This window comes from Anolis sagrei, chromosome 1 (genome assembly GCF_037176765.1).
Source record: "Anolis sagrei isolate rAnoSag1 chromosome 1, rAnoSag1.mat, whole genome shotgun sequence".
Lineage (NCBI taxonomy): Eukaryota > Metazoa > Chordata > Lepidosauria > Squamata > Dactyloidae > Anolis > Anolis sagrei.
Window position 1 is genome coordinate 43606868 of NC_090021.1, and position 72089 is coordinate 43678956.

Genomic DNA, 72089 nt, shown 5'->3' on the forward strand with positions numbered 1-72089 from the left:
AATCATACATAGAATAGAATCATAGAATAGAATCATAGAATCAAAGAGTTGGAAGAGACCTCATGGGCCATCCAGTCCAACCCCCTGCCAAGTAGCAGGAATATTGCATTCAAATCACCCCTGACAGATGGCCATTAAGCCTCTGTTTAAAAGCTTCCAAAGGAGCCTCCACCACACTCCGGGGCAGAGAGTTCCACTGCTGAACGGCTCTCACAGTCAGGAAGTTCTTCCTCATGTTCAGATGGAATCTCCTCTCTTGTAGTTTGTTTTAGATTTGTTTATATATTGCTTTTGGCACTGAATGTTTGCCATTGTGTATTTTGTTGTAAGCCTCCCTGAGTCCCTTTGAGGAGACAGAGCGGGCTATAAATAAAGTTTCATTCATTCATTTTTTAGTTTTTATTATATAAAAACACATTTTGCTGTACGTAAACCTAGTTTGTAAATACACATTTTTCCACATCTATATACATTTTGATACACAATATACACAAATTCACGCCTAGTGGGAGATAATTGTTCACGGGCAAGATTTAAAAAGAGCAAACAGAAAGTGTGTTGCATGAAGTTTTAACAGTTGGTATGTGCCAGAGTTTCCTGCTTTCCAAGTCCACCAACTGAAGTTTAATAGCCGTATTTTGCATTCAGATGAGTTCTGCCATCACCACTTTGATCTGTTTAACAAAAGAAGAAAAATGTATGCATTTTAAAATTCTACTTATAGGAAGGAGTGTGGCTTACCCACAGTGAAACAGAAGTCATTAGGAAAAAACCCAATAATTACTTAGATCCCAAAGAAGTATCCTCCAGTTGCTTTGGACTCCAAATTCTACTTTCCCTGGCCATGGCCATGCTGGCTAAGGTTACTGAGGTCTGTAGCCCTAAACAAAGCCTTATGTTGGTGAAAGCTGACTTACGACTTTTTGTGTTATACTCTATGGTAAAGTTAAGAGAAGATGTTACAGCAGGGATGTCAAGCACATTTTCATTGAGGGCAACATCAGGCTTATGGTTGCCTTCAAATGGCCATTGAATCCTTGAGCACAGAATCTGTGGCTACAGAATGTTTTAGGCAGCCATCTCTATATTTCCTTTAATTCAAGTGATCCAGGACTTTGTCGTCTCATCTGTTGTAAACACGGGTCAAATCTGATAACCTAACTTTACCCCATCTTTCACAGAATTACCTTCTGGTGGCATCCATACACAGTAGTCTGGATCATCTTCTGGGTATTTTGAGGACACACTGTCTCCAATCTGTAGGACAAAACATACATTGTTCTTTTAACTATATCGTTTTTCTTCGTGTCAGGGACTTGAGAAACTCCAAGTCACTTCTGGTGTGAGAGAATTGGCCGTCTGCAAGGACATTGCCCTGGGGATGCCCGGATGTTTGTTGTTTACCATCCTGTGGGAGGCTTCTCTCATGTCCCCGCATGGGGAGCTGGACCTGTCAGTCAGCAGTCCTGCCAGCACAATGGTTTAACCCATTGCACCACCGGGGGGGTCCAATGATAGGAAATGAATAAAGCAAATGACAAACTGGAGGATTTGAAGCTACTCTCTTGCTTCACATGCATTGCCAAACCATAGCCTGGAACTGATTCCCAACTATAGTTTTTAAGAAAAATATTGTTTAAGCAATCTTTCCAGTTTGGATTTAATATCAAATTATGGTTTGCTGCAAATAAAAAGTCAGGGAGGCAGAGAGGGAAGCAAGCCTGATCTAAAGCCATGAATTATCAATACAATCTCTCAAATCTCTATTTTACTAGATTAAAGGATCGCCTGGATGACACTTTGTAAAATTAAAGTTCTGTTAAAACTTTGAGTTTGATTTAGGGTGACTTATTCTACCCAACGAAAAACTAATTGTATTTCAGAAAACAGGGGTTGTTTGTTTCTCAGTAGTATTATAAACTGTGACAAAGGCAAAATGTGAGATATAAATGAAAACAACAGCTTTCATAAAAGGGCTAATTTCCAAAATGAGAAGCACTTTATCTATTGGCCTGTATAGTACTGGAAAGGAAAAGGTACCACAGCATCAGTATTAAACAATTATTTTAATTGAGTTTTTAAAAAAGAAAATCCAGAAGAATTTAGATGCAATTGAGAGCTTCTATCCAATTAAATATTTAGTTCTCCCAACTCACCTTACTTATACTGTTAGCTTTCTTACTTTGGGATTTTTCTGTAGGCTTCTGAAACACTAGGAAAAAACAGTGGAAAAGCCATGTTATTAATGCTAATTTCTTTAGGAAAGCTAATGCAGTTAGTTCAAGCAAATAGATTCCATATGTGAGAAGGGCACCAGCTAAGAGGCTGCAAATGCGAGCACTGTAGCTCTTCTGTCTTTGTATCTTAAGGGAATCCATCCCAGAACTTTGTGGCCAATATGAAAGAGGACTGTGACTCTATCTTTATCCCTGCCTTAGGTATTTTGCTATCTCAGGTTATATATAATCAGGAAGAAAAAGCAGCAGTGCAATATTTAAAAATATATTTTTTCTCTCTCTAGAAAGTGAATGTTTAAGTAACTGATTCATATTTTAATGCAATTAATATAATCTCGCCTCATTTTTAAAATGTAAAGTTAAAATAACTTAATGGTTCTTTTTCCTTTTAAATTTTGTAACATGTGAGTCCAACAGTGTTTTTTCACCAATTATGCAATTTAGCAGAATTTGATTAGCTATTATGAGGACAGCCATTTTTAAAAAAATCTTCTACAGGCACTCAGCCAGGGAAGCTCAACAGGGAAGCTACTCTATGGCACTGCTCACCATGCGGCTTCTTCTGCAGTTTATCCACTGGACATTTGCCCTCTGGCATTATTGCGTCTTTACTCAAAGGCTCAGACTGAGACGTCATTTCTGTAAAAGTAAAGCAGGACACAAGAGATTTAACAAATGAGATCATTTGAGCACAAATGAGCACAGGATTAGTAAAAGTAAAGAAATTAATGCCTTTTAATCATTACCTGCCTTTTTCTTTCTGAACAACATAATTCTATTTTCTATTTCATCCAATAAAGCAAATCTCTTTAACAACACATTTTGCATAATATAAGCAACAATACTTTTACGAAGTCACATGGGATGAGAAATTTCCAGGAAGTTTTAATTTGAGAAGTAAATAGCTAAGGCAGGGGGCATGCTGAGGTGTGGAGGAAGAGGCCTAAATTAGCTGTCAGAATTTAAGACACACTGAAGACCTATATTTTCCAGCAGGTCAATTTTAACTCATGAATTTTAACTTGCATTTAATCTGCATTTGTTATTGTATATTTTAACAGTGTTGTGTTTTATCTCTATATTTTAACCATGTTGTACCCTACTTCGAGCCACAAAGAGAGGTGAATAATAATAATAATAATAATAATAATAATAATAATAATAGGCCTGCACTTAAACACAATCAGCGTTGACAAAATTACCATCTGCCAGCTGCAGAAGGCCACCTTACTGGGATCTGCACGCATCATTTGCCGATACATCACACAGTCCTAGACAGTTGGAAAGTGTCCGACGTGTTATCCAATACAACAGCCAGCAGAGTGATCTTGTCTGCTGTAGGGTCATCTTGTTGTGTTTCAAATAATAATAATAATTCACTATGACTCTGGAGACCAGGATTTAATTCTCTGATCAGCCAATGGGTAAGTCACATATTCTCAGTTCCAGAAAATCTCAGAATATGTTTGCTTTAGAATCACCTTACATCAGAAACAACTAAAAAGCACAAACAACAACCAAATATGTATATGTGTGTGTACATGAGTCCAAGAGTTAGGCTGAACTACCACAACAACAACAACATATAACAATACATTTTATTTGTTACCCACCTCTCCTATCAGCTCAAAGTGGGGCACAACAAAGTTGGAAACTTACAGAATAGTAATTTTTTATGTTGGTAAGAAAATTTAATCTACTTGCATTAATTATAGGTCAATGAGGCTAGATTACTACCACATTATCACTGTTTTAGCTAAATGTCCAAACAACAACATCTACTGGGAACTTATTTTTGATTATTAAAAAATCCTGCCTGAATATTCTTGTTCAGGAGGAACTAAAACATTTTTAAAAGTAGTGCTGCTAAATGTGCTCACCATAGTTCATATAGTCTAACACCAACTATTTGAGACAAACCAGAGCAGCCTCCAGCGTCATCTGAGATTTAGTAGCTGCCTGAAAGATGGGTAAGTGTAATGTCATGTCCACACTCTCCCTCCTGTGCATTTGCCTTAAGCAATAAAGAGCTAACAGTAATATACAGGAGAAAAGGGGTTGGACTTGGAGGCAAAAAAGCTAGAATTGGTAAGAGAAAAAGGGTGTATGGCAGACAGGGCACATACATTTTCTTTCTTCCCTCTGAGTTAGTATTCAAAATCAATTTGTCTCCAAACTATACCGTTCATTGAAATTTGTCTCTAAAATTAGACTATGCTGCTTTAAGTCTCTTTATCAGAGAAAAAGTGGGGTACAATGAAACAGCAGCAGCAGCAACAAGAAATAAAAGTCTTCCTGTGTCCATCTCTATATTACATCCCATCATTTTTACACTACTATGGAAAAAACTTGGTTGGGATTTTCATAAATTGTTAATAAAATGATCAAAATTAAGTTTTTAGCTAGAGAACATGTAAAAAAGATAGTACAGTCTACTTTTTTACAACCTCAGTTAATATGCAAGTACATTGAAAATGTGAGAGTTAAATAACCATCACTAATGGATTCCATGTCTTGACTGCAGTGAGAAGAACAGCTGGGAAGAACTTTGTCCTGTTTAACCATTTCTTGTGCGGTAATTTCTGTCTTTGGAGTTTGTGTCTCTTGATTTGAATTCATGTCTATATATTTTTCTTCTTCTTCCTCCTCCTCCTCCTCTTCCTCTTCTGATCCTTCATCTTTCATCTTTAATAGATTTACAGGTACATCAGGACGTTTCACAGGCAACTTCTGTGTGTCAAAAAGAAATTATAACAAAGATCATATGGTGACACTGGCAATTTAGAGTAATAAGAATGATGTAACACATTTTTTCTAACAATATAATAAATACATTTTGGAAATCTTATAAAAACATATCTCAAAACAAGTTAAAGGCTGGATTGCTCCTACAATGGGAGAAGGTAGAAGTAATGTAGTCTGGCTGACTTCAAATACCCATTACAACAGACCTAAAACAGTAACAGTTTCTACAATGGAGGATACAATTCCAAAGACATGCACACCCTTTAACTTACCCCTACAGTTCCAGTTTTCAGTCTGAACTTGCTTCCTCCTTTCATGGCCCCAAACAGGGGTAAAGTTAGCTTTTTAGGCTTGCTTTGTGTTTCTAGGTTTTCATTCTCAAGGCTAAAGGTGATTTAAAAAACAGAAATCAGTGTACAAAAAGGAGTATTTTTATAAAGCTGTGGAAAGCTAGAACCTAACTATTCACTGGGTGATTACAAATATGTCACGCTTTTTAAAGCCAGAGTAAACACAACATAACCCATCAGGGACAAATCACAGCACTGTGCATGCTTCCCCTCCCAAGCATGAATTCTCAAATACAAAGGGTTCAGCATTATGTTAGTAGAATCAGAAACTATGATACATATTAGTCAGCATTACATTTTAAGTAACATCCCCAACCCCATTATGTTCTTTGAGATGTTCCAATGCTACAGCCAGACTGTTATCATGTTTACACATTATCCCACATATTTTGGCAGTGAAAACACCAAACTGCTAGAGCGCAAAATGGACAGGGTTCAGTGATTAGAGTGCTGTAAAATTGATACTAAAGGTTAATCATTCAATTTTTAAATTATTGGCTTATTTAAAATTATATTGTGATTAATTTAATTAGTAAGCTACCTTGCATCCCAATTCTGGGGGAAAGGCAGCCTATATAATAAAGACAACAACTACTCACTGTGATCTGAGTTCTGGCATTGAGGCAGGTGTAACTATCTTAATCAGTCCTTTCAAACGCTGCTGTTCCTTCCTCAGTTCAAAGGTTCGCAAGTGAAGCTTTCTACGCATCACACTGTCTAAAGCACAGCCAGACTTTATTTCTTTCATGAATTCATCCAAGGAATCTTGAGCTGCCAGCTGGGATTGTGCTACAAGAAGTAATATTTGCAAAATAGTCATGCCATTCTACTATTTAGATACAAGGTTATTCAAGTTTTTATTCAAAGGAAAGAAATGGTTAATTGACACAATCAGATTTACCAAAAATATATTACTGACCATACAAATCCAGTTTTATAATTATTTCTAATACTTGTTCAAGTAACAAAAAAACCTTGTTTAGTATGTTGCTTAAAAAGCAACATATTATTCTCTTAATAGAGATATTACCTAATCAAGAGAAGAAAAATGGAGTACCAACAAAACAAGAGAGAAAATAACAACAACCCAAGTTTCAGATTTGTCTGTTCACTAGGGTAGGCATATGAAACTATGCCACTAAAGCCAGCATTCCATACTACAAATACTCAAAATGGCAACCTGGCATCATCCACACAGACTTACAAAATGGGAAATCTTTGCCAAAAATATGTGTCTAAAGAGAAATGAGTAGGTGGGTGGGAAAACTCTGGGAAACTGGTGGGGACCTTTGAGGACATAAAAAGTAGTGTTTGAAGTTTCATGGACCCTGCAGGCTGTGCTCTGTCCATTTGTGCCCTAAGTAATTTGAAAATCATCAAAAAGCCCTACATCCAATAAGAACTGATCTTATGCATATTCTATTGTTTGTAAATCTAAAATAACTCTCATATGATCTAGATTTCTATTTTAACTGACCCAAAAACTTTACTATATGCATACACAAACAATATGCCTTGCTCCCATCTAACCTTCCCCAGTTTTCATAGAAGGGAGATGTTACCTGTTTTTGAAGATTTCAACTTCTCAGTAATCTCAGCGAGCTCTCTTTCAGTTTCACTTAACTTTGCAACCTACAGGAGAGACAGAAGGATACGTGACAGCTTTGCAACAGTCTTTCAGTTTTTTTAACAATAAAAATATTCCCAATCAGTCTGAATCTGTAGTTCAGAAAGCAACAAAACATGTTACTGCTTTATGATTCTTTGTAGAGTGAGATTTTTTTTAATTATCAAGGTCAGCCAAGCCTTATGGATTACTGCCTGTAGCTGCTCTTACCAGTGAATCATAGGTTTCTGGTTTTTCATCTACTTTTCCAGCCTTTTTCATTCTGTTCAGCCGCTTCTGCTCAATAACACCTGTTCGATCAAGGAATGTGTCATCATCACTGTCGTAAAAGTCTTCCTCTTCCCAATTCTTTGCTTTTCTTTTACGGGAAACTGAAAGAAACGTAGGCAAAGGATTCCAGAGCAAAATAGTAATGAAGTCCGCAATCAATCTGCATCCTTGGTTTAGTGATAAACAACTAACTTCACATCACACACACACACGCACAAACAAGTCCAAAATGGATACAGATTGAAAATCTGCAAAGAGCTATTGGAACAACAAATTCAGATGGTATCATGCATACCACTGAACTTCTTGTAGGAAAAATGTGGTAAGTCATTTAGAACTATTTAACATGTTTTAATCTGTCTTATTTTAAATTGATAAACAGTTTAGTAAGCTTTTAGCTTTTAAAATAACATTTAATGTTTATTCTGCTTTAAATTAGTTAGATAAGTTTCACAGTATGTTGCCCTGAGATCTTTAAACAGAGGACAGGATATAACTATTTTTATTAATACATTCATTTTGTGTGTTTTTAAAAAGCACAAAGCTCTTAAATTTAATTTTATAAATTCACTCAATGTACCTGCTTCCTGCCGCAACACCCCTCTGGCATCCAATATCCTGCAGGCTTCCAACGCACACTGAATCAGTGTTTCTTTCTTCTTCCCTGAATGAATGGCTTCTGCTACAAGCTGCTTCCCTGAAGCATCATCTATAGGGAGTCTATTTGATTCAGAAGACAACAATACAAAGCAATGTCAATAATGATCCAAACTTCTGCTTTGTGTTAGCGTGTGTATGGTCATAATTGTTCTTTGGCATAATCTCAGCCTGTCTACAAGTAGCTCAAAATAAATTCTGTGAAATCTGTAGGAGTTTTATTGTTGACATTTTCAAGAATGCCTTTGACTAGCAGCAGTTTATGGATTTCAGACAAAGCATAAGTGTTTGCCTACTTAGAGAGAGAATGCCTCCACTGACTTCATGTGTCCACATTTCACTGGATATATATTGCCAAACCATTCATTACACAGTTCCCAGTTTACTGTGATTGCTCATTTTTCTAACTGAGAAAAAGTAAAAAGGACCTTAAAATGCAGCCGCATCAGCCATGGAGACAATCCCACTTTTAAGAAACATTACGGGATTGGTGTGAAGATTCATTCCATAACAAAAACCCGTGTTTTTTGTGTTCTTTTCCCTTTTATTTTGCTCCTTAACCTGAAAGTACTATACTGTGTATAAAAAGTAAAGGTTCCCCTTAACATTAAGTCTAGTCATGTCCGACACAGGGGAGTGGTGCTCATCTCCATTTCCAAGCCGAGACACCTCCAAGGTCATGTGGAGAGCATGACTGCATGGAGCACTGTTACCTTTCTGCAAAAGAGGTACCTACTGATCTACTCACTCACATTCACATGTTTTCAGACTGCTAGTTGGCAGGCGCTGGCCTAACACCCTGCTCCCTGGATTCGAACCACTGGTAACTCTAATCAAATAAGATCACTCATCCCACAGGAAAGATTGGATTACATATTAATATGTATTTAAAAGAAATACATTTTGGTATGTAACTTTATGGAGGTACATTTTAGTGTGTGTATTTGTAGTGTTTATTTATTTATTTCCACATTTGTACCCCATCCCTTCTCACCCCTTAGGGTAAGCAGGGTGGCCTTACAACAGACACCGATTTGATGGCAACACATATCAATCCAAAAATAAACAAATACAATTAAAACCCAAACAGTCAAAATATCAATTATTAAAACAACAATTAAAATAACACAAATTCAAATCGTGGCCCCAGGCTTGTCCAAATATCAATCATTATCATTATTGCACTGCTATAATTACTCCTCGAAAGGTTGGTCCCCCAGTCATGTCTTAAGGTTTGTTCTGAAGGTCAAGAGAGAGGGGGCGGACTTGATTTCCTTGGGGAGGGAGTTCCACAGATGAGGGGCCACCACTGAGAAGGCCCTGTCTCTCAACCTCACCAGTTGGGCATGTGAGGGGGTGGAATCAAGACCAGTGCCTTCCCCAATGATCTTAACCTCTGAGGCAGATTATAGAGGGAGATACATTCGGACAGGTAAGCTGGGCTGGAACCGTTTAGGACTTTATAGGCTAAACCCAGCACTTTGAATTGTGCTTGGTAGCAAACTGGCAGCCAGTAGAGCTTACGCAGTAGGGGTGATGTGTGCTCCCTGTACGCTGCTCTGGTGAGCAATCTGGCTGTCACCTATTGAACCATTTGCACCTTCTGAACAGTCTTCAATGGCCACCACCTGTAGAGGGCATTGCAGCAATCTATTTGGGAATCTGTCTAATCTATTTTTGCTTTGTTTATGTATTTTAATTGTTTTGTAACCTGTTTCGAGTCATGAAGAGATGCGGGTAAAAAATAAAATAATAATATCATCTTTCTCTAACATGATTGAAAGAAGTAAAATAGAGCTACTATTATAGCACAAATGCAGCTGAATGTGCAACTCTTAGAAAAAGTTTTTTCCCCAATGTAGAATGTTAGACACTAAGTTGAAATTGTACAAACCATGTGTGACTTTCACACATTTCCCAAATGTTGTCAACTCAATTACAAGTAAATATGATTAGCAATGCAGAGTTCAGAGTTCAATAACATCTGGAAGGCCACATGCTTTCAAAAATATTTGTCCTATTATAGATATACTTCATTTATAAATGAGAGCAATTCTGTTTCTCGTGAGAGCAGAGTGCAGTAGATAATTAATGATAAGGTTGCTCAATCTTTGCATGTTTCAGATCCTGTGCACAAATCGAATTCCAGATGTATGGGATATACTGGCTTCCACATCCTCACTAACAGAGGCCTCATTCACACTAATCATTTGAATTTAACAATAGAAAGCTAGCTTCAAACTGTGGCTGCCAGACAACAAACTCCCACAAATGTGCATGAAGGAAGCCCTTAATGCACATCAGTGCTCTGTGGTTTATGAAACCATCAACCAGGTCACAAACTGGTTCCATGATTTCCCATGTAATCATCTGCACAGTGAAACCATTTTCTTCAATGCCAATTTGAAACTTATGCATGTGGTCAGTGCAGATGTGCCCTGAAAGAAAAGCAAATGCATACAAAATAATTTTACAGTATATGTGCATACATACTTTATCCTACAAAGCCAGGTGCCAGTTCCTTGGGCTTCAAATTCATATTCTAGTTCTTCTCCTGAAAAGAAAAACACAGAGTGAGAACTTGATTACAAGTCCATGTTACCAACTGGATTCTTTTTCTCTCTACAAAAATAAGAGAGCCCAATTACACTGGGCAAATCACTCTACCATATATATTTACTCTATTGTAAAGTCCTTAGGAATTTAATTATATGGATTGAGATTGAAGTGCCTCTTTTCCAGATGGCTGACATAAATGTCTCAAAATATGTATTTAATGGTTAAGCAACATTAAGTATTCATATAATTTTACACTAAATGAATCACTACTTTGGAACAAAGTCCTGAATTAATCCATTAACTCAAGGACAAGTCTAGATCTCATTTTGAAATTGTTTTATGAAGCTCTCTGTATTCAATCATATTGAGGGAAGTTATACTTTCAGGGGGAAATATATTTGCTGGATCAAAGCTTTAGAAACATTTCAAATATTTCATGGCTTTTTAACCAAAGTGAAGCTTAATCTAGAAAAAGTAGCCTTAGCTTAAAATCTAATTTAAATTTTAGAACTTAGCCTTCTCAGCAACACCCAAGATAAATTATGGTGCTTGTCACACATTACTCATTTAGGAGATGCAGGATATTGTAAACAATTTCAACACAACTGAAATCCTTTAAATGGTTAAATGACAGACAAAAACTGGAAGTAAAAGTGTTAAACTGCTGAATAACACTGCTCAGTGACTTGCACATAGGAAGTGAGAAATATTATAATACCGCTTTGAGTCCCCTTCGGGGTGAGAAGAGTGGTATACAAATACTGTAAATAAATAAATAAATAAATAAATAATCCAAAGAAATAGAATCTGACAACAAAAAATGTAGAACAAGATACCTCTTCCACGATATTAAAGAAATACAAGGGCAATTTGAACTGTGAGTAAGGATGCTACATGAGCCACAGAACAACACATATATAACAGAAGCATTACTGATTCCTTCTAGGAAGAATTATTTAATAAAGTAGAAGTTGCTCATGAAACATTGGGAAAAAATAATTCACCAGAACAGATGTGATATCTACATAGCTGGATCAAGACACAGAACCGATTCAAATTCTAACAATAATATGCTGACTAATATTTAAAACAAAACAATGTTCCACAGAGTGGAAATTCTCACTATGCATTCTGATCCATAAGAAAGGAGACATCAGGGATTAAACAACTGCATTCATCTCCAATGCAAGTGAAGTGAAGCTCAAGATTCTACATTAAAGACTTTTCATGTGAGAAATGGAGTGAGAAATGCCAGACAATCAATTTGGGTTCAAAAAAGAAAGAGGAACTAGAAATCACACTGTAAACACATAGTGGCTAATGGAGCACACCAAATAACTTCAGATGAAAACCAGCATGTGAGTTACAATTTGTAGCAAACCCTGTGATTGTATAGATCACATCAAATTATGGATTGCACTAAAAGAAATGGGAACATCACAAGATTTGATTGCACTGATAGTTATCCTGTCAGAATATGGAGAAACAAAATGGTTTCGTAAGGATAAGCAGGTCAGAAAATAGATGCATTTTATCTGTACAATTTATACACAAAACATGTCATATATAGAAAGCTGGGTAAGACTTGAAGGAAAGAATATCTACAATTTAATATATGCAAATTATGCAATATTGCCAGCAGAAAATAGCAAAGAATTTGAATGAACACTGAATAAGAAAATGTAAAATGGTTACAGTGGAATATTAAAGAAACAAAAAATATTTATTAAGGTATAGCTATGGTAGGAAGATATATACAGAGCATGATAACATTATGCATCTGTTTATATCAGGATGACTTTAAAGTTCTGAAAATATGGCTCTGTCTTGTTTACCAAGTTGTTAAATATTTATACTACATGCTCAGGACTGGCCATTGAAGACTAGACTATGGTCTTCAGTACATGGGTAACATTCAACTCTTTCTTATTTCGAGGGAAATAATAAAGGTTCTAAGTTATTACCTACAGTTTATACATGGCTGGATATAGGTAAGCAAACTAAGAATTAAGACAAAAAATGCCTTTCCTAGACTTACTTCTTTTGAAGGATGCATACTAAGTATATTTTGCAGCTCTTCTATATGTTGCAGTTTTAATAGTGTTTGATACAAATTATCAAAATGTTAAAAGCAGTATAACATAAATGAAACGGAATATAATACAGCTGTACACCACCAAACATGAAAAAGTATCACAGACCACACACATACCTTCTCTGTCAAAAAACCCCTGCAATGCCTTCTTTGGATCTTTCAAATAAAAGGCTTCTCGATCCTCCTGAAACTCAATGGCAATTGGGTTTTCTTCACCTTCCTCCTCCTCTGCATCTTCCCCTGAAAAACAAAGACAGTAAAAATTGGTAATCAGAACAGAAGTAAAAGACAGTATGATGTCGATTCATTTATTATGCATAAGGAAGACAACATTTCTGTAAGATATAGGCTTAAAATGAAAGCTAAGGAGATGGCCCTTTCAGTTTACCAATATTGTACAGTTACAGATTGAAGGTAGGATCCAGCTCCATCGAGTCCTAAAAATGAGAAGGATGGCTAGATGAGTATATGTTGTTGTGCGGCATCAAGTCATTTCTAATTTGTGTTGACTCTGAGACTGAGAGAGAGTGGCTTGCCCAAAGTCACCCGGTAGATTTCCATGGCTGAGCCAGAATTTGAAGCATAGTATTTAAAGTGATAGTCCATGACTCAAGCCACTACACCACAAGTAGTTCTTTTAAAAACCAGAACAAGTGCTAATCAGAGTGCGATCTAGGAATATGGTAGATAGATGCCACACCAATATTAATGGGAAGATGGAAAATGCATGTACTAAGCTTGGAACAGATTTTTAATAGCCCCACTGTCAAACAAACATTAGAAATGATGTCTAATTCTACTGAAGAAGAAGATGATATAGAAGCAGACAAAATACAATGAATTCATACTTCCATGGTACATAGAATTATATCTTACCAATTCCCCAGGAACAACTCATATCAGTATTCTGGTTGGTTTTATTTCTTTGTTCTTCTTTTTCATCTTTATCTTCATCAGAATCATCACCCAGCATCGTTTTCTCTAACTTGGCCTGCTGCTGCTTACGCAATTCTTTCAACTGGGTTACACTCAATTCTGATTCTGGTTCTTGATCCTCCTCTGGACCCTGCAATATTAAAAAACTGCATGCTTGGAAAAATATTGCTATTGCTTCAGAACTACTTATAGCTATTAATGACTTATGAATACTGACTGATAAAATTCTTTATTCTTTTAAACTAGATGCTTCAAACCCTGTGCACATTACTTTTGCTCTTTTCAGAATATACATAGCTAAACAGCCTGGTAGTGACTGAAAGCACATTACTTTAAAATGTATGAAAGGTTTGATACATATCTGACATACAAGAGCACTCAGGAATGTTTCAGGAGCTTTGTGGTACAAAAGAATCACATCCAACTACTAACTTTTTTGAAACACTTTCCAACTATCTGTATGCATACCCTTCAAGTATATATGTATTTCCTTTATTTATTTATTTATTATTTATTTTGCCTTTCTCCCAACATAGAGATTTACGACAGCTAACAGTGAACATGACAAACTATAATACAATAAATACTAGAGAAATGCAATTTGAAATAATTTGGATAGGCCTAGGGGAAGACACTGGTTTATATTATTGATTTAAACTCAGATAGTGTTAAACTGACATATCTCTTCTGACATGTTATTTCACAGTCTAGGGGGATGGGATGAAGAAAACATCCTTGGGGTAATGGTCTGACTACTTTTGGCTAAGTGTGGGTAACCTGGACCCGGTACATTTTAAAGGTAATAACCAACTCTTAGTACTTTATGTGATTATGTGCCACTCTAAACATCTTTGCAGAAGCATACGAGAAGCTCGGCCTATCATTAAACATCAAGAAAACCAAGTGCTCTTCCAGCAGTCACTGGCCAATCCCTCTCCAATGCCAGAAATACAGCTTAATGGTGTAACATTAGAAAATGTTGACCATTTCCACTAACTTGGCAGCCACCTCTTCACCAAAGTCAACATTGACACCGAAATACAACACCGCCTGAGCTCTGCGAGTGCAGCATTTTTCCGAATGAAGCAGAGAGTGTTTGAGGACCGGGACATCCGTAGGGATACCAAGGTGCTTGTCTATAAAGCTATTGTTCTCCCAATCCTGCTGTATGCCTGTGCGACGTGGATTGTCTACAGACACCACATGCAACTCCTGGAACAATTCCATCAGCTCTGCCTCTGAAAAATCCTGCATATCTCTTGGGAAGACAAGCGGACAAATGTCAGCGTGCTAGAAGAAGAAAAGACCACCAGCATTGAAGCGATGGTCCTCCGCCATCAACTCCGCTGGACCAGTCACATTGTCCGGATGCCAGACCACTGCCTCCCAAAGCAGTTGCTCTATTCCGACCTCAAGAACGGAAAATGGAATGTTGGGAGGACAGGAAAAAAGATTTAAAGACGGACACAAAGCCAACCTTAAAAACTCTGGCATAGCCACTGAGAAAAGGGAAGTCCTGGCCCTTGAGCACTCCAGCAGTGCTATAGAGTTTGAAGGGGCACGAATGGAGGGTGAAAGAGAGAAACATGCCAAGAGGAAGGCATGTCAAGCCAACCCCAACCAGGACTGCCTTCCACCTGGAAACTGATGCCTTCACTGTGAGAGAAGATGCAGGTCAAGAATAGGGCTCCACAATCACCCACGGACCCACTGCCAGGATACTACACTTGGATGACCACCATCCTTGGACTACGAGGGATCGCCTAGGTAAGTAAGTATGTGATTTTAATTGATGTTTTGGTAAATAATGTTTTAATTGTATTTGTTTATTTTTATATTTAAATGTATTGGCATCAAATCGCTGCCTCTTATAAGGCCGCCCTGAGTCCTCTTTTAGGGTGAAATGGCTGGGATACAAAAATGTGAAATAAACAAATAATAAATTATCTGGGTTGTTGTAGGTTTTTTCAGGCTACATGGCCATGTTCTAGAGGCATTTCTCCTGACGTTTCGCCTGCATCTATGGCAAGCATCCTCAGAGGTAGTGAGGTCTGCTGGAACTGGGAAAAAGAGGTTTATATATCTGTGGAAGGAGCCCCCGGTGGCGCAGTGGGGTAAAGGACTGAGTTGCTGAGCTTGTTGATCGAAAGGTCGCAGATTCGATTCCGGGGAGTGGCGTGAGCTTCCGCTGTCAGCCCTAGCTTCTGCCAACCTAGCAGTTTGAAAACATGCAAATGTGAGTAGATCAATAGGTATTGCTCCGGCGGGAAGGTAACGGCGCTCCATGCAGTCATGCTGGCCACATGACCTTGGAGGTGTCTACGGACAACGCTGACTCTTCGGCTTAGAAATGGAGATGAGCACCACATCCCAGAGTCAGACATGACTGGACTTAATGTCAGGGGACTACCTTTACCTTTATATCTGTGGAATGGGACACAGATATAATGTCTGCTGGAGCTAGGTGTGAAATAAATTATCTGTTTTGAACTGGGATATATGGCAATGTGGCCTCTGATAACATGATCAAAGCAGATATTATGGGGTTTTCTGCCTTGATATTCTGAGATGTTGGGCTGTGTGGAAGGACCCCAAGTTTCCACCTTCTCCGCTGACCTGCAAGACGAAGAGGCGGCTGCTGCCTCCGAAGCGCAAGACATGCCCGACGCGGACCCGGCAGTAGGTCTTGGGCGGGAGGCGCGCCTTGTTGAGGAAGGTGCCGTGGGCGCTGCCCAGGTCGAAGACGTAGAGGCCCGGCTCGGGGCCTTCCTTCTCCGCGGCCTCTCCCTGCCCGGGAGGCGGGCGGTGCTGGAGCACGGCGTGGTGCCGCGAGACACACGGGTGGGCCAGCGAGACCTCGCAGCCGGGAGCGCGGCCCACCATCAGCCAGCTCCGCTCGCCCAGGCCTAGCCTGTCCACCACCGCGCCGCCTTTCAGCACCTCCAGGCTGTACACCGAGGAGGCGCCTTCCGGGCCCGGCAGGCCTCCCCACGGCGGCTCCTCGTAGTCCGGCAGCACCGGCGGGGGAGGGCCGGGAGCGGGGCCTCGGGGGAGCTTCGCAGGAGCCGGAGCCGCCTCGCCCTCTTTCCCTCGAACCGGCGGACCAGGCGGCGGCAGGGCCGGCTTCTTGAATCCTTCCATCGCTGAGGTCTCCTCAGCAGCGTCCGCCATCTTGGCGCGTCCGTGCTGTAAGGAGTCCCCGCGGAAACCCTTCCCCGGCACTTTGGTTCCGGGCGGAACGTTGGACTCTGCGAAAGGCCGGTCGCAGGTGAGGCGAGGCGAGGAGCGGAGGGAGGGAGGGAGGCCGCGTTGAGGGTGGCAATTCCGACAAAAGGGGGGACGAAAGTAATTGGGGTTTCTACCGAAGGGCCTTGATACACACACGGTTCTCCAAGAGCGGCTTCGTAGAAGGCGGGAATCATTTTGTCTTCCTGGGAAGAGGGACCCGCTGTAGAATTCATGCACTTTGGTGCTACTTTAACTGCTATGGTTCAATGCTATGGAATCACAGGAGCTGTACTTTTGCAATGTCTTTATAGCAGGCTTGGGAAAACTTGGGTCCTCCAGGTGCTTTGGACTTCAACTCCCACAATTCCTAACAGCCTCAGACCTTTTCCCTTTCCCCCTCAGCCGCTTAAGCGGCTGAGGGGGAAAGGGAAAAGGTCCGAGGCTGTTAGGAATTGTGGGAGTTGGAGTCCAAAGCACCTGGAGGGCCCAAGTTTGCCCAAGCCTGCTTTAGAGCCTTCTCTGCCAAAGAATGCTGGTGCCTTGCCAAACAACAGCTCCCACATGGATCTCACAGGGTTTTCTTGGGCAAGGAAGTCTTGGGCCTCTTCCACACAGCTGAATAAAATCCCACATTTTTTCCTTTGAACTTTACTTTATGTCAGTGTGGACTCAGGGCGGTTCCAGACAAGCCTTCATCCCAGGAGCATGCGTGTTTAAAAAACGGCGGTGTTCCCAGGGGTCCATCTACACACACCCCAGAAATAATAATAATAATAATAATAATACTTTATTTATACCCCACACCATCTCCCCAAGGGGACTTGAGGCGCCTTACATGAGGCCAAGCCCAGCAATACAGTAAAACAATATAACAAGAACACATTTATTTATTTATTATTTATTTACAGCACTTATATTCCGCCCTTCTCACCCCGCAGGGGACTCAGGGCGGATTACAGTGTACATATATATGGCAAACATTCAATGCCAATTTTGACTTACAACATATACAGACATACACAGAGACTATTTAACTTTTTCTGGCCGCCAGGGGAGTTGTCGCTTTCATCGTCCATCTGCGACACTGATGAAGTACTTCCGCATTCCCTGCATGCTTTTTTGCTGGAGTGCTTTGCTGGACCTTAGGGAAGGCTGAGCGAAGGAAGATAGATGCTTTTGAACTGTGGTGTTGGAGGAAAGTTCTGAGAGTGTCTTGGACTGCGAGAAGATCCAACCAGTCCATCCTCCAGGAAATAAAGCCCGACTGCTCATTGGAGGGAAGGATACTAGAGACAAAGTTGAAGTACTTTGGCCACATCATGAGGAGACAGCAAAGCCTAGAGAAGACAATTATGCTGGGGAAAGTGGAAGGTAAAAGGAAGAGGGGCCGACCAAGAACAAGATGGATGGATGGCATCCTTGAAGTTACTGGACGGACCTTGAAGGAGCTGGGGGTGGTGACGGTCGACAGGGAGCTCTGGCGTGGGCTGGTCCATGAGGTCACGAAGAGTCGGAGACGACTGAACGAATGAACAACTACAAGCTTTGCTGGAGTCTTTTTTGTGGCCTCATAAATTAGTTACTTTAGCCTCCCCACACTTTAAGGGGGTACCTAATTTTCCTACTTGTCAGATTCAACTGTCTTTCGGGTTGCAAAGGTCGACAACAGGCTACACAATTGGTTGGAAACCCACTCCAATCCAGGCTGGCTTTGAACTCATGACCTTTTGGTCAGAGTGATCTTAATGCAGTTGACACTCAGCCAGCTGCGCCACAATCCTGGTGCAACAAAAATAATGAAAGAAAAATAATAAAGTAAAATACAAACACCGATACAAATAAACAGAACAAACAATATCAGAACAGTAAAACACAGAAACTCGATCACAGTGGGTAGGGCCAATTGCGTAAGATTAAAACAATGACACAATTATATTTTCATGGGCCCACACAGCCCTATATCCCAGAATATCAAGGCAGGAAGTCCCACAATGTCTGCTTTCAACTCTGTTATCTGAGTCCACACTCGGATAATGTGGGATTTTCTGTCCTGATATTTTGGGATATAGGGCTGTGTGGAATGACCCTGTGTCTCTGACCCTGACTGTCTTAATTTCCAAGCATCTGTGGGTTGGTTTTATCTGGTTTTCTGTTTCAAGCACAAGCTTCAAGTGGCTGGAAATTAGGGAGTACTATCTAGTCAGTTCTATTCTGCTGAATTCATCCTTGAGAGTAATTTCCTCTCTGTGGCAGTATTTTCTAATCATCAGCATTTTAGCAGACCGTTGCCTTAGCAAGTCAGGACATGTGGTATTACAATCATTGGAAGCATCTATGAAATCCCCTTTAATACTACATCTCCCTCAATATGACTGTGCGGAAGGGTCCTCTGAGGTCGTTTTGCCAGTTTCTTCCTCTGAGGGCCCTTCCACACAGCCCTATATCCCAGAATATCAAGGTAGAAACTCCCATATTATCTGCTTTGAGCTGCGTTATCTGAGTCCACACTCAGATAATGTGGGATTTTCTGCCTTGATATTCTGGGATATAGGGCTGGGTGGAAGGGTCCTGAAATAGAGCTTTCAATAAGGTCTTTGATAAAATCCCTCATGTTATTCTTGCAAATGAAACAGTATATTCCAGTTCTAAGCAGAAAATGTGAGATTTTATTCAGCTGAGTGGAAGGGACCCAGGACATTGTTCCTTTACCACTGGGTCAAAGGAAGTCTTCGTAATCTACATTGCAGGTGCACATTGTCCCCCTAAATAAGCAAGAAGTGTTTTTTTTTAGGACAAACTTATTTAGCCTTATAAATGGACTTTTAAAATTATAAACGCCACCACAATGGGAAATTGTAGCTAAATGTAGCTTTATTTACAAAATATTCATTACAACATCTAACAAAATAGGACTATAGATAAATATAAAAGTATTAAAGGTATAAAATGAGTTTGTTAATTTTTTATATGTATGGGGACTTTTGGGACAGCCTTTATACTGTGTGTTCATGATTGTAAGGGGCCCTCTCAAAGCATAGCTATTTTTATATGTCCCTCTCTCAGAAGATTAGTATAGAACAGGCACGGGCAAACTTTGGCCCTCCAGGTGTTTGGACTTCAACTCCCACAATTCCTAACAGCTGGTTGGCTGTTAGGAATTGTGGGAGCTGAAGTCCAAAACACCTGGAGGGTCAAAGTTTGCCCATGCCTCATCTAGACTGTCAGTGCTATAAAGTTTTTGAAGGAGTATTTTAGATTTAAAATCAGAAACAGTTTTATAATTAGCCTGAAGGCAATAAATCAAGCCTTCCCTGCTTCAGAAGATCTTCCCATTGGATGTTAAAGTGTGTATGCACGTGATAAAGAGGAAAAGAGGAAAAGAAACTGATGGATATGATGAAAATATTAATTTTGTATTGCTCTTAAAATGACATGGGAATGAGAGTTGCAGACTTAGTCAGGACTATGTGTAGTATACCTCAGGGTTCCTTCAAGTTTTTCCACTCATGACCCCTTTTCAACTGAGAAATGTTTATGTGACCCCAGGAATATAGGTATATAAAATAGATATAAAAAGTAAGCTTTTACTGAAAATAAACCCGCATTTGCAAGGCTTGCTGAACAGGCTGATTTTCCTTTTTGTGGAGTACAGCTGCAGAGTCCACTGTAAACACTGCAAGTTGTTCCTAACAGATTTGCGTCAATGGGTGGCATCCAGAAACCCCAACAGTGAGCTAAGGGAACCCCATTTGGGGTCAGGACCCACAGCGTAAGAAGCAGTGGTACACCTAATAACACTTTACTATTGAAATAAAGAATCTGTAGCTGATTTTCCTTTGAGAATATAAATGTTACTTCATAATGAGATCTGTCTCCTGACCTAATTTGAATGTATGGGGATCTTTTGTAAAATGGCATAATTTGTCAGTGCTTTCTCTCTTTTTTTTTTTTCCAGAAGTAATGAGAGCATATCTGCCCACATGTCTAATGAAGAGTATTACTGAATGGGGCCTCCTCCTGTGAATAATAACTGTGGACAGTATAACTGAAATATGTCCCCTGTCCCATATCTTCCCAATTAAATCAAAAACTTCATTTCCTTGTTTAAGGAAACTGCAAAGGCTTCCAGGAGAGTTTCTTTATTATCGGAATTGTTTTAATAGAAATCGTTGCACCAGCTGATAACAAGATGCTGCGTTACTGGGGTGAGATCCCAATTTCTTCCAGCCAGGCCAACCGCAGCTCCTTTGACTTGCTTCAAAGAGAGTTTCGAACCGTGGAGGTCCAGGATCCTCCTCTGCATCAGCCTTCAGCTAACAAGCCCAGGCCCACTACGATGCTGGACATTCCCTCGGAACCCTGTAGCCTCACCACTCACACTATCCAGCTGATCCAGCACAATCGAAGGCTGCGGAGCCTCATTGCGACAGCTCAGGCTCTGAACCAACAGCAAGTGGACGGCATAAAGATGGAAGAAAGCGAGCCTTTGCCGACCTGCCCTGGCTCCCCACCTCCTCCTGACGACTTACTTCCGCTCGATAGCAAAACACCCAGGATGCCATTTCAGTTGAGGCACAGTGATCCAGAAAGTGACTTTTACAGGTGCGTCTGAAATTAATAGTTGATTCCCCCCACCTCCCAAGAACCACACAAAAGTAATTTTTATTACCTACTCCCATCATTTGTTGTGTTACTTTAATGAACAGAATTGCATACTTGGAATTCCTCAAAGGCCATTTAGTGTAGTCTCCCATCAAGAAAGAAAACTTGGAGCCAATGCATCCTTTTTTATTATAGAATTGTAGATATGGTTGTCTTAATAGAAAAGAAAAAGCAAGGTCGTTCTGTCTTATTCTACTCATGCTTTGTTGTGTTCATTTGAGTCGTTTCGAACTGTTGATCACCCTAACTGAGGGTTTTCTTGGCAAGGTGTATTCAGTGGATGATGATCTTCATCTGAGTCTATAACAGTATGACTTACCCAGGGTCACACACTGGGTTCCCCTGGTGGAGCAAGAATTCCATCTCTGGTCTCCAGAGCTGTAGTCCAGTGCTTAAGCCACTTTACTAATTTGGTTGTGTAAGATTGCTGACGCAGGGCCCTTCCACACAACCCTATATCCCAGGATATCAAGAAAGAAAATCCCACATTATCTGTGTGTGAGTGTGGTCTCAGATAAGCCAGTTCAAAGCAGATATTGTGGGATTTTCTGCCTTGATATTCTGGGATATAACCACATTTCAAACCCAAACAGGGAGTTCTTTGCCTGCATAGTTCCCTAGGGCCTCTGACAAAAGGGAAGTGGTTCCATACTCCATTCAGAGGCTGTTTGATCACAGCCTGCCACTCAGTAGCTGCTAGGTTACTCTTCTTTATCGTGTCTGTTATTTAACTTTGGCTATCCTGTCTGTTGCTCAAAGGGAGATTTAATGGCCCTTTGTCAGGTGTCACTGCTGTCAGGCATTGCTGGTAATTGCAATGCTTGCTCCAGTCATTGTCAGCAACTTGTTGTGGGGCGATTGTCAGACTGACACTACTGCTAATAGCTGAGGTCCAGCCAACAATTGCTGCTTTTTCCATAAGCAAGTCAAGGAAAGAAAAATGCAGGGGTGGAAAACATGGTTATTAGGAGGCCACATTAATCACACATGATATTGATGGATTAAAAAATATAAGTCCTTTTCATTTGCTCAGTTGTGGATGAAAAGGTTTCTGTTTTTGAATCTGTCAGTATTATGTTCCTATAACTAATCCAGTCTTTTAAAAAATTCACTGCCATTGTCTTTAATTTTGTTTGGAAACAAATTTCCATTAGATAGTGCAATTTGATTGCACCACATTTCTTAGGAATGATAGCTCAGCAGTGTAATGTTTCATAAAATTGAAGCAATCGTGAGAAAGCAGTCTTTGCTTTTCTAAAACTACTTTTCTCATGCAGTTTATCTTTGGAAAGACCGGTTATTTCAGGCTATCATTTTACTTGAATGAAACTCAACTTTTTTTGTATCACTAAACTGTTTCTGTACATATCAAATAGACCTTTGCCTTAACATGCTTGTTAAACAGGAAATGGGCCACATGATTTACTTACTTAAAATGGGAAAACCTTGCATTGCTTTCAGTGATATTTTGTGAACACTTTCAGGGAGCAAAATGGAAAAGAGCACAAGACATGGAAAGTAAAACACCATTAACCCCAAAGGCTTTTATTTTATTATTTAGATATAAATTATTATACACACACACACACACGTATATACTTTTGGGGACCCTTATCACAAAACAAGATATATTTTGTAGTTGAAACCCTGCAATGATTTGAAATTGGATCATGAAAGGGTATGTGTGCCAAGTTTAGTCCAGATCCATCAGGCCATGTAGGAGCCTGTGTGGTACAGACAAACCAACAAACACACTCATACTGTGGTTGGCCTATCTATCTATCTATCTATCTATCTAGACTGAAAGGTTGACTATTGGGCTCTATTCAGAGGTATAGTCTGCCCATGGATGGGCAACTCCAGTAGGTCTTGAGGCCAATTTTCTTTCACCAATAGACTCTCATGGGGTGGAATGGCATTCTAAAAAGTGAAAATGTTGAGATATCCATTTCTGGGTGTTTGTTTTGTGTGTGTGGATGGCTTTTAATATACATTAAATAGCACTAGAAAGCTCTGGAATCTTCCAGATTAATAGTAGTACATGTGCTTGGCATGCAGGAAAAATTCTAGTGCCATCTCTGGTACTTTAGGAAGAGTGGCACCTGAAATCCTAGAGAACCTCTGATGATCAGTATAAACAGGACCAATATTTCCTCTGCCAGCAGCCTCAAGATGCATTGTGCAGCAATTTCCATAATCCTCAACCAGCATGGCCATTATCAATGGGTGATGAGAATTGTCTTCAATACATTTGCGGAAAAGGGAACAGTTTGGAAAAGACTTATGTAGACAATACTGAAATTGATAGATCAGTGATCGCAGCTGGTATAAAGCATATTTTTACATTATCTGACATGTTTTTTTATTGCTGTTAATATTTGTAAGCTCTAGTTTCTGCTAATCAAAATACCGGATATTTGAATTGAGGACTGCAGCTGTCAGATTGTTACATTATTAGTCTGTAGATAACATTGTATGAAGATAAAAAAATTCTTAATGTTAGCTGCGCTGGAGTTTTTCTTTTTGCTGACCATTTGCATTACTGGCAGGCACCTTAAAATAGAAATATTGCTCTGAGCATTATATTAGAATTTTATTTCATTGCTTTAGTACAGTAATTTTAATAACATCTGTGGAAACCTTTCTGATAATTCGGCAGCCTTGTTATTCTGATGAATGCTTGCTTTAGCACAGCTTGAACAATTATTCTGACTGGTCAAACACCTTCATCTGTTCTTATATGGTACTCTGAATATTTGGGAAATTGCCCAAACCGTTTCAGAGTACAGATTTTAAAATCTGAATAAATAATAGTTTCTACCCTCCTCAGGTAAGCAGGAAATGGTTATTTATTCAAATTTATTTACATGGTGTCCGACTCTAGATTTTGTTCTGCCACAGTGTAAAACATTTGATTGAATTGTTTCACTGTCTAAATACTGACTAGGTGTAGGTATACAAGAGGATTTTTGTGTTTTAAAATATGTAAAATACATATTTGTATTCAGTGGTAGAAAGTGTTTTTGTAATGAACATTACTGTTTTGCTGTGAGGTAAAGTTCTAGGACTTAAATTCAATGTCTCAAAGCAAATACTTCACTTTGCACCGCAGCAGATCTTTGGTATATACCGTATATACTCAAGTATAAGCCGACCCGAATATAAGCCGAAGCACCTACATTTACCACAAAAAACTGGGAAAACATATTGACTTGAATATAAGCCTAGGGTGGGAAATGCAGCTGCTATTGGTAAATTTCAAAATAAAAATGGATACCATCAAAATTACATTAATGGAGGCATCACTAGGTTAAATGTTTTTTAATATTTACATAAAACTGTAATTTAAGATAAGACTGTCTAGCTCTGATTAAATCATTATTCTAACTTTTTATTATTATTATTATTTAAAAATATACATAACCATAATTACCATACTTTTTTTCTTTTTCATTCCCTTCTCCCTCCCCACACTCACCCCTCGCCTTTCATATTGACAAGTTAATCCTTTTATTTTGTTACTATTCTTCTTCAACGTAAATGTGCTTACATATCCTTCCAATAATAATAAAAAGAGTAAAGTAATAAATGTAATAAAAATAATAGAGTAAAATAATAAATGTAATAACAATAATAATTAGAGAAAAATAATAAATGTAATAATAATAACCCAGTAAAATAATAAATAACTTTGACTCGAGGGTAAACCAAGGGGGGCTTTTTAAAAAGGGCTGAAAAACTTGGCTTATGCTTGAGAATATACAGTATTTCTATCCCCCCCCCCCCATAAACCTGTTTTTTGTCAGACCAAACCTCATGCATGAAAATTACAAAAAAATTGTCTTGCGTCTCAAGTTTAGATATGCTTCAAATTTTTATCCCCATTCAAAGTAGCAGTCGTTTCCCTATTTTCAACAAGGCCTTTCTGTCCTGTGTCTGCTTTCAGAGGCAAAGGAGAGCCAGTAATGGAGTTAAGTTGGACTTCTTGCCGCCAGCTTCTCTACCAATCCATAGCTACCATTTTGGCTCATGCAGGCTTTGAATGCGCCAACGAGAGCGTCTTAGAGACTCTGACAGACATTGCTCATGAGTACTGCTTGAAGTTTACAAAGCTGTTGCGTTCTGCAGTGGACCGAGAAGCCCGGCTTGGGCAGACCCCTTTCCCAGATGTCATGGAACAGGTCTTCCATGAAGTGGGCATTGGAAGTGTGCTCTCTCTGCAGAGCTTCTGGCAGCACCGGATTAAAGATTATCACAGCCATGTGCTACAGGTAAGAAAAGAACAAGGTAAGCAAAGTAATTCCCATGGTATTCCATAGTAAATGGAATTCAAACGTGTATTCTCTTCATCCAATTCATTGCTGAGTTGCACTTGTGGATGTGCATTTTGCACATTTCCAAGAATTGCACTCCATTGGGAAAACATGCATGGAGGTAGGGAATTCTCATTGCCTTATGTCAAATGGAGATTATTGACTGGTTGAAACATGCAGAATTTCCTGGACGTTAGGTGCTCTTTCCTAGCGTACATCTACACTGTAGAATTAATGCAATTTGATAGCATTTTAACTACCATGGGCTAAATGCTGTGTCATCCTGGGATTTGGAGTTGGGTGAGGCACTCTTTGCATTCTTTTTCATAGAAGGCTAAAGACCTTTTACAGGTGTGTGGCAGCAATTGGAATGCTACAGCTTTCCACAGTATTCGTCCTGTTGTTAGAACCCAGACAATCACGTGGGAAGAGTAATAGAATCAGAGAGTTGGAAGAGATCACATGGGCTATCTAGTCCAACCCCCTGTCATGCAGGAAAAACACTATCAATGTACCCCTAATAGATGACCATCCAGCCTGTTTAAAAGCCTCCAAGGAAGGAGCTGCCGCCACTCTTCGAGACAGAGAGTTCTATTGCTGAGCAGCTTTCACGATCAGGAAGAATTGTCTAATGTTCAGGTGGGATCTCCTTTCCTGTAATTCAAACCCATTGATCCAGGTCCCAGTCACCAGGGCAGCAGAAAACAAGTCTGCTCCCTCTTCCTTATGGCATGGTGATCATGTCTCCTCTCATCCTTCTCTACTGCAGGTTAAAGATGTCTAGCTCTTTCAACCATTCCTAATAGGGCAATGTCTCCAGACCTTTGATCATTTTAGTTGCTCTCCTCTGGACCTTGTCAATATCTCTCTTAAATTGTGGTGTCCAGAATAGGACACAGTATTCCAGGTGAGGTGTATGACCAAAGCAGAATAGAGGGGCACCAAGACTTCCATTGATGTAGACCAGTGGTTCTCAACCTGTGGGTCCCCAGATGTTTTGGCCTACAACTCCCAGAAATCCCAGCCAGTTTACCAGCTGTTAGGATTTCTGGGAGTTGAAGGCCAAAATATCTGGGGACCCACAGGTTGAGAACCACTGATGTAGATACTATATTCCTTTTAATGCAGCCCAAAATCCCATTGGCTTTTTTCGCTGTTGCATCACATTGTTGGCTCATGTTCAACTTATTGTCCACTAAGACTCCAACATCTTTTTCACATGTACTGCTGTTGAGCCAGGCATCACCCATCCTGTATCTGTGCACTTCATTTTTTTCTGCCTAAGTGTAGCATCCTATATTTCCCCTTGTTGCAATTCATGTTGTTAGTTTTTGCCTAGTTTTATAATCTGTTAAGATAATTTTGAATTCTGATCCTGTCCTCTTTCTACAGTACAATTATCTATTTTAGAAAAGGTGTCTTGGTTGCAATGAGCTAGGCATCAAGGCAGTGGGGGCAATGTACTCTATATTTTTCACTTCTTTTTGATATCACTCTATGTTTTCCTTTTCCAAATGGGCTACTGGCAGATCAGTAAGCAACTCTCTGAAGAGTATGAAAAGCTTGTGAATCCTGAGAAAGCAGCTGAAGATATGAAACCTGTGAAGATCAAAGAAGAGCCGGTCAGTGACATCACCTTTCCCATGAGTGAAGAGCTGGAAGGGGATTTAGCCTCTGGGGATCAGTCTTTGCCTGTTGGAGTTCTTGGAGCACAAAGTGAGCGTTTCTCAGCCAACCTGGAAGCGGAGACATCCCCACAGACATCAGGTACATGTTACTTTTGCATAGTAGCCTGACTAATCCAAACAGATGAGAAAGCTACTTTCAGATAGATAGAAGTAGTGTTGACTTCTATTTTGAACCTGTGGCTTACTTGTTCTAAATTTTAAATAGTGACCATGGGCATCGCTTTAGATGTTTCATCATTTTTCACATTTTCAGTTGCATGTTAAACCTTTGACAATGTATTTCTTTAAATAGGTTGATGGTAGTGTTATGGGAGGTGAGAAAGAAACACTGGGTTTTGAAGGGTTTTAGCACCACATTCTAGCAGTAGGCAGGTCCAAGGATTGAGTGGAATTTTAATATGTATACTTTACATACAAAGCATAACTAAATCTTTTGCATGTCTGATCATGATTATGCCTCAGTGCAGCAGCATCTATGCCGATGAGGCTCAACACACTTCAGAAGTTTAGTTAAACACAATTTTTTATGTCTGATCACTGATTATAAATCACCACAGAAATTTCCCAAGATTATGGTGAAGCCAAAGGTGAACTAACCCATGTCTGAGTAATAAAGTCAGAGGAAACTTTTTCTATTTTTAACAAAAACAGCTAGAGTTAGGTTGCTATGATCAAGGAATTTTCTGGGGATATGTAAGAGGCTCTTAAGTTTCTAAGTTCAAGGAGTAATTTAATGTATAATGAGTTCCCTATGGTATTTAAATTTAAGGCAGGAAAAAGGTAATTTCTTTATAGCATTTCATAGTCCATGGTTCTTAACTCTATTTTATTTTCATGGGGTGTAGTTTTTTTTTTTAAGTGAGATAACTGGTTTCTGGTAAACAATTATTTCAAAATACATGCACTGCGTTTCCATTAGATTTAACTGTAAACAGTTCGCACTTTATGTTAACTGCCTAATACTAATTTCCCATGTGGATTTCAGTGTTACAGTATTCTGTAGAAAACAAGTCTTGTGGGGAAAGGTTAAAGGAACTAAATATATGTTTAGCCAGACAAAGAGAAGATTGAGCGGGCTCATGGTCTCACTCTTAAAATACACGAAGGCTGTTGCACAGAAAACCTGTTCTTCTATACTTCACAAACTAGTCCTAGAACCATGCTTAAGTAAAAAGATTATAGTTTCTGTGCTTCTTTTTATGGTAAGGGTGGGAATAATGGAGATGTATTGCAGTTTCTAGCATTCCTAATCATTAACTGTGGTGGCTAAGACTTCTGGAATTCTAGTCTGACAACATTTTGGAAGGTGGCATGAATTCCTACTCCAATATAAGAAGACTGAAAAGCTTATCAACTTTGGAAAATTACATGGTACAAAAAGCTAGCAAGTTCAAATATCCCCTTTAAAGAATTATTTAAAGAACAAATCTTAATGAGAAATAGATTATTTGTGAGGCCTCTTAGTTTAGATTAATATGAAGTGGCAGTTACTTTCATTGGGATGGTTCTGTGAACAAGACCACTGTATCCTATTTCAGGATGTCAAGATCCTTACTAGGACCTCTGTATTTGGTTTTCCATGTGGGTAGCCATGTTATTCAATTGCAGCAGAAACAAGGAGTCTTGAGGCATCTTCATTACTAGAGGTTTTGACAAAGGCTTTCACATGCATCCCATGACATAGGCTTCAGTCTGCAAAAGCGTAGGCCAAATAACACTTATTACCCATTCAGGTGCCAAAGGGCTTTTCAATGTCCATGTATTTTGATTGCATCCACAAAACTGATATGTTTGGCTGTCTAAAGCAGAGAATTGAGGGATGAAACCGCTATGGAATGCATCCCACTCTGAAGTTCTCATGAGGCACAACAGTGAGCATGCATCATGTAACAACTCATCTTTCTATCTGATATTATAGCCACTGGAGCTTTCAAACATATCATTTTCATGATTTCTCATTTCTAGGAAAAAGGTTCTTAAAAGTCTAGCCCCTCCACCTGGAATGTCTTGATCTGCTCTTCTGTTTAGCTTTGTTTTCCAGTCTGCTGAACACCATAGTTCCCTGCAGTACTAAATGTTCTACTTAGAAGCACTTAACACACACACACACACACACACACACACACACACACACACACCAAGGTATCTTCTTAACCTTAACTGACTCTATCTCTAAAGGAGTTAAGATTGCAAGCTCTTTAACTTTTTATAGAATGTGCTATAGAAAATACAAATCTTTTTGTTCTGCTGTGGCTCACTGCTCTCCTACAATGCCTCAGAAATTTTAAATCCTCTTGTTCTGGCAGAGATGATGCAGCAAGTGATTCCTAAGCCATCTGGGGATTTGAGAGTTTCATGGGGAAAGCTTCATGTGAATGTTTCACTGCTAAGAATGAGAGGTTACTATGTTGGCGGTGTATCAAATGCCTTGTGATTCTCTAATAGGGGAGAAATTATTATTAATGAAGAAGAAGACATTCTGCCTCTCCTTTATAATCTTTGTTTTCATCAGCGAGGCCTTGGGGAACTGGCAGTGAAGTTGTTGAAGGGTGTACCACCCCTCCAGTTCATTTGTACGGTGTGTTAAAGCTAGACAGAAAGAGAAGTGTCTCAGGAATATAAAATGGCTTCTAGTCGGTTGCCCCTGTGTTTTATTGTTCTGTTTCCCGTATCTTCCCAGTTTCCAGTCAGCCATCCACTAAGTGAATTGCTTCATGGTGTGTTTACTTCACTCAGCCTTCCTTTGGGGTTTATCAAAATTTTGCAAAGCTTCCAGATGGAGTCAGGCTATATCAGAGATGGTTCAGAATGTTAACAGTTTTGCCTACACAGTTCGTTTTTTAAAACTTGTTCCTATCCAAACTAGCCAGTTCAACAGTTTCATTGTTTCTTCCTCCTTTTCCTATTGTGCTCTTTATGAGAAGCCTTACTTCCTTCTACTTTACTGCCAGCTCTTTCCTCAAGGTTGCATGTCTTCAAGGCACTTTACATTGGGCTACTTCTGTACCAAGTTCAAAAACTCCAACTGTAGGTAGTCCCCAAGTTTTGAACAAGATAGGTTCTGTAGGTTTGCTTTTAAGTTGAATTTGTTTATAAGTTGAAACAGGTACATTTTAAAAGTGTAATTCCATCCGAATCTATCTATCTGTCTATCTGCCTGTCTATCTATTATCTATCTATGGAAAGCAGAGGGAAGGGTTAACTCCCCTGTGGTGTTTGTTTTGCTGTCTGTGCCCCTGTTCAGAAGATTTCACTTCACCTTCTGTCCCTGTGATTGAATTTTGATTTTTTTTTCTTGTGGTGGAAACAAGGACTGGTGATAAAACTTCAGTAGAGACACATTTTCCCCATGATAACTTTTTCAGGAGTGAATTTCCCTTTCTAGGGGAAATTTATTTCACTTCCTGTTGTCTCACCCCCATTCTTAACTATGAGTCGCTTGTAAGTAGGATATTTGTGGCTCAGGCACTGCCTGTAGTTCAAAACATGGCAGACAGACTAGTTACAGGAACATCCAGAATCAAGAATATCATAAGTATACTAAAGTCACTCCACTGGTTGCCAGTTAGCTTCTGGGCAAAGTACAAAGTATTGGTTTTGATCTTTAAAGTCTTACATGGTTTGGGTCCAGGTTGCTTGTAGGCCTGGCTTCTTCTCTACAATGGGCCCCAGACACTGAGGTTCTCTGGGGGGCGGCTATTCCAACCAGCCAAAACCTGACTTGGATCCGTCACCCAGAGGACCTTTTCATTAGCTGCCTCAAGACTTTGGAATGACTGCCAGAAGAGATATGACAGCTAAATCAGCTGTCAGAGTTAAAAATGCAACTGAAGAACCATCTCTTCTGGCAGGTCTACCTGGTCAATTTTAGTTTGTGAATTTCAATCTGCATTTATCACTGAATTTACAACTGCATTTTAACTATGTGTATCTTGTATTTTAATAGTGTTTTATCTCTGTTTTAACAACATTGTACCCACCTCAAGCTGCAAGAAGAGGCGGGTTATAAATGCATTATTATTATTATTATTATTATTATTATTATTATTATTATTTCTAGGTGGTGAGGTGAATACTTCCCCTCTTTGGAATTTGGCCCCAGTGAAAATGGAGCCACAGGAGAGTGAGGAAGGCGCCGTCCATGGCCACCATGGAGTCCTGGGCAGTGATGTGTTTGAGGAACCCATGTCAGGCATGAGTGAAGCAGGCAGACCGCAGAGCCCAAACGGCTCCGAAAGCAGCTATGGTTCTCATTCTCCAGATAGCTTGATGGGATCTTCACCAGTTTTCAATCAACGCAGCAAGAAGAAGATGAAGAAGATGTGAACTTGGATCTGTGGGTGATGACAGAGGGGAATGCTTTTGCAAAGTATCTGGTAGAACTTAGACTGCTGATCAACAAGAAGAGTTATTATTTAGCAGAGATGTTTTGGATTTCCTTATAGCTCAAAGCCTTTACTATCCCTCTGTCTGTCCTTCCTAATAATTTGGAAGAGCACAGAGACAAACTGAGGTGACTTGCTGAGACAAGGGGGTAACTCTTTCTTAAAGCCAACTGTAGTGGTAAAATGTATATACATTTCAAAAAAAAAATATGATGTGGACTATATTGATTTTTGTATTTCTAATGCCATATGTTTATATTTCAGAAGATTACATACTCTGGTACCATCTTTTTGTTTACTTTTTGTTTAATGACTATGTAAGGCTACTGTTGGTATATGTATTGTTTCCAACAAATGGAACAAAAGTGTATTTTCATTGTGAATGCAATCAAAACATACATATATGACATCCCATTTTTAAAACAAACTTTAGACAAACTTCAAACAAGGTATATTAAGTGGTTTACTGAGAAAATCTCCATTCTATGTTTATTACACAATTTTATTATATGATTCTTGTTTATTGTGCAATCCTGGTTTGTATAATTGTTGGCTATTTGTGGAAAGCAACTTGATTTTATAATATTTGCATATTTAAAATGTTCAGCTAGTCATGTGAAAAGACAGTAAACTGCAGGGAATTGAAATGCTGTCCTAAATACTGGAAATGTTTTTTTTCTCTCTCATGCAATTGCATAGAATTGCAAAACTGCGTATATGTCTGTTTCAACAGAATGGCCTCCTTGCTTCTAGTACCTATTTAGTCGGTGCTTACAGTATTTAAGATATTGATTGTCCATTGCTGAGAGTTAGCTTTGAAAGATAAAACCCTGGAGGACTTCAGGGATGATTTACTTTTATTTCTTTTCATTCTATTCCCATTTTGTCTACTTTTCCTGGAAACAGATTCCTGTTGGTTTGTTATGTTAATGTTGAGGTTCTTTTAAACTGTTTTTTTTAATTCAGAAAGGAGACATGCTACATGTTTAATCATTTTCAAAGTCAATATTTTCACATGCCATTGAATTCCATTGTTGGAAACAATGTGGAGCAGGCATTTTAAAAGTATGCACATAAATACTCATGAAGTACTTTGGCCACATAATGACAAGACAGGAAAGTTTGGAGAAAACAATGATGCTGGGGGAAATGGAAGAAAAAAGGAAGAGGGGCCGACCAAGGGCAAGTTGGATGGATAGTATCTTTGAAGTGATTGGCTTGACTTTGAAAGAACTGGGGGTAGTCACAGCCAACAGTGAGCTTTGGCGTGGGCTGGTCCATGAGGTCACGAAGAGTCGGAAGCAACTGAACGAATATACAAGAACAAATCCTCATTTAAACATTATTCAGTGTGCTTGATAATAAACAACCTAATGTGATCTCAAGCACCATGGAGAATTTCATATTATCTATCTTATCTCCACTTGTGTTTTAGAACCAGAGTGTCAACTTATTTTGGAAATAGGGCAAGAGGTCTCACCCTACTACACATATTTATAGTGTTAAAGTAATTGTACAAATGTGTTTATAGCTATGTAGACCATTGCATATCTGTAATAAATTGTTGTTGGGTACCTTCACATAGGCCCCTTCCACACAGCTGAATAAAATCCCACATTATCTGCTTTGAACTGGAATATATGGCAGTGTGGACTCAGAAGTCCCAGTTCAAGGCAGATATTGTGGGATTTTCTGCCTTGATATTCTAGGTTATTTGGCTGTGAGGAAGGGCCCATGGTTTCTGACTCATGGTGATCCTAAGGCAAAGTTATCATGGGGTTTCTTTGGCAAGATTTATTCAGAGAAGTTTGCCCTTTCCTCCTCTGAGACTGAAAGAGTGTGATTTGCACAAGGCCTTCCATGGAGGGCCAGGGTTCAAACTTTGGTCTCCCAGGGCCCTTCCACACAGCCCTCTATCCCAGAATATCAAGGCAGAGAATCCCACATTATTTGAGTGTGGACTCAGGTAACCCAGTTCAAAGCAGATATTGTGGGATTTTCTGCCTTGATATTTTGGGAAATAGGGCTGTGTGGAAGGGCCCTGGGTTATCTGAGTCTACACTGAGGTAATGTGGGATTTTCTGCCTTGATATTTTGGGATATAGGGCATCATAGATGTAGGGCATCATAGCATATCGGTTCCTGTAATATATATGTATACAAAAAGGGTTATGGGGATAGTCAGCGAACACATTTCTCTTGAGCCAAAAATAACCTTATAATAAACTTAGGGTGCTGGGTATATTTATCTTGGGGAAGAAAGTGTTAAGAGGGGACATGACAGCCAAGCATTTGAAAGGATGCCATTTTGTGGAGGAAGTAGACTTGTTTTCAGCACCTCCAGAGACTAACATAGATCAACTACTTCTATCAACAGGAAAAGAGATTCCACTTAAACATTAGCGATAACTTCTTTGTGTTTATTGCTGTTCAGCAGTGGAATATGCTGCTTAGAGTGTGATGGAGTCGTCTTCATTTGGGGCCTGTGGAGTCTACCAAAAACTCATTCCTTCTGTTAATATTTTTGACAAGACAATTTATGTCCTGGCATCACTGTATTCCTGAAACAGTTGACTCTCAGTGTTGCTTTTTCAAATGTGTCTACTTTTTTTTGCTTGAGATATTGCATTGCCTTTTGCAAAATATACAGTTTCTTTAAAATATTCTCTGGTTTCCTTTTGCCCCTCTTTGACAAGATTTGTGAATATGTAATCTAAAATATGATGAATTTGTGAATATGTAATCTAAAGCTTATCTTGTCCAGATGGTGTTTAAAATAAGTTTGGCTACAAACAAAGCTTAAAAATGCAAGCATAGTGTACGCTAGATGTGGGGGTCACACAAAAACTTTTTGGTGGGTGTTATCTCCTTAGGTTTGTCTAAGTAATTGATTATCCAAAATGTTATGGAATTTTTGCCATTTCTTGTTTACTTTTTCCTTTAATCTTTAATATTCTGCTCATCTTGGAATAGGTAATGTTTGTTTACATGTCTGACCATTTGCAAATCATACTTTTCTCTGCATCCATTGACTAAGTTTGAATGTAATGCTAAATTTCTATGAGAACAAGACTTGAGCCATGCTGAATACATTCCCTCATTCTCTTTCCTTTTGTAGCTGTGAAGAGATCACACACTTATATTTCTATTTTAGATCTACTGCCATTTAGCTCAGAGGTGGGCAATTTTGAATTGAGCGCTGCAGTGACAGCCTCACAACCCTTTGTGGATAATACACTTTTGTTGCCATTGATGATGAAATTCAGCAGCTGCTGCAGCAACTCAGCAGTGCATGAGGTGAACAGGGCTCTCCCTTTCTCTCTCCTGCATCAGAAAGCCCTATGAGACCATGGAGGAGAGCTTCTTACAAGTTTCTCTGTCTAGAAAAGAAAGGAGAAGAGTACATTATGAACTTACGTTGTTCATTCAAGTGTCTAAAAGTCTGATGGCACAACTGTACTTTTCTTCTCATATTATGTCTTCAAGTTGCTTCTGACTTCTGGCAACCCTAAGGTGAAGGTTTTCTTGGCAAGATCTTTTCAGAGAAGTTAGGTTTGCGTTACTATTCTCTAAAGGCTGATAGAATCTGAACTGCCAAAAAGTCACTCAGTGGGTTTCCATGACTTAGTGGGGATTCACATTGTAGTCTCTAAGAGTCCTAGTCGAACATTCAGACTACTACACCACACTGTCATAGTTCTCACAGTTCTGTTTGAAATCCTTTTGATAGCTATTTTGAATTATCTTCATTTTTAGTAGGATGACTTTTTAAAAAATATGTTATCATAATCACATATCTTTTTGTTTGTTCTAATTGGAGTATATCCACTGACTTAGTGGCTCATTGAATCAGCTCATACTTAATTCAACTCTGATTTTATTCTAGTTGAGTCTAACAATAGGATATAAATCCTTGTTAGTTACCCGTATTTTGCTTTCATCTATGCTTTGAACCACCTTAGTTTTAGGGTGCATCTGCACTGTAGAATTGATACAATTTGATACCATATTTGCTGTTGTGGTTCCATGCTATGGAATCCTGGGATTTGTAGTTTGGTTAGGCGCCAGCACTCTTTGGTAGAGAAGGTGAAAGACATTATAAAACTATAATTCATTCTGTCTTCAACAGCCTTGTTCAGGCTTTATAGACTCAGGGCCATGGTTTCCTTGATCGATTCTATCCATATGTTTGGTCACTCTGGTTTCTAGGGAAGAGTACAGGCTTAATTTGTTTTGGATCCCATTGGTTTTTTTAGCAGTCCATGGTATCCATCAAACTCTTCTCCAACACCACATTTTGAATAAGTTAATTTTATTTATTATTTATTTACAGTATTTATATTCCCCCCTCTTCTCAACCCGCAGGGGACTCGGGCAGATTACAATGCACATATACATGGAAAACATTCAATGCCATTTAGACATACAATATATACAGACAGGTGTAGACACAATTTAACATTTCAGTGTTTCTGGCTTCATGAGGGTATGCTTGGTTCCGGCCACAGGGGGAGCTGCCGCTTCACTGAGTCCTTGATAGGAGTGCTTCCTCATTCTTCTGAATGCTGCTGGAAGGTTTTATGGTATCGTAAACTAGTTAAATTAGTTTCCCGCATAAAGTAGCACCTAAATTTCCTACTTGACAGATGCAACTGTCTTTTGGGCTGCATAGGTCAACAGCACGCTAGACTATTAATGGTCAGGAGCTTACTCCGAGCTGGGCTGGCTTTGAACTCATGACCTCTTGGTTAGTGATTTAATGCAGCTGGCTACTAACTGTGCCACAGCTAGTTAGTATCAGCTTATCAGCTTTCCTAATTGTCCAGCTTTCACAAACATCCATAAAAATGGGAACTATGGCAACATGAGCAATCCTAACTTTAATATTCAATGATGCATTGTTACAAATATTGTTACAATTATTGTTACAATTCAGTATTTTGTCTATTTTCCACATAGCTACTCTTCCAACTCGTAGTCTTATTTCTTGACTGCAGTCTCTATTCTAATTAATATCTGAGCTAAGATATGGAAAATCTTGAACTGTTTCAACATTTTCATCATTTACTGTGGCAACATGTAGCGGGGGGGGGGGGGGAGGGGGCTTTGGGGGCTTCAGCCCCCCCCCCCCAAATTCTCATGGGGGTCTGCGAAAAGGCCTTACTGGTACATTATTTAGACTGTTATGTTTATTCATATTATCTGATCACCATGCTCAATATATCTCATATGCATGGGGATATTGGGGTAACGATACAAAAGGTTTGCTAGGGTAGACCCTCTTTCACTCGGACTCAGCCCCCCAAATCAAACTCACCCCCCACCCCGAATCAAAATCCTGGCTACGGGCCTGTTCTGTGGTCATTATTTTTTGTTTTCTTAATGTTGTTAACTATAAATCTGCTTTTACACTTCCTTCCTTAATTTTGTTCTGTAATAGTTTCCTCTCTTTGCTCTTTCTCGTTAGTAGTATGGTGTCAAACCATAATTGGGGAAGAACATAACCAGGGGGAGAACTGCCTTAAATTCCTGCTTGTAGGATTCCCAGCAAATCCAATCATCACAATTGTGAGAAAGAACATGTTACATTGCTGGATACTCCTGGAGGGCTCTTCCTGTATTTCAATCTTTTGGCTATCAGGGTCTATAGTCTATATTCTTAATAGTGATACTGCTGTTTCCAAACCCTGCAGAACTCACATTCTGCAGCTTTCTGGGGCTATAGCTTTGTTTGTCTAACATAAGAGCTACTGGGGCATTTTATGATTTGCGTTGCATTTTAGGCATAGCCAGATTTCCCAGTACTGAATTGGCACCTAGGAAAGATATTCAGAGGTGTTGGCCTTACAGCAAAATAAAAACCCAGTAGAGTTTTGAAAGTTTACACAATATGTTTTCTGCATTTTGGTTGCCCAATAAAATATCACTCTTTTGTGATTTTCCACCTATGTATTCTATTAAGGAAATTCTATAGTACTTTGGTTCCTAGATTCATCCTCCATTCTCCCATGAGTTGATAAATCAGGCTTGAAAAATGTCCCTTTTACTCATGATAAATGCCAGTAGAAAAAATGAAACATTACAAGGCATTCAAAAGCTTCTATCTACAAATACAAAAGTAACACGAAGCATGCAAATGTCAGAAGCAGCACTTAGGAGAGAGGGAGGTGGAAATCTATGCTTTAAAAACAATGCATTCTAGCTAGGCTGACACATTTCTAGTCTTTCTGCATAAACAGTTCTCCAAAAAAGGGAAATCGATAGTGCTTCTCCCACGTATACTTCTGCTACACCGTACAATCAATAGAGTTTTAATGTTTTGCTATATTTAAGTGTATACCTGAAGTATTTAGTCTGGCTAGCTGGAAAGAACAGATAGAGTAAGTATGGCAGATAAACCTAAACACATGGATGGATGAAGGCATAAGGGTTTTATCTATACTGGAAGATTTTCAATCTCTGGGCAGAGCTTAAAGAAAGCTACAAAACATAAATCTGGCAGTACATTTAACAGTATATAAATACCCAGAGATCCAGATCCCATCTGATCCTGGAAGCTGAGCAGGGTCAGCCCTGCTTAGAACTTGGATAGGATGTCATCAATAATACCAGGTACTGTAAGCTATATTTCAGAAGAAAGAATGGGCAAAACTACCTCTGGGTATTCCTTGCCTAAGAAAACTCTATGGAAGCCATGGGATCACCAAAAGTGAACAGGTGACTTGAAGGCATGTGCACAGCACCTCTCAAACTGGGAGAATATATCTAGTACAGTCAAAGGCTTTCACAGCCAGAATCACTGGGATGTTCTGTGGCTTCTGGGCTGCATGGGTCCTCTGGATACTTTGAAGATGCCAGCCACAAATGCAGGTGAAACATCAGGAGAAAATGCTGCTAGAATACAGCCCGGAAACCACACAACACCCCATCTAGTACAGTGTTTCCCAAACTGGTCTTCCAAATGTTTTGGACTCCAAAACCCAGAATTTCTGACTATTGGCCAAGCAGCTTGGGGCTTCTGGGAACTGAAATCCATGACCGCTGGAGGATCGAAGTTTGGAAAGCACTAGATATACTTTTTTGGATACAACCCATGCATTTTCTTAATCCCCAGTAGTTTCAGTGACATTGTTAGATTTGTTTACATTTTTAAATGTCAGAACAGGCAAACACCATCCATCTAAACACACATTACAGAAATAGCATTCCCAATTTTTGAGAAAATCATTATATTGAGCCAGCCAATACAGTAACTTCTCCCTATTCATCTTGTGTTAGTTCTGCCTCTGGTACCAATTTTTCTATTAAAGTAGTAATGTCCAGAAGTGTATCTAGTCTACTTTGCTGAGGTATACTTGTATTATTATTCCTGGAAGTCCAAGGTTTGAATTCTCCATTCAGCTGTGGAAACCCACTTTGGCAAGTCACACTCTTTCAACTTTAGAAGAAAGCTACCTTTTTTGAATAAATAGAAGTCACTAGAGCTGACTCTGTAATGATAATATAATGCGGCTTCAAGATGACTTGAAACCACAACGGCCACAATTTGCACACTGCCAGTGTATATTGTAGCATGCATTAGGGGAATATAGCACATCAAAAAAATCATAGGAAAGTCTGAGTTAAGCCATAAATTGTATTGTAGCAGATCCAAATATACCTGAGGTCCAGGGTGATTTTTTTTGGAAAACCACTGGTCACATGACCTTCTGGAAAATGGAAATCACTAGATATGTCAGTGCATACATACATACATACATACATACATACATACATACATACATACATACATTCAGCAGAGGTTCAGAAGTCCTGTAATCACAGTACTGGCTTTAAGCCAGTTACAGACATGGCAGTCCAATCACCTGTGGAATGGAGTTTCAGAAGTGTTCCTTTTAGTTGCCCAAAAAACATCTACTTTCCCTTAAAATATATTTGCCTTTAAATCATACCCTCAAGAGACAAAATAAGCAGACTTCTTTAAAAGTAACATAGTTGGTTTACTCACAAACTTCATGTATCCAGCATACAGGTACTTTGCTCATCAATCCAGTTACAAGTAGATTTGAAGTAGTTTCTCCGTGTAGGTAACACAGGGCATCCATTTATAATCAATAGCCCAAAGTCCAAAACATCTCTCTGTTATGAGAGTCTAATAGAATATCTGTAGTCTCTAAGCATAGCAGTTCCTGCATTGAAGTCTAAAGCATGCTTCTTTTCCTACTGAAGTTTAATGGAACACTTCCTAACTATGTTACGTTATGTCCTTGTACTTATGCTCCTTCTTAAATGGAGTCTGAGCCCTGAACATTCTTAGTTCTGATCACATGGTCTGTGGCACCTCCCACAACAAAGAGTTACTGTCAAATTGCATACCAACACACACATATACAACATAGCAAGTAATTATGTACATAAAAACAACTAGTGGAGGCTTGAAAAGGATGTTATTTCCAACAAAATCGATTCAAAAAAATGCAAAGCACATTGTAGATATCAGCCCCTGCTGAATGGGGGCTGCTGAAAAAACACCCCAAGGCCATGGCTGGGCAGCCGGAGATTAATTGACCCCTGGGAATGGTAAATGATTGCCTTTGCTCCTAACTAGCCCACTTCCCATTTAAAAAAATACAGTATGCCTCCAGAATACTGATGTGCATCTCTGCAGAAAATTGGGAAGGGAGGGGGGACCCTGAAAAGTGGTTTGAGGTTAGGTTCAGTGTGTAATAACTGGCTTTAAACCAGTTCCAGACATGGCAATCTAATCACCTGTGGAGTGAAACTGGTTCCTCCCAAACTGGTTCCAAGTTGCATTATAGCATGAGTGTATATATGCTTTAGGATAGGGTTGTCATAAGACAAGGTCTACTTGAAGGTGAATAACATGAAAGGTACATATTTCGCTTCAGAGGATTATGTATTTACTTGAAATAATTAGATGCTACCCTTCCATGCACACAAGAAAAAGGCTTCAGCCTTGGAGGAAAAGGTACACACAGTTAAAAACTAAGAAAACAAACATAGCTCTCATTGCAATTTATCACAATTAGGACAAGGATTTGGGGCAGCTTACCATTGCCAAGGGAGAAATAGGGAGTGATGGAATGGTGTGTGCATATGAGACAGAACTCCACTTACACATGCACATGGCAGTGGTGCAGAGATCGCCCCTTATGAATCCTGCACCACTATGTTATACCAGGTAATTTCCAGAAACACAGCATACTCTCTGAGGGGAAAATGACGTTTTACCAGTGCTTAAAAATGTGATTTCATTGCTGTGCAAATGTGGTTCCACCATGGGAAACACTGATCCAGTTCCTTGCAATAAATGAGGAACAAATGTACATTGATTGCCTTATTACCTGGACAGGTCCTTGGGCACTGAAGATAAATGTTGATCTGAGCTCTGAAAGGGGGCTGAATTATTAAAAATGTAGAGAAAATTCTACCTTCAGCTTCTGAGTATTTGGTATTAAGGTTGAGTTTTCTTCTTTGGCCACAGTGTGGAGCTGATCGCACATTTTTGAACAAATGGCTGGAAGCGTTGGTAAAGGGTATTTTATGGCTATGTGTGCAATGAATGTCTTTATTTTTTAATTACTTTTTTGTTTTTAAGGGAGGTTAGATAGGAGATTAGCATTGGTGTCATTAGTTGCTATGGCAACACCCTATAGAGTCAGAAAGCTGCTTTATAATTATTCAGATTGATGAACTTTCCTTAAGAGCTACTTAGCAATGGATTGCCAGTGATAGGAAGAAGGTGCAATATTTTGGAGAAATAATAATAGGGTCAGGTGCCAAGCTATGGCTTTTCTGAAGGCTTTTCTGGCACAATGAGCAGCCTTGCCAACACAATTGAATGACCATAATAGGGTCAGGTGCCAAACTATGGCTTTTTGACATTCCAAATCATTAAGTTCTTTTATATCTTGAGCAATGGAAGCCCTTGTTCTTAAAAGCCTTAGTTTAAGGAAGAATGTGATTTGGCTTTGATTTGCTGATGATTGAAAGTGTAGTGTTCACAAAGGTAGTAGTTAAAATGTGTTTTTGTATTGTATGAAACAGACCTAGTTCTCAGTTGTGTGGACAAAGTCCCCTTTAAATCTTTTCTGTCATACTGGTGGCTGCTCTTTAATGTTGGTAGACCCACTGCCAAGAGATGATGAACTTACAAGACAATAAGAAAACTAGTGGCAGCATGGACAGGAGCCATGGAAGACTGAATACTGACAGTTACTTGTGAAATAAGGTGCGAATATTATCCAAAACTGGGATCTCAAAAAGAGTCAAGTAAATGACCTCTAGAATTTCCCTCTATGAACCTCCTCGGAGATTAAGACCTTCTGTGGAGGCCCTGCTCTCGGTCCCACCTCCTTCGCACATGTGACTAGTGGGGACAAGAGGCAGGGCCTTCTCAGTGGTGGCCTCTCGGCTCTGGAACTCCCCCAATGAAATTAGATCAGCACCCTTCCTCCTGGCCTTCAGAAAAAAAGTAAAAACTTGGCTATGACATCAAGCCTTTGGACAGTAAGCAATATAAGGAATGATCAGGGATTATGTACAATAGATATGATATTTGGAATGTCCTGGACTACAACTGTTGGATTATGTGATTTTAATTGTTTATATTGATATGTTTTTAATTCCACATTTTAATGGTAAAGGATGTCATGTTTTATAATTGAATTGATAATTGTATGTTATTATCATTACGTTAGGTTTCTGTATGTGAAATATTAAATTCTGCCATAATGGTATTGGGAGCTGCTTTGAGACCCCGCTAGGGTGAGAAAAGCAGTATACAAGTGAAAAAAACATAAATAGTTTCCTGACTCAGCTTCAGAAGCTGAATGAAACCTGAGATACTGGACAATCTGAATACTGTGAGCCTCCAGATGGTGTTGGACTGCGCATTCAGTATGGTCAATGGTGAGGAATTTCAATTCAGCAACATCTGGAGGACCATAGAGTACCACTCCAGATGGAGACACTATGAGGAGCAGTGGAGAACCCTGTTATTGTTTGCTGTGAAGTTGGCTGCAACATATGGCGACCCTACAATGCAAAGCTGCCAAGAAACCCAGTTCTGGTCTTTCAAATGCCCTTGATTGAATCAATATCAATTCAACTGCATTTTGATATTATTATTTTTTAGGTACGGTAATCTCTTTAGTATTGTATTTAGTACGAGATACTCTGAGGAGCCCCTGGTGGTGCCACAGGTTAAAGTGCTGAGCTGCTGAACTTGCTGACCCAAAAGGTGGTGATTCAAATCCTGCGAGTGGGGCAAGCTCCCGCTGTTAGCTCCAGCTTCTGCCAACCTAACAGTTCATGCAAATGTGAGTAGATCAATAGGTACCGCTTTGGCTGGAAGGTAACGGTGCTCCATGCAGTCATACTGGCAACATGACCTTGGAGGTGTCTACGGACAATGCTGGCTCTTTGGTTTAGAAATGAGCACCAACCCCCCCCCCCCCCCAAGAGTCTGACATGATTAGACTTAATGTCAAGGGGAAACCTTTACCTACTCTGAGAACGGTAAGAACAGGAAGAGAAACTGTATTTGGTTTTCCCCTTCTGGAATCTCCTGTTTCCTTGCCTAACTCCACTCAATTCCACAAAACATGTTTGTAAAGCTCACCCCAATTGGAAATAGGACTTGGAATGCCCTACAGTAGTCTCATATTTTGGACTACATGAAAGTACCATCCTGTAGCATTGGTGCAATTACATATTTCCAAGAGCTTACTAGAGGTATTGCATGCCTTCTGGTCATGTGACAGTGACACCCCACTATTATGTGGTCTTGTGACTGAACCTCTTGTGCCCTCCGGCAGTTCTGCACCACCATAAGTTTTTATTTTCATTATTTTAAAAAGTTCTATATTTCTTCGAAATCATGAATCACAGATCAAGACAACAAAATCTCTTCTTGATTCAATGGAGATACTGATGTCATAATTATGTTTCTGCATGTAGTGCGTATTTGCAGAGCATGATTGCACATCAGTAAGCAATGTGAAATGAATATATTATACATATATATGTGTGTATATTTATATATGCATTGGTATATGTTTATCCATAGTTCTAATGTAAATCACCCCTTGCCTGGGCTCACAATCTGCCCAAAAGAAACAAAAAAGCAATGTAACACCAGGGGTCTATTCAGTCTTTTGATTTTGCAATCTTCCAATATATGAAGCTGAAACAAACATTGCTATTCTTTTGAATATGGTGGGTTATAATAGGTGTGCTTTGTCCTTATACCTTTTGGAGTGAAGTTTTTTTAAAAAAATAAAAACTTCTGTTGTGGTTTATAACTAGTGGAATCAAAATGCATGGAGTTCAGTGTAAATTTATAATTGAGAAAGTTAGCTTTGAATGTGAGAAAATAAGCTACTTTATATGCTATATTTCATTGTTTGGGGTTATATTTAACCACAAAGCTCTGAGTTTAATCCATTGATTGGAATAAGCATTTTAGACTACTACAAAGGATGGTAATTTAGACTGAAAATCATTAGGTTGGACTCATATCATTATAACTGGAACCCAAAGAAATGTATTAGGTGTGTGTGCCCATGAATATAAAAACGCCTAATGGGATTTTGAAAACATTGCTTCTTTAAACAGCAGTTCCTTGTGGCTTAACACAATCTCCTATTCAAACTCTTTTCTAAAGCACAGAGGGTTGGTGTTTTGAGATGCACAAACTCAAGCCCCTTAGGGGCTTGCATGACACCAGTTATGTGGTTCACAAAAACCCAGATGATTTCTGCATTGGATTGGACTGGGGAATGCTTATGAACGTCTACAAGAATGATCTTCTAACATAATGCTTCTGGGCTTCTGGAGTATAACACCACATGTGTCGGCGTGCAGATAGTGCAGGGATTATTTGATTATTTGGCTTTGAATCTATCACCTAACGTTTACATATGTTGTTTAATGTTGTTTTAAATACTACTACTACTACTACTACTACTACTACTATTACTAATAACTTTATTTTTATACCCCACCAACATCTACCCTAGGGGACTTGGGATAAAGGAAACATAGCTGAGTATAGTCTCAACATGTCAAATTCCTAAATTCCTAAAAAAGGAGCCCATGGAAGTGCCAAAAGCAATAAACAAGGGCTGGGGATACTATTGTCGAAAGGGTTCAGTTGCAGATAAGAGGGCCAAAACAAGGTGCAGAACTTAAAGTAGGGACAGGATAGTTGTTGTTTAATTGCTTTTAATTGTTGTTGTTTGAGCATGGAATAATGCCAGTTATGTAAACTGCCTTGAGTCCCCTTCAGGGTGAGAAGAGTGGGATATAAATGTCGTAAATAAATAAATTTGTTGAGGAGGCAATGGGTTTCATTCAAACAAGTAACTGGATACTTTCAAACATCAGTAGCAAATCTTTTTTCCTTGTGAATAACTGCATTTCTTTGGAGGGGATTAGTCTGTATTCCAGTAGTAAGTGGCCACACAGTGAAAAGTAGATGGAGTCACAAAATCCTCTTCTCTCCTACTTCCTCTTTTTCTCTGCCCAGCAAGACCTCCTGGCTTCAACTTTTGGTAATCTGACTTTTGGCTCTGGCATCTGGAAGTCTGAACTTCCTGTTTCTGACCCAGGACCAGAGTTTTGGATATTCTGCTGTTTTCTAAGGACTCTGGTATTTTTTTTTTACCCTGGACTGTTGATGTTGGCCAGCTTACTTATTTCAGTGAGTTTGTTTGGATTCTGCTCTTAAGCAGCAACTTTGTTTATGAAAATATCTTCTGCAGGAACAGTTCTACTTAATCCTCTGATTCCCATTTTTTCAGCTGTTTTTAAAATGTCGCAGTTCCTCCCTCCTCCTGTCATTTCTCTCTTCAATGCTTCTCTTCAAACTTAACTTTAACACTGTGTAGCTTGTATGTCTTTTAATAGTGTTTTATCTCTTGTTTTAATTATGTTGTATCCTGCCTCGAGCTGCAGGGAGAGGCAGGTAACAACTGCAAAAACAACAACAACTTTAGCTGCTGCAAAATGAGTTCAAAGTGCAAAAGTAGTTTGCACTCAGTTGACACAGCAAGGGCATAGAGTGTGAGGTCAAATTTAGACTAGGATCATGGATACAAAGGGTCTTTGTCCGATGAGCATTTATGCTAAAACCTGAAGTTCCTGATTGAAGGACACTCTCGCCAGGTGAAGCCACATCCATCTAGAAAGGATGCAAATATGGCTGATGCTAAAATGTACAAGTATAACATGCAACACAATGACATGAGGTTTTGTACAGTTGAAAGCTATTCCAACTTCCTGCTCCATCCACTCCCCTTCATGATTGATGAGCAGAGAGGTTAATCTGAACTAGTGCCACGATTGCCCAGTGCTCCGGTGACATTGCCATCTCCAGGTGAGGACTACCTGGCAGAGGAGAGGAGATAATGATGGCTGGCTTTGGGAGAGCCAATCAGCAGTTTTGTGTGTATGTGTGGGGGGAGGAGTGGCTCTCCCAAAGGGAAGTGATCCCCAGAAAGTCCTTTGCCCATAAGATGAAATGTAAATGACCCCTTGATTGGTTTAATTGTTGCATTAGGTGACTATTGTGCATAGTCCTTGACGATGAGGAAGTTTCCTGGGAAAAGCAGGAGTGAGAGGTCTTGAGACAAAAGGTGATGATCTTCTGTAACCATGTCTTGTAAGTCAAATAAAGGCATTCAAATCAGTGTATATACTTTGAGTCTCTGTTTCCACATCTCTCAGCCTGATTGAAATAATCAGCTGGACAAGAATTAGCTGACAATATCAGGAAAGAGCTGAAACTGCCTGCTGATCCACATATGTACATAATAGACCTTGATTGTCACCTTGTCTAGGGATTTTGCCTAACCACAATTGTCCAATAAATTCCTCTGCAGGGTCAGCAAGGAGGCAATTGCCTTTGTGGTTGACTCTGACAGAAATCATAATGTTAATACATATTTAATAATTATAAGAATTTTTTTGGTGCCAGGATCGACTTGAGAAACTGCAAGTTGCTTCTGGTAGGAGAGAAGTGGCCAAATGCAAGGACATTGCCAGGGGGATGCCTGGATGTTTTGATGTTTTACCATCCTTGTGGGAGGCTTCTCTCATGTCCCCTCATGGGGAACTGGAGCTGATAGAGGGAGCTCATCCGCGCTCTCCCTGTATTTGAACCTCCAACCTACTGACCTTCCAGCACAAGGGTTTAACCCATTGCACCACCGAGGGCTCCAATATAAGAATAAAGAAGAGGGTAAAATATACAGGATAGGCAAGAAGTTTCAAGAAAAGACACATTTTATTAAAGGGTTGAGAAAGGAAAGGAGAGATTAGCTGCTGCAGATCCAGTCCACACATGTACTGATAAATATTTGCGCATATCTGTGGATGTTTAATAAAAAGATATAAAAATTAAAATGGGCTTTTAGGGGAGAGCTATGGCTCCTGGTTTGCCTGCCAATTGTGTCCTTTTTCTGGTGTCATGGAGGTTTGGTGGAGAAAGGAAGAAAAATTATGTATTTCATTTTGATGCCCACTGGAGAACAATAAATCATGAGTGTGTGTGTGTGTGTGTGTGGGGGGGGGGATGCTGTGTCCAAGGACAAGAGAAGGGAGGCAGAATCTCTTCTTCACGAACCACTTTTGCTATCTTAACTACACTCCAATGATGCTTGGCTACATTGGTCCCAGTTTCCATTGTGAACTATTGGAGAGTATGAAATAGATTTTTAAAACCACAAAAGTATAGGGCAGAGATGTCAAATATGTGGCCCTCCAGATGTTTGGGCTTCCAATGCTTAGAAGCCCTAGCCAACTTTTCCAATCACCTGGAATTCTGGGACCTGAACTAAAAAATATCTGGAGGGCCACAAGTTTAACACCATTGGTCTAGGATGTGAGGATCTTTTATTTGGCGCCAATAATATCACAGTATATGTGGCAAGTGAACTGCTCCAGTTAGGACATTTCATTGAAAAGGCCTGTTTTTCAGTAGTCTCAGTTGCTTAAGGCATCCAACAATAGACATACCTGTCCTGGAGAAATATGCATCAGCTCCATGTGCATTTGGAATGCATCATTAATCAGAACTGATTCCTAATCATAGGTATGTCTCTATTTGGAAACCATTCTATAAGGATAGAAATAGAAAGGTGATTCATGTCACACTCCCATCTGTTTTGAAGAGTATTTTATATCATTACAGCACTCTTCTATCTCTTGCTTTCTGGCTTGGGAAATCCTGCCTACACAGTGGGGGTCCAAACCATAATTCTACAATAAAAGCTGAATGATGGCAAAACAGGAGAGGACTGCCAAAGAGAAATATGCCAGGATAGCAATGCAAAAGGAAAATGCAAAAGTTCTTGCTAGGGGCACAGTAAAGAAGGCAGAGTGATGATTGTTTCTCGGCATCTCTAGCTTTCTCCATATTTGGCTTCCACAACTCCAGCTGAGCACACAGCATGGGGCCTATTGGTGGATCCTTTAGGCAAGGAGAGGTCATGATGGCAGCCCTTGAAATTTCATTGCCTGCACCTGAGGACATTGTTCACACTGTAATGAAAGAAAGCAAACAAATTGTCTTCTCAGTTGGATAAGCAGGACATCGGGCAGTGTATCTGAACTTAAGGTTAGTCAGCTTCCCAAGGGAGTAAGAAGAGGGGACAGGATTATTTTCTTTGCTGCTTCTTTGTATTAGGCAGTTATTCAATAAGGGAATGTAGCTGGGGAAAGAGTGTTCCTCATTCACACTGGCTTTCCTTATGAAAGATTGTGGAAACAAGCCTTCTGAATTGCTTCCTCATTTTTATTGTGACCTGGAAGGAAGATAGGGAAGAAAATATAGTGATGTGTTGCTTACCTGCAAAATTTGCAAGTTTCTCATGCCTCATTACATCTTGCCCATTTTTGCCCACTTCTGGCATATTATCTTTGATTTGTAAAGGGTTTCTAGGATTGCAGGATGGAATTTTCAATGAACGTTGGCATATCGTGAAAGTTGAGTCATTTGTGAAATTAATTTCTTCTGTGACATGGTTTTGCTTCTGGCATTAATCTTAAAATTCAAGCGGGTACAAAGAAGGATAATGTCATATCCCAGGGGCATTTCTTCACTGACAAAATGAAGAGTGTTGTGTTTTTATTTCAAAATAAACAGATTACAGCATGAGGGTTGATATGAAAAAGTGAGTAGTAGCTTTGGTAGGAGAGCCAGTTTAGTATAATTTGAGTGTTGAATATTCTTTTGAAGACCAAGATGTGAATCTTTCTTTAACCATAGAACCTCCTTGGATTACTTTGACCAAGTGACGCATTCTTAGTTTTGTCAAGAAAATCTCATGATCCATTTCTCTTAGGGTTGCCATAAATCAGAACTGACTTGAAGGGACACAACAACAGCATTAACAACAAGCAGCTCTGGTACTTAATAACGAAAAGAAGAAGAGATTCTAGGATAATCCTGATAGAAAGCAATTCTATTACCTCAGAAGCTTCTTAATCCTTTTAAAGTGGATAATACAATTGTGAAAGATACTCTTCCCTTCCAGAGCTTTCTTTTTCTATCTTGTTGCCCCATATGTAACATTAGTACAGGGAAGATTTTGGGATTGAGTCCCAATTGTGTTTCAGATCGACACATCTAGATATTACACACAAATAGCAACACTAAACAAAGAATTTATTGTAACTAAGCATTTGAAACACTACTTTTAAAATCTAAATGATTAGATGGAATTGAAAGAGTGATTAATTATGTTACTCATTGTTAAAAAGATAATTTGTGTTATGCTTAATTTTGTATTATGCTGCAAGCCACTTTAAACACTTTCACAGGGCCCTTCCAGACAGCCCGAAACAGAAACTTCCGCAATAAAAAGGGGGCTGTCCAGACAATGTTCTGGGCAATCTTGTATTAATTTGCTACAAACCATGGTTTGTAGTGAATTAATTTGTTGGTGCATTTTTTGTTCTGCACCTTCTTGGAAGGCACGGGATAAATGCACTATTTCCAGTTTCTGGACTACAGCCCAGACACCATTTCCTCAGTTTACCAGACTAAATAAGCCCAGTAAACTGTGGGAATACCCACCCCCTCCCCCCAAGCCCCTAGATCCTGGCGCGTAGAAATGATGAGCCAGGAAAGCACGGGAGAGGGTGGAGGAAAATTCCCCCCCACTCACCTGGCGCATCATTTCTACATTCCAGGAGAGCTCGCCGGGATTCTAATGGAGACCATGTAAATATTTCTTAGTTTTCTAAGGGACCTAGGGGCTTGCGGGGAGGGAGGGAGTGCCTCCCCATGTTCTCTCGGTCTAGTCCTGAGAGAACACGAGGACAACCCATCCCAGAGCGCATGCACTTTCTGAGGTGGGTACTTTTCAGATAATTTTGCATGAGGATCAGAAGATACATTCTTGGAAATTTGTATGATGCTCAGACTGACAACTTATTTTCCTATTTTCTCAACACTTCCTCTATATTTTTTAGAAGAAGGAAAGGGAGGAGGGAGGAATAAAATTGGGAAGTTGTGTTTCTTTCCACACCAGTCTGACTGTCAAGTGTGTATGGAACTCTTATTATGAGAGGAATTTTTCAATCCACCCTTTAATATTATATCGGGAAGTATTCTTTGCTGACACTTTATGTAAAATCCAAAGTTGTTCACAGGAGTCGTACTAATCAGCCAGTATTTATGTTTCTGTCAGTATCATTCTAAGAACATATTTACAAACTATGAATACATCTGAATGTGATAGAAAAGCTGGAGGTAAGAGTTGACTTTGTTTACTTTTTTCTGTATTTCTCAGTCATTAGCTGGTGCAGAATTCCAGAAAACTACTAGGAAAGTGCTAAGTTACAAGGTTAGGAATCTTTACATCCTACAATGTTTGGTGTCATTTTGAGGGTACTGTATATGGGAGCAGTTTTACTACATGCTTTGTTTTTTTTATTCTGTGGCAGGCAGTCATAAATATGATAAATAACAAAGAACTAACAAACCTCAAAACAAAACAACATCAAATTCAAACTGACAAACAAAAAGTTCAGGAGTCTGGTGAGCAGGTGCAAGAAGAGAAAGCTCAAGTTATACTGTATTATGGTGCAGATGTGTTTGTGCAGGGAAGGCCAGCAGGTGTAGAAAATGAGAAGTGAAGTTCAATGGACAAATGAGAAAAGGAAAGTGGATTTGGCAGACATATCTTCTCTTAAGCAGGGAGCTGCAAAGAATGGGGCTCTGCCACTAAAGAAGGTTGCGTGTTCAACAAATCTGCCTTCAGTGATGGTGAGACAGTGAAAGGACTTCTTCGAGCACAGCAAAAAAGATATTGCCAACTAGCTGCTCTGAGTCCCTCTATGAGGGAGAGAGGGTGGGATATAAAACAACGTAAATATAAATAGACTTGCAGAATTACCTGTTTTAGGAACTCTTAGCCCAGTTCATTATACTAATAATCCTTTTTTTTGAGACGCTATTATCTTGTCTGAATGTAAAACTGTCAAGACTCCTTTATGGAAATTTTTACAAAGGTTTTTACTCTGGATCAAATTATCTCAGACTCATGTCGATTGCTGTGAAACTCTATTTAGAATGGAAAAATCACCTTTATAAGGGAAGATGCACATTTTTTTCCGCAAAGGAAATCTCAATGACATTCTAGTTGGAAACCTCACTGATCACTATAAAACTTTGTAACAAGGCTGCTTGACAAGCTAACTAAATTTCTATTTGTATTCTTTTTTCTATGTTTTCTTTCTGTCTCCTGTTTTGATACAGAATATCCTCTTGATTCTTGGTGTGCAATTATTGAAGAACCTTTGTGTTAAATGTTATAATTCCCAGAGGGCATATCATTCAATCACATGTATTTGGCATTGCTTCCATGAACTGTGGGAAAAAGACAAGTACGACGTTTTAAAAAAAATTCTGGATCTTAATGGAGTTTATTCTAAACTGAGCCAAAGGGAGTTCGCCCATCACTCAAAACAGCCAGATCTTACCTCATGGAGCTTACATTTGAGATAAATGTTCACCATGAAGACCTCCTACAATGAAATCACCTTGAGGTGACTAGGTAGTGCATCAAGAACTGACACAAACACTGGCCTTGTCCCTTCAGCTCTTTCTAGTGTCTAACTGATGAATGTGTTTTCTTAACAAAGATTACTTTCAACAAATCTCAACCTGGAAAGATGAACATGACAATAAAATGTGAAACTCCAAATTTTTTAAAATGCAAAGTGTTTTCATTGCTTAAAATGTGAACAGTATGGGATTATTTGCCCTTGAGTTTTGTTTTTGTTTATAAATTTTAGATGTTTTGGTGACACAAACAATTATTTTCTGGCAGTTCTTCAAGATTATAGACAGTGTAGATCCAGCCTAATATTTTCCTCATTTGCTTAAACACTTTGTAATTTGTTTAAATTGTGCAAGTCTTTTGTGTCCTCCATTGAATGTAATCTGAATTTTAAGGAATTTCTTCAAACCGCTTACTTGCATTTTGAATTTTTTTTAAAACATTGTGGATCTTTTCAGATTCTAAGCATCATTGCAACCCATGAGTAAAAACGTTGCAATGATTCTAAGCATCATTGCAACCCATGAGTAAAAAAAGTGCATGGTGATCCCCAAAGGGAGATGCCTACCTAATGGTTAACACCAATATCATTCTTAGCTTCCTCTTGGCCACTGTACAATATTAGAAACAAATTTCACCATGTGGATATTGTCGCCATAGTAGTAGTAGTAGTAGTAGTAATTGTTGTTGTTGTTGTTGTTGTTGTTGTTGTTATTATTATTATGTTCATTTATATTCCTTTTTTTCTGTCCACAAATTTATTTATTTATTTATTTATTTATTTATTTATTTAGGGCTTTTATATACCATCCTATCTCAACCTCCACAGAGGGACTCAGGACGGCTAACAAATTGGCACCTCATGGCGCCCACATCAAACAAGACTCAAAGCGGCTAAGACAGGTATGAAAACTATGTAAAGGTAAAGATTTCCCCTTGACATTAAGTCTAGTCATGTCCGACTCTTGGGGGTGGTGCTCATCTCCATTTCTATGCCGAAAAGCTGGCATTGTCCGTAGATGCCTCCAAGGTATTGTGGCAGCAACATGGGAGGCTTCCTGTGTTGTCTTAGGAGCAATGGGGAGAAGCTGGACAGCGATGCTTCCCCCATGGGATAGGGGTCAGGGTAAGTTGTGCAATAATAATAATAATAATAATAATAATAATAATAATAATAATAATAACTTTATTTCTATACTGTCCTATCTCCCAGAAGGGACTCAGGCCTGTGTAAAAAAAAAAAAAGGCAAACATTCAATGCCTAAAAAACATAACATAATAAAGCACTTCAAATAATAAACAATTAAATAAAAACATCAAAATATAATTATAAAACAGCTCAAATTAGCAGGTGAGAGATTTAAATATATAAAATAAAATGATCAGCAATGAGGGGTGTGGAGCAACCCTCCATGCTGCTGGGGTTCCCATGGATTCACCACAATGCATAGTAAATCCTCAGCCTAATAAGGTCATATGAGAGATCCAGGGTCACAGCTGGCCATCATTCTTCAGTCATTTACTCTCTCTGAGTTTCTCTTCCTGAGGTTGCTGTAAGGATAAAGGGAAAAAGAAAGGCATGACAACAGGGAGCAAATGTAACTAGTAAACAACCACTGTTTGAGGTTTTGTTACTAGCAGGTGCAATGGCCTCCCATACATTTTATCAAGCCTGTGGGTATTATAAGAAGTTTTAGAAATTCCTTTAATTCCCCATTCTCCTGTGATGAAGATCCACTTTCATTGTCAAGAAGCAAGGTTCTACTGGTGCCATGCGGCACACTAAGTATATAGATAGGAAATATTTTGAAAGTTCCATATTTAATATAGAAGCTTAGCAAACACAATCTGCTGCTGCATATGGCTCTATGTATGACTGATTCCTTCACTTGATCTAGGCACTACAGCTCTGTTGATGTCACCAAGAAATACATTGCCTATTTTTAACTTTTTGACCACTGTATCACATTGGTGGCCCACATTAAGCTTGTACTCTTCTAACGACCTCATCACAAAGGCCAGGACACCGCAGTTCAAGAAAGATATTAACAAGCTAGAACATGTCCAGACAGCACAATTGTTGAAAGCCTGAAAACTAATCCCTAAGAAGAATGGCTTAGGGCAGTAATGGCGAACCTTTGAGAGATGTTTTGCCCAAATTCTGGGGTGGGGATTGGGTACTTGGAGGGTGATGAGTAGGGTTTGTGAGCAGGGGAGGGGGTGAGCCAGGAGGGAGTGGGAGGAGTTGAGCAAGCAGAGGCGGAGGTGGGCAAGCAGGCGAGCAAGCGGATGAGTGGGGGGGGGGAGAGATGGTGAGTAGGTAAGCAAGGGGTGGGGGCAATGGTGGGATGGCTGCGTGCCAGGAAAGAAGGCATTTTGGTGTGCCCCTTCTGGCATGTGTGCCATAGGTTTGCTACCACTGACTTAAGGTGTTCTGTGCGTTTAAGTTGGAAAATGGAAGACTGGGGGGGGGGGGGTGAGAGAATGTCCTTATTTACATGTGTGAATGTATGTTATGTAGAAGATTTGTTTTCTGCTGCTCCAAAGACATGAACCAATAAATTCAAATTACAAGAAAAGCAATTGCACATATACATATATTAGGATGATTTTTTTTTTACTGTAAGATCTGCTGGTAAACTGGCTAGGATTTCTGGGAGTTGTAGGCCAAAAACATCTGGGGACCCCAGGTTGAGAACCACTGCTCTAAACCTTAAACAACAGCTCATAACAAGATGTATAACACAGATGGTAATTCATGGACAAAGCCTTCCACAAATCTAGAAGCCAACTCTGTCCCCATATCTACTCTGCAAGCAATATTACAGGGGCCAATAGCACCACCACAACATCTTCATCCAATGTGATTTATGCTATCCTGTGCCGACAACACCCTTCAACATAATATTTCTCAAACAGAGCAGTCTCAAATCTGACATTAGAAATGGCAATACACAACATTTCAACCTTCCTGGACTATCAGGTCATGTGCTTGAAACAACTAAAATGGAGTTGTATTCACAGAATTCTTTCCTGAGCATGAGTGAATAGGATAACAGAAAGAAAACTAGCTTTCCTTCTTTTCCCAGCATGTCAAAAAAGCATAGACCTGTATGTCTAGCAAAAAAAAAAAAAAAAAAAGGAAAGGAAAAAAAGAAAAATTTAAAAATTGAGGCTAGTGAAAAAACGTTATCCCTGGATACATTTCAGAAGAAGGTGTCAAGTGTCTCTAAAAGACTAGCAACCTTACCATACAGGCCAAATTTGGCGGTGTCCGTTGAGGGTCACGAGGAACTCATTGCCCCATGCTCTGTATATTGCCTGACTTACCCATAGGGGAAGGAGTCAGTTGCCTGGTTTCCCTTCATGGTTGTTGGTGCAACATGGGAAGCCTCCTGTGCTGCTGAGGTGGCAGCATATGCTGGTTCTGCTATAGTTTAGCCACAGAGCCCTGCCAGAAGTAGTATTACATCATGGAATGAGAGCTGGCTGACTCTGTGGCTAAACTATTGCTGAACTGGCGTATGCTGCTGAAAAAAAAGCCCTGTCTGATGAGGTTAAGTACTTTAGTGTGTGTAAGTGTGTGTGTGAGAGAAAAGTGCTGTTGAACAGGTTGAAACAAAAATCAGATGCTAATCTGTTTCAGTATATTGAATACAGGCCTCAACTACACTGCCATATAATGCAGTTTGGAACTGCATAATATGGTCAGCGTAAAGTCATATAATGCAGTTTAACTACACTATTTATTTATTTTATCAGGAGCAAATCAAGGGTGCAGTTGTAATGTATTTTAAAAAACACGAAATTTAAAAAAAACTTGGCATAATATTATATGTCCTTTGACCAGTAGCTGGGCACTTAGAGTGTCTCTGGTGTTGCTATAAGAAGGTCCTCCATTGTGCATGTGGCAGGGCTCAGGCTGCATTGTAGTAGGTGGTTTGTTCTTCTCCACACTCGCATGTCATGGACTCCACTTTGTGCCCCATTTTGTTGAACGACACTGCACTGCATTATATAAATCTACACTGACCATTTAATGTAGTTTCAAATTGCATTATATGGCGGTGTAGATGGGGCCACAGAAAGTGGCAGCATCTCAACCATTCAACAAGATAGCAAAATGTTTGGGGCTAGGAATTGCTTAAAGTTGCCTCCAAGCTGTTGCTGGATTTCTGTTCTCAGCATTCCTCAATATTGGCTATGCTTATAGGGTCACATCCATCCATGTCTGATGGATTTCACTTGTTGCCTTTCCAGACAAATTTCTTGGGGGTTCTGCAAACAATCAACAATTTCAGAAAGCCACCTATATTCATAACCCTCTCTGTAGCTCCATTATAGAGTCTGCATTCCTTAAACTCTGGCCTCAATCTACCTGTCTGTGTCCCATGAACATAAGCTTAGCTATTGTCTTTTTATTATATTGCATTTCACATGGGGATGAGCTGTGACTTTTATTTTAATAAGCTCATCAGCTAGGGGCGAAATTAAATGAAGATCTCAAGAGATTGGCAGCAAGGTTGCTGCTCCACTTCACTTAAATCCATCTGTCAGTTCTCATCATACGCAAGGGGCCCTTTGCTAAAGCGACAGCCCCCAACTTGGTCCAAATTAGCTTCCCTTTTCTTGAGTTTAAATGAAAAGAGACATCTAATTTATGAGAGAAAAGGTTTGTCATTTCTTAAGGGGATCCAGGCATGCAAAACACAATTAACATCTCCCAAGAATGGAGGAATATTTTTTTTGTTTGTTTGTTTTGGTTGCAGAGGGGCAGCGGGTGGCTGACAGGAAAAATGAAATGAAAATAAATAAAAATCGGCTGCTCTAATGCCTTAGCTCAAGTGGCAAGTGTAATCTTCTCCTTTATCTGGGGCTGGAATTGCTTTCCGACCACAGCTTATATTATGAAAATGTGACAGTTCTCAGCACCAAGATATTAAGGAAACAGATGCCTACGGGGGCTCGGATCATCCTAACAAGGAACAAACAATGCCAAATACAGCTTTTATGTGCCAGTTTTTTCTCTCTCTCCCAAGCTAGCACCTATTTTTACAGCAAATAAACCATCGCAATGGAAAGTATTGCATGCTCCTGCCTTGTGGAAATGGGGTTGGGGTTAAATGCCTCTCTCCTCTTGTTTGAAAGCAGAAGGTGCTGCTTGACCACAGTGGCTTTTAGAAGCCAGCAGAATGAGCAAAAATGCCATTTTTATTTCACACCACACACTTTGTTGCCATTTGTAGAGTAGATGGCTTTTTACAGGGTTAGTATTCCTGCTGAGGAGGGAGTACAGGGAACAGGAAAGAAATAGTGCTTTTGTTAGTTGGACTTATTTTGAAACATACAGGCTCAGCTAGTCCTTAAAGAGACTGAAAAGCAGCATTTGTTTTCTTCAAAGCAAGGGCATACATATTCTTGGAAACTACACTTTCTACCCTTCTGTCCCCTTGTCTGGCTGTATTCCATCTCTAAACTGTTTCTCTCCCAGCTACAACCATGCATAAGAAAAAGGTCACGATTGTGTGTAGATCTGTTATCTGAGACATCTGAAAGGAAGCCTGGTACACACAGTCAGAACTGAGGGCCCATCTAAATTGCCATATAATTCAGTTTCTAAATCCAGATTTAGGGCCCCCTGGTGGCGCAGCAGGTTAAACCACTGAGCTGCTGAACTTGCTGACCGAAAGGTTGGTGGTTCAAATCCGGGGAATGGGGTGAGCTCCCGCTCTTAGGCCCAGCTTCTGCCAACCTAGTAGTTTGAAAACATGCAAATGTGAGTAGATCAATAGGTACCGCTTCAGTGGGTAGGTAACGGTGCTCCATGAAGTTATGCCAGCCACATGACTTTGGTGGTGTCTACGGACAATGTCGACTCTTCAGCCTAGAAATGGAGAAGAGGATCACCCCCCCTCCCCCCGAGTAGGAGATGACTAGACCTAATGCCAGCGGAAACCTTTACCTTAAATCCAGATTATCTGCTTTGAACTGATTATATAATCAAAGCAGGTAATCTGGATTCAGAAATTGAATTATATGGCAATGTAGATCCAGCCTGAGAGCAGCCTGATGCATGTAGGATCAGCTATTGTTTGAGCTCTTAATCATTGGTGTGTCTGAACATTGAAACTTTTGCAGCTGCTGAAAATGGGGGGAAAGGGCTGGCATTCACTTACAGACTTTATCATCTATGCAGGCAAACAGGCACTGCAGTTGCACTGTCACTTTTGGTGATAATATCTGTCTCATGACACTGTTATGTATCCTGTTGCCTGCATCCTCCTCATGATTCTCAGTCTCAAGCTTTTAATCCATCAATAGCTTCCAATACGTTCCCTTCACCTTGGTATAATAGGTTCTTGGTGTGCCAGCAGTAAAGTGATTTTTTTTGGGGGGGGGGGGGGGAGGTGATTCTTCCCCTCTTCTCACTCCTGCTTGCTGTTCCCAAGATGACATTCTTCTTTTTCTTTTATATTTTATATTTATGTCTGCATTTCCTTGTTTTCAAATATACTAAAAATAAAAAATAAGGGTGGGATAGCAGGGTTAGTATGAACATATGTGTAAATATGATTGTGGGACTACAAATTGGTGAATTGGTACAATTGTGCAATTTAAGAGAGGTACTCAATGTGGTATGTATCAGCAATGATGCAACTGTAATGGAATAGTGTGAGTTCATGCCATTAAGTCTCATTCATGTCATGAGAGGCAGGTGGCAAGCAGGTGGGGAGAGTATATTGTGTCAGATCTCACTTGCAACTCCTAACCTAGCCTATTCTCATGCAGTGCTATGCATGATGTTTTACCATCACGATTCCAATAACATGAAAAATTAAAATAATATAAAATACAAAGAAAGTTAAAGTATTCAGCTACACAGAATGGAAGAGCATGATTTCTTGCTGTTTGCATCAGGCAGCAAAATGTTATGGGCCAGCCCAGAATAAAATCAGAGGGTATGGTTTCAGACTTGTACATTGTACAAAAGTTTACAAAATTTGACAAAATAGACTATAGTAGACTATAGCTGGGTAGTGGTGAAATAACTTAGGTTCACCAGATGTTGGATTCCAGTTGCTACTTGCTACATGCTTTGCCATCAGCTACACTGGCTAAGGCTCCAGCAACACCTAGAGGACCACAAATTGTTCACCTCGGCATTAGTAGTCATCCTAATAGTCAATGTTCTTAAAAGGATTATATCTTAATAGCTATTAAAAAGTGAAATCTTGTTTCTGTGCTTTGATAAAATGTTTATTTGGTTGCTATCTGTTAAGGAGTGGGATCATTTTCAAGGAAATGTCTGTAAACAAACAGCATCTGGTTCACGTAGTATTTTTCAGATGTGTCCAAAATTGCTTAATTCCATAACTGAGGTACTAGAAATAATAACTGAGATTATCCTGGGAATGTCTTGTCAACACAGAATTATTACATGTCCTCCTTCACTCTTCTGTGTTATTTTGAAAACCAATTCCACTGCTTTCACTTAACTTTCATGAAAGAATGGCATCAGACGTGAAAAATTCTGTGCAGAATGTCTATAACAGTTTTTTAATAGTAACATAAAAACCCAGTAACTAGAAAACATTTCTCATTATACCTAATAATAATGATTATGGTGCTGATGTTGCTTTTAATATGTTTTTTTTAAAAGCTATAACTTTGTTACACTCTTATTGCAAAAATGAGCTTGCTGAAAATGGCATGGCCATTAAGTCATTACTTTCAAGCTCTAAAACTACCATTGCAGCTTCTGGTGGAGGGATCCTGCTGTTCTCAATTTAAAAGCATTGTGCAACTTTTTACCTTAATAGAATTTCTCTGGTAAGAAGTCAGAAGGAGGAAAAAAAACAATGGGGAAGCACAGGAGGGCATCAAGTTGAACATGTCATCATCTAAGCTTTAGTTGAGCTACTTGTAAGAATGATACCTGATATATTAACTTACTCCTCTCTATTTGAAAAAAAATTCTTCATTTTTACTATCTACAGGTGGGAAATATGCCATCTTCTACAGCAGTGTTTCTCAACTGGGGGGGGGGGGGGTCGCCAAAGACGGAGATGGAATGCCCAAACCAGGAGGGGAGGGGATTGGACACTTGGGGTGACAAGTGGGAGTGGGGGCGAACAGGTGCAGGCAAGTGGGCAGCAGGTGAGTGTGAGATGGGCAGGTGAGTGGAGGTGAGCTCATGTGCCAGGAGAGAGGAGAGAGGGCACTGTGTGCCCCTTCTGCTACAGCTCAGTGCTATAGAATCAGTTTATTTCTAACTTGGTTAGAGACCAGCACTTTGGTAGAGAAGGCTAAAGACCTTGTAAAATTACAATTTTCATGACTCCATGGTATTGCAGTGGGGTCAAATTGCATTAACTCTACAGTCTAGGTGTACCTGCAGATCTGAGTATCCTAAAGTACTCAAGACAAGCAATGGGGAAGATCTGACTTTGCACAATTACATATAAATACGATGTTCCTGGAGATGTGGCTGTATCATTTAGGGTTGTCCAAATCTCACTGCAGAGTATTGATATATACTGTATACATGTTGAGTATCCCATATTATGAAATTCATGTGTTTCATATACTCGACTGCATAATTTGTGCCCATAGCCTGGGTAGGCACAATATTTTAAAATGTTATGTATGAAACAAGGTTTGTGTATATTGAAGCATCAGAAAGCAAAACTTTCCCTATCACAGCCACCCATATGGGCAATCTTGGATTTAAGAGTATTGTGAATTTTGGAATTTCTGATAAGGGATACTCAACCTCTTTCTCTGATTGGATCTACATTGCTATATAATGTGGGTTCAGAATGGAGATTATCTGCATTCCACTGGATTATATAAATCTACATTACCATGTAATGCAGTTCAATGCAGTTAATCTGTATTCTGTAAATTCATTAGATAGCAGTGAAGATCCATACTCTCTCTCTCTCTCTCTCTCTCCCCCCCCTCCCCCACTCACTTGCGTGTGTATTGCAGACATGCAGTAATCTGCATAAGGGCAATACATGGGACACTATCAAATTCAGTTACTGGACTGGGTGTAGCTTTATATTATGTGACACACAATGTTTTCTCTAAGTAGATAGATGCATGAGCCAAAAAAGATATTGGCCTTAGTTTATCATGCAGACCTTCAGTTCCTCTTTCCTGATATATTCTTGATATGTATTTTGACTGCTTTCAGCAACATTTCTCCAACATTTCACAATTCAAAATTGGGACACTTGGAACTAAGTAACCTCACAATATTGTCAATATGGCAAAAGCTATAAATCAGGAAGAATACAAAAGTGAACACAGTTTGCAACAGTTTGTTTTTGCCAAATCTTAGTGAGAAGGGTCAATTCTGTCCTTCCTTTTCTCTCCCACAGGCAAGTTCAGTAGAAACTACTTTTGCACTTTGAACTCAAGTTTGCACCAATTGAAGTAAGCTGAGGACAAAGGGGGAAAGTAGGAAGAGAGAGAAAATCTTGGATATTTAAAAAACATCTGAAAAAATGGGATTAATAAGGAATTTCCCTGCCAATTTGGGGCAGTTAGAGGGCATGGGGCATCTAGACCAATATTAAAATGTTGGATTGGACATTATGCTGTGGCATGTTATAGGGACCATGTTTCTGGAGTTAAGGTTATGATTTTGGGTAGCCAAAGCTTACTGTATGATATGCATTCCAGTTCCTTATTCATTTTTATACACAGTGCTTATTAGTTGGCATTAATGGACCATACCTTGCACTGTCAACTTGAGCACCTTTCTTTTCATTCCATCTTAGTAAAAGATGTCAATAGTTGCAAGAGACATTGCCTCCCAAATAAGAAGTCTGCCTACAATGAAGTCAATCCACAATTCAGTTTCCAAAAATATAGTGTGTTGCTTTTACTGCATTCCCCTGAATTACAGCACTATAACTCCATAGCAGAGAGTTATAGTTCTTTATGAAACTACAAATCTCAAGATTCCATGAAGTGGAGCTGAACTGGTATCAAATTGTGCATTGTTATGAATCTTACCTAATTTATTTTGAAATTTTAGTTCGTCTGACTTTCTTCACTCTTTTGGAAAAAATATATATTTTCACCTTGCTCCACATTAAAACACCTTTATCCACCCATACAATAGGGCTATCTTTTAGTTATGTAACTTTTTATCCTAGAGTCCACTTCTATTTTTTATGGGCTTAAAGAAAGAAGAGGAGAAATCTATTTTCTTTTGTAAGTGTAACTTCTCTATAGCTGAAGTTTGCGACTGAAGCTAAAGTTTCTATTGTTGGTTGTACCTGGAGGGGATGGGAGGAGGAGTAAAAAATAGTGAGGTTTCCAATTACAAATACAATGACCTCCATAGAATAGAAAGCAATATCTGTCTGTAATGCAGGCAGGTTGAAATGGAAGATGTTGAGAAGAAGAGGATGACACATGCAGACACAGAACTATTTGACATCTTTTCCCCAAAGACACTCTGTCATTATTTGCTGGAAAACTCAATTTATGTGTTTGGAAAGAGAAAAAAAGATGAAGAAATAAACCAAAGAATGGAGAAAAGTCCTTGGAGGGGAAAGTGGTAAGAAATATTCTTCCCTAATGCCCTTTTTTCAAAAACTCTGATAAGTTTAGACAACAAGCTGCCTTGTAAAGTTTATGTTTCTTTATAAAAAATCAATTTCCTTATCAGGAATGGCCCTGAAGAGACAATGCATCCTGATTTGAACCATATGCACAAACTAAAGTGAGTAATTACCAATGTCACAATAGAGATCACAAAAGAAGGTCCTTTACACACTTCAGAGACACATAGAGGTTATAAACAACATTTCTACAATGAGCTTATCTACACTGACCAGTTATGTCAGTGTGAAACTGGCAGAGGAGGAAAGGATTTCAGTATGCGGATGATTACATGTCAAACTCAGTAACCTGTTTGAGATCTGGATGTTGCTGCTACATACTGGTCTCGAACTGATTCCAGGATGTGCAGCATCCATGACTTCATGATTATGGAGGATTTCTTTTTTTCAATCTCCCCTCTCCCCTCTTACTATATCAAAAAAACAATATAAAGCCATGTTAGTGAGAAACAAGAGGAAGAAAATGATTAGAAGATTGGATGCCCTGGTTGATGCTTCCCTAAACAACAGCTCTAAGCAATTCTGGGCCCTAGAATCACAGAATCATAGAGTTGGAAGAGACCTCATGGGCCATCCAGGCCAACCCCCTGCCAAGAAGAAGGAAAATTACATTCAAAGTACACTCGACAGATGGCCATCCAGCCTCTGTTTAAAAGCCTCCAAAGAAAGCAACTCCATCACACTCGATGGCAGGGAGTTCCATCACTGAACAACTCTCACACTCAGAAAGTTCTTCCTTATGTTCAGATGGAATCTCCTCTCTTGTAGTTTGAAGCCATTGTTCCGCGTCCTAGTCTGCAAGGAAGCAGAAAACAAGCTTGCTCCCTCCTCCCTATGACTTCTCACATATTTACATGGCCAACATGTCTCCTCTCAGCCTTCTCTTCTGCAGGCCAAACGTGCCTAGCACTTTAAATTGTTCCTCATAGGGCTTGTTCTCTAGTCACCCTCCTCTGGACACATTCCAGCTTGTCAATAGTGCCCAGAATTGGAGACACTATTCCAGATGTGGCCTAACCAAGGCAGAATAGATGGGTAGCCTGACTTCCGTGGATCTAGACACTATATTCCTGTTTATGTACACCAAAATTCCATTGGCTTTTTAAGCTGCCGCATCAAATTGTTGGCTCATGTTTAGCTTGTTCTCCACGAGGACTCCAAGATCTTTTTCACACGTATTTCTGTCGAGCCAGGACGATGCTGCCCGTATAACCTACACCAAGGTAGGACTCAAGTAAGCACTGAGGGCATTCTAGCAATACTGTGAGAAAAACCAGCTAAAGATAAACTATAGCAAAACCAAAATTATGATTTTCTCAAAACAAACAAACAACCCCCCCCCCCAAATTAAAATAAAACAAAACAAAACACCAAGCCAGGCATAATTCATATATAGGAGATAACCCAATACAACAAGTTTCCAGCTTTAAATATTTAGGGGTTACCTTTCAGACCTTGGTTTCCTGGAGATGTCATCAAAAACAACAGTATAAAATGCTCTGTTTTGTGGCAAAGCTATAACCTGCTTTTTAAACATAAAAGGTGGCCAGTAGATCCCAGCTGCAATAAGGGTTTTCTAAGCAAAGCTAACAGACCAAAGGTAATGGGCCGCCTTGAGTCACCTCTGGGCTAAGAAAGGTGGGATATAAATCCTATAAATAAACAAACAAACAAACAAACAAACTATTATATGCAATTCCGGTCTGGATCACAGGCTTCTCATCTAAAGTAGAACAAGTTCATTCGAGATTACTTAGAAAACTGACTGCTGTTCCCAGTTGTGTTCCATCTGCTGTTTTAAGACTGGAAACAGGAACAGCTTTACTGGAATCAGTCGTTTGGAGAAGGACCCTAGCATATTGGATTGAAAGGGTATACAAAGGGCCTGAAGCGGGATATACATATTTGATTCAAAAAGATCCTTTCAAATCCCACCGAATCAAAGTGCTAAATGAGAAATTTAGGCAGATGGGGCTTTCAGAGAATATATTGAGGGGTTTTGAGTATATAAAGACAATGAAGATCTTAGCAGAATGAATTAGTGATTTAGACAAGCAGGACTCAATGACTCTGGCATGTTCCACATGCTCCCTATTGAGTTTAGGCCTAGCTTTTAACTCTCTGGGAGGTGCTAAATAACTGGAAAATTTAAATATCCCAAAATTTTGCCTAGCTTTTAGCTGGGCCAGATTTATTGCAATCAAATTAGTCATGCTAGAGGATAGATTCAAAGGGCATGAATCAGGCCCGTAGCCAGGATTTCGTTTTGGGGGGGGGGGGGCTAAAAAATTTCAGGGGGGGTTTCGGGGGGGGTAGGCTGAGTTTCGGGGGGGGGGGGCTGAGTCTGAGTGAAAGAGGGTCTAGCCTAGCAAACCTTTTCTATCATTACCCCAATACCCCCATGCATATGGGATATATTGAGTATGGTGATCAGATCATGATATGAATAAACATAACAGTTTAAATATATTCAGGCCAGGCTACATGCCTGGCCTGAATATAAACACAGAGTATGTCCTTGCGGGGAGGGTAAAGTCAAAACAATAACACATGTGCTTTTTATCTGCAGTCTGCAAAGGTGATAGACTGAGACATAGATGATAGACTCATCAAGAGGCCAGAAAGAACTTTAAACTGATACCTTAGTTACCTACAGTCTGATCCTGACATAAGAGTGACGGAGCAGGTGACCAAATTCCTTTTTGCAGTGGCTTCATAAACAATTTGAAATTTTTAATCTCTGAGAGTGAAACAAAGAACACCTAGGCAACTTATTACTAAACTGTAATCAGCACCAGACCTAGAATATAAAGATAGTCACTCAATCAGTAGAGGATGGAGATATTTAATATCCTTAAACTATGAGTCGGATTTGATGTTATAAATGATTCAAATGATGTATTTTATTATTCTATCCTTATTTGATTTCAGCTGAAGGTTTGTTGATCAAAATAAAGGCTACTGACTGACCGGCAGACTATTTTAGAGTATTCTTCAAATTTGGTTGTCTCTGTTTAAAGATCTTAAAGCATGCTCCTTGAATAAAATAAAACACTGCCATATCAAATACAATTTATTTAGATGTGACAGCACCAGGATCTCTACTTTAAGAAATTGTTTTCAAGGTTCAGCTCAGGCCCCATCTACATTTCAATTTAATGCAGTTCCAAAATGCAGTTTAATTGCATTGAACTGGATTATATTATTCTACACTGCAATACATTCTCAAACTCTATTGACTGGCCTCAGTCTTCAAGATTAGGGGGTTGTGGGATGACATTGAAATTATTTTCTATACATTTTTGTATAGTATTTCAGCAGAAATTTGTTTTAATAAAAATAACTGTATAGCTATAACCACAAACACATCTTTCTAAGACCAGCTTTAGCTTACATGTGCTGTATCAGTGAATCTACAAGCCAGATAAAATTCAATATTCATTTACTTTTTGAACCTCAGAGGTGTATATGTTCCAGTCAATTATCCAATTACAATGACACATGGTTTTATCTGCATGCACTACAGCCACTCTTGTTTTTACTGTTGTTGTTCACTGATTAGATTTTGTCAAAGGCTCTGAAATATCAACTAAAATATGGACTGGTGCAGGAGGTCCATGGGTAAAACCATGAGTTACCATACAGTGCAACACCAATTGTAGAGATATTATCAACATGGAAGAGTGAGGCAATTACTAATACATTACTCTCCCACCTTAACTGAAGGTGATATGTCTCTCTATATATCACAAGAACTATTTGTTCTAGAAATCTGAAATTCAAACAGAAATCAGTTTGTATCAGCTCCCCACTCCCTTGAGGTTGAACCATTACGTCGTGGTTCGCTTTTAGAGGACTTGCTGTTTCCCGGGTTTTTGAAAATATAAAAAATATTTGCGTCTAGTGGAGGCCAGGCACCCCGGAAGTATGGTGGCCTGAGGTGCAGCAGGGAAGGCCTGCCTCTCTGGCCTCTACAGACCCCGGAAGTGCGGTGACATGAGGTGTGGCAGGGAAGGCCTGTTGCTGCCTGCATGGCTCCAGAGACTCTGCCGGGGTCTGCAGAAGCCAGGGAGGCAGGCAGGTGCCCTTGGGATGGCCCCGGAGGCAGGTAAGGAAGCGCGGGTAAGGAAATAATATATTAAAATATAAAATAATGTATAAATATTAAAATTAATATGACGTCTCTACTTCATGGATTTTCACTTATCACGGGTGGTCCTGGAATGGAACCCCCATGATAAGTGAGGGAACACTGCATGGATCAAGACATTTTACAGTCGGGTAATGTGGAACAGCAAATCCCACTACCACTGGTGTACATAAAACCCAAGGTCAGCTGAGGTAGAATCTTTCTGTTTCTGAGGCAGAAAATACCAGCTTCCCTTGTCACCAATAGTAAAAATACAATATTAAGTTCAATGAGAACTTGCAATCCTTCCCAGGTTCTTCAGATCATCTGCCTGATTTGGCCATTTCATTCTGCCTCATTCAACCTTTAAACCTGCAGTACCTTTGGGATTGTTTTTACTCAGATCCTTAGAACTGAGGAAAATCACTTCCCTTAATATATCATCCATGCCTCAGAGATTTAAAAAGTACCAGTAGTTGCCCCATATCATTGAAGTCACATCTCTGGAGGTTTGTTGGGCTTTGGGAGCATTCCCAGAGGTTTACACATTGGATTTATGTGACTGAGCAGTTGTATTTCACATTATATGTTCCATTTCATACATTAAACTGCCACTAAAACATATTGCCTGGTTGGCACAGAGATCTTGCTAATTGCTGTAAATAGCTGCATAAATATGTAAATATCCAAACCTACTGCAGAGCAACATTAGCAATGAGAGAAGTATTTTCAGATTTATTGGAATGTATTAAAGTACCAAAATTAAAACTGAGTGCCATATTTAAGATGCAGAATGTACAAAGATGAATTGGCATTATTGTAAAACATAGTTTACCTGCTTTTTAAAATTGCTATATTGTACTGTCGTCATTTCCAAACTAAGTCAAGGCGAACAATGTCTGGGCTTGTTTCATAGAGGCAAGACAATTCTGCAAAAAATCTGTGCTGTTCTCAGTGTCTGGGTTTTGGCTGTCCCCCACCCCCCTCCAGTTCCATTTTTAGGAAACTTACCAAATTCTGGAGGGGTTTCTGTTTTCATGCCTGAAAGATTTGGTCCATTGGAGCCAATGGAGAAACTTTAGGCAGTGGTTCTCAACCTGTGGGTCCCCAGATGTTTTGTCCTTCATCTTCCGGAAACCTTAACAGATGGTAAACTGGATTTTGGGAGTTGTAGGGCAAAACACTCGGGGACCTACAGGTTGAGAACCACTGCTTTAGATGCTTATCTCTCCATCATTGTACGCCTATCAGCATGAAACTTACCTCACTTATAAGCCACATCTTCTACTGCAAGCCTGCCAAGATTCTGAACATTTTGCCAATCAACTAATTTTTTTGGAAAATTTTCAAGTTTTTACCATAATATTGTTTTTTAAAAACCCTACAAGAGGGGGTTCTGGGAATTGAAGTCCCAAGCACATGCCACAAGTGGGGAAGAGTATGGATGGACATAGTCAACCAGGCCTCTGATTGGCTGAGAAAGAAAGTGAGAAACACACACAGGGAAAAACCCCAACTCCCATCATGCCCTAGGAGGAAGCACAGGGCTCCTTCAATCCTTGCACCACACCAAGTGCTGCTGCGAAAGCAAGTTCCCATTTGCCTCAATGTCACAATGCCAGGGCTCTGCCTTATTCAGGCAGAGATGAATCAAACAATCACCCAGTTTGTATCAAGCACTTACATAAAACATAAAGATAGCACTCAGCCACAGAATATAAAACAAAACTGACAGCAAACACTGTTGCATGTTCAAGATAACACCATAGTCAAAAGGTCCAGTCCAGTAGTCAAACGCTGAGAGTTCAATGAGCAAAGACCAGGGATCAAGAGTCTATACTGTAGTCAAAAGCCAGTCCAGAGATTCAAGGTTTCAGGGTTCCAAGAGTACAGGAGACAGGTCAGGAAACCAAAAATCCACAAAACTGGAGGAAAACCAGCAGCATCTATCACCAAAATAAGGCAAATACTTTTCTTCCAAAGAACTGTTTTTTATACCGTGCTATGGTAGCATTGAATTTTTGCTGTTCTTGTTCTTGTTGTTAACCGCTGTGAGTTGCCTAAGGGCTGAGAAGAGCGGTATACAAATAAAGTAAATAAACAAACAAACAAACAAATAAATAAATCAGTCCCAATGCTAGTTCCTTATAGCCAGAAACAGCCAGCTGCAACCTATCTCTTGCATTGTTGTTGTTGTTCATTTGTTCAGTCGTCTCCGACTCTTCGTGACCTCATGGACCAGCCTACGCCAGAGCTCCCTGTCGGCCGTTACCACCCCCAGCTCCCTCAAGGTCAGTCCTGTCGCTTCAAGGATGCCATCCATCCATCTTGCCCTTGGTCGGCCCCTCTTCCTTTTGCCTTCCACTTTCCCCAGCATAATTGTCTTCTCTAGGCTTTCCTGTCTCCTCATGATGTGGCCAAAGTACTTCAACTTTGTCTCTAGTATCTTTCCCTCCAGTGAGCAGTCGGGCTTTATTTCCTGGAGGATGGACTGGTTGGATCTTCTCGCAGTCCAAGGCACTCTCAGCACTTTCCTCCAACACCACAGCTCAAAAGCATCGATCTTCCTTCGCTCAGCCTTCCCTAAGGTCCAGCTCTCACATGCGTAGGTGACTACAGGGAATACCATGGCTTTGACTAGGCGGATCTTTGTTGCCAGTCTGATGTCTCTACTCTTCACTATTTTATCGAGACTGGACATTGCTCTCCTCCCAAGAAGTAAGCGTCTTCTGATTTCCTGCATCTGCAGTAATCTTTGCACCTAGAAATACAAAGTCTGTCACGGCCTCCACGGTTTCTCCCTCTATTTTCCAGTTGTCAATCATTCTTGTTGCCATAATCTTGGTTTTTTTAACGTTTAGCTGCAACCCGGCTTTTGCGCTTTCTTCTTTCACCTTGATTAGAAGTCTCCTCAGCTCCTCCTCGCTTTCGGCCATCAGAGTGGTGTCATCTGCATATCTGAGGTTGTTAATGTTTCTTCCAGCAATTTTCACCCCAGCTTTGCATTCATCAAGCCCCGCACATCGCATGATGTGTTCTGCATACAAGTTAAAAAGGTTGGGTGAGAGTATGCAGCCTTGCCGTACGCCTTTCCCAATCTTGAACCAGTCTGTTGTTCCGTGGTCAGTTCTGACTGTTGCTACTTGGTCCTTGTATAGATTCCTCAGGAGAGAGACAAGGTGGCTTGGGATGCCCATCCCACCAAGAACTTGCCACAATTTATTATGATCCACACAGTCAAAGGCTTTAGAATAGTCAATGAAGCAGAAGTAGATGTTTTTCTGAAACTCCCTGCCTTTCTCCATTATCCAGCGGATATTGGCAATCTGGTCTCTCGTTCCTCTGCCTTTTCTAAACCCAGCTTGAACATCTGGCAACTCTCGCTCCATGTATTGCTGGAGTCTTCCTTGCAGGATCTTGAGCATTACCTTACTGGCATGAGAAATAAGGGCCACTGTCCGGAAGTTTGAGCAGTCTTTCGCATTTCCCTTTTTTGGTATGGGGATATAAGTTGATTTTTTCCAGTCTGATGGCCATTCTTGTGTTTTCCATATTTGCTGGCAAATGGCATGCATCACCTTGACAGCATCATCTTTTAAGATTTTAAACAGTTCAGCTGGGATCCCATCATCTCCTGCTGCCTTGTTGTTAGCAATGCTTCTTAAGGCCCATTCAACCTCACTCCTCAGGATGTCTGGTTCTAATTCATTCACCACACCGTCAAAGCTATCCTTGATATTGTTATCCTTCCTATACAGATCTTCTGTATAGTTTCGCCACCTTCTCTTGATCTCTTCAGCTTCTGTTAGGTCCCTGCCATCTTTGTTTCTTATCATACCAATTTTTGCCTGAAATTTACCTCCAATGTTTCTAATTTTCTGGAAGAGGTCTCTTGTCCTTCCTATTCTGTTGTCTTCTTCCACTTCCATGCATTGCTTATTTAAAAATAGTTCCTTGTCTCTTCTGGCTAACCTCTGGAATTGCGCATTTAACTGGGCATATCTCCCCTTTTCACTGTTTCCTTTTGCTTTCCTCCTTTCTTGGGCTACTTCCAGTGTCTCAGCAGACAACCATTTTGCCTTCTTGGTTTTCTTTTTCTTTGGAACGTACTTTGTTGCCGCCTCCTGAACAATGTCGCGGACTTCTGTCCATAGTTCTTCTGGGACTCTGTTTACTAAATCTAGTCCTTCAAATCTGTTCTTCACTTCCACTGTATATTCGCTAGGAATGTTAGTGAGATCATATCTAACTGGTCTGTGTATTTTCCCTGATCTCTTTAGTTTTATTCTAAATTGGGCAATAAGAAGTTCGTGATCTGAGCTACAGTCAGCCCCAGGTCTTGTTTTCACCGACTGGATGGATGTCCGCCACCTTTGGCTGCAAAGGATGTAGTCAATCTGATTTCGGTGTTGACCATCTGGTGAGGTCCATGTATAAAGCCGTCTTTTAGGTTGTTGGAAGAGAGTATTCGTTATACACAGCGAGTTTTCCTGGCAGAATTCTATCAGCCTGCGTCCCGCTTCATTTTGTTCTCCCAGACCATGCTTGCCTGTGATCCCAGTTGTCATTTGACTTCCCACCTTGGCATTCCAGTCTCCTGTAATGAAAATAATGTCTCTTTTTGGTGTATTATCCAGTAGGTCCTGCAGATCCTCATAGAACTGATCTACTTCTGCTTCTTCAGCGGCTGTGGTTGGGGCGTATATTTGGATCACTGTGATGTTGAAAGGCTTTCCTTGCACTCGAATTGAGATCATTCTGTCATTTTTTGGGTTGTATCCAAGCACTGCTTTAGCGAATTTCTTATTAATTATGAAGGCTACTCCATTTCTTCGATGTTCCTCTTGTCCGCAGTAGTAGATCTGGTGGTCATGTGAAGTGGCCCATTCCAGTTCATTTCAGTTCGCTGACCCCCAGAATGTCTATCTTTAGTCTTGACATCTCACCAATAACAACATCCAATTTGCCCTGGCTCATCTTACATTCCAGGTTCCTATGGTGTGTTGATCTTTAGAGCATCGGATTCGTCGTTCGCCTCCAGTACCGTCGGCCGCTAGCCTTCCTTTCGGCTTTGAGCTAGCTGCGTCATCACATCTGGGGCTAGTTGAACTTATCCTCTGCTCCTCCCCAGTAGCATTTTGGCCATCTTCCGACCTGGGAGTCCCATCTTCCAATGGCATACCGACATATATCTGGTTGTACTGGTCCATTTAGTTTTCTTGGCAAGGATACTGGAGTGGTTTGCCATTGCCTTCCCCAGGGATCACGCTTGGTCTGACCTCTCTGCCACAACCGTCCCGTCTTGGGTGGCCCTTCACGGTTTCGCTCATGACATCATTGAGGTGCTCAAGCTCCAGCGCCCCGACAAGGCGGTGATCCTTTGCTGGAGATCTCTTGCATACCTCCACCCTTAATTGTTTTCACCCATGAACTCTTACAGATTACTCAACCCTTTAGAATGAAGACTTTCATTAG

At 39.8% G+C, this 72089-nt stretch overlaps 2 protein-coding genes across 4 annotated transcripts; one reads left to right on the forward strand and one right to left on the reverse strand.

Annotated features, from left to right (window-relative positions):
- Positions 1–253: 253 nt before the first annotated feature.
- Positions 254–16679, reverse strand: SLC4A1AP (solute carrier family 4 member 1 adaptor protein). Of its 2 annotated transcripts, XM_060754104.2 has the most exons (14): positions 16093–16678; positions 13417–13606; positions 12658–12780; positions 10380–10440; positions 7810–7949; positions 7170–7330; positions 6895–6964; positions 5932–6121; positions 5255–5366; positions 4730–4967; positions 2787–2876; positions 2157–2212; positions 1188–1257; positions 254–674 (listed from the first exon to the last, which is right to left on the reverse strand). In XM_060754104.2, the coding sequence occupies exons 1-14, from the start codon at positions 16645–16647 to the stop codon at positions 625–627; spliced, it is 2106 nt and encodes a 701-aa protein (XP_060610087.2). In that variant the 5' UTR covers positions 16648–16678; the 3' UTR covers positions 254–624. The 2 variants fall into 2 exon arrangements, 1 of the variants encoding a protein (XP_060610087.2); XR_009629951.2 differs by lacking the exons at positions 254–674; positions 1188–1257 and having other exon boundaries at positions 4705–4967; positions 16093–16679.
- On the forward strand, positions 16655–34417 carry SUPT7L (SPT7 like, STAGA complex subunit gamma). Of its 2 annotated transcripts, none has more exons than XM_067464114.1 (5): positions 16655–16744; positions 20660–21306; positions 25313–25637; positions 27209–27446; positions 31428–34417. In XM_067464114.1, the coding sequence occupies exons 2-5, from the start codon at positions 20894–20896 to the stop codon at positions 31691–31693; spliced, it is 1242 nt and encodes a 413-aa protein (XP_067320215.1). In that variant the 5' UTR covers positions 16655–16744; positions 20660–20893; the 3' UTR covers positions 31694–34417. The 2 variants fall into 2 exon arrangements, with proteins under 2 accessions (XP_067320215.1, XP_060610088.2); XM_060754105.2 differs by having other exon boundaries at positions 16667–16744; positions 20663–21306.
- Positions 34418–72089: the final 37672 nt, after the last annotated feature.

What these genes read in the sequence shown, in the direction of transcription:
- SLC4A1AP (XM_060754104.2), bottom strand. Translation starts at nt 16,647, where the DNA reads ATGGCGGACGCTGCTGAGGAGACCTCAGCGATGGAAGGATTCAAGAAG. An exon ending in GTTGAAATCTTCAAAAACAG is followed by an intron (nt 6,122 to 6,894) that starts GTAACATCTCCC and finishes TACTTCTTGTAG; the next exon opens with CACAATCCCAGCTGGCAGCT. An exon ending in ACTGCAGAAGAAGCCGCATG is followed by an intron (nt 2,213 to 2,786) that starts GTGAGCAGTGCC and finishes GTTTTTTCCTAG; the next exon opens with TGTTTCAGAAGCCTACAGAA.
- SUPT7L (XM_067464114.1), top strand. Translation starts at nt 20,894, where the DNA reads ATGCTGCGTTACTGGGGTGAGATCCCAATTTCTTCCAGCCAGGCCAAC. An exon ending in CCAGAAAGTGACTTTTACAG is followed by an intron (nt 21,307 to 25,312) that starts GTGCGTCTGAAA and finishes GTCTGCTTTCAG; the next exon opens with AGGCAAAGGAGAGCCAGTAA. An exon ending in GACATCCCCACAGACATCAG is followed by an intron (nt 27,447 to 31,427) that starts GTACATGTTACT and finishes TATTATTTCTAG; the next exon opens with GTGGTGAGGTGAATACTTCC.